The sequence below is a fragment of the Salvelinus fontinalis genome, chromosome 2, assembly GCF_029448725.1.
Source record: "Salvelinus fontinalis isolate EN_2023a chromosome 2, ASM2944872v1, whole genome shotgun sequence".
Classification (NCBI taxonomy): Eukaryota; Metazoa; Chordata; class Actinopteri; order Salmoniformes; family Salmonidae; genus Salvelinus; species Salvelinus fontinalis.
Genome location: NC_074666.1, coordinates 81,425,609 through 81,497,402, shown reverse-complemented (window position 1 = coordinate 81,497,402; position 71,794 = coordinate 81,425,609). Strand labels below are relative to the sequence as shown.

At 41.2% G+C, this 71,794-nt stretch overlaps 6 protein-coding genes across 11 annotated transcripts in view; all 6 read left to right on the top strand.

Moving 5' to 3' along the window:
* Positions 1–2,819, top strand: part of LOC129828711 (homeobox protein Hox-B7a-like) — a 5,647-nt gene extending 2,828 nt beyond the window's left edge. The window contains exon 2 of the mRNA XM_055889854.1: positions 1,962–2,819. Coding sequence (XP_055745829.1) covers positions 1,962–2,221 — 260 coding nt within the window. The 3' untranslated portion in view covers positions 2,222–2,819. The remainder of the gene's footprint in view (positions 1–1,961) is intronic.
* An 8,095-nt stretch (positions 2,820–10,914) lies between these two features.
* LOC129828703 (homeobox protein Hox-B6a) lies at positions 10,915–14,278 on the top strand. Its single transcript, XM_055889845.1, has 2 exons — positions 10,915–12,061; positions 13,423–14,278. The coding sequence occupies exons 1-2, from the start codon at positions 11,635–11,637 to the stop codon at positions 13,677–13,679; spliced, it is 684 nt and encodes a 227-aa protein (XP_055745820.1). The 5' UTR covers positions 10,915–11,634; the 3' UTR covers positions 13,680–14,278.
* Positions 14,279–16,292: 2,014 nt separating this feature from the next.
* On the top strand, positions 16,293–20,299 carry LOC129828692 (homeobox protein Hox-B5a). The gene is made up of 2 exons (XM_055889833.1): positions 16,293–17,004; positions 17,707–20,299. The coding sequence occupies exons 1-2, from the start codon at positions 16,422–16,424 to the stop codon at positions 17,952–17,954; spliced, it is 831 nt and encodes a 276-aa protein (XP_055745808.1). The 5' UTR covers positions 16,293–16,421; the 3' UTR covers positions 17,955–20,299.
* A 10,413-nt stretch (positions 20,300–30,712) lies between these two features.
* On the top strand, positions 30,713–36,557 carry LOC129828684 (homeobox protein Hox-B4a-like). Its single transcript, XM_055889821.1, has 2 exons — positions 30,713–32,313; positions 33,292–36,557. Exons 1-2 carry the CDS (start codon positions 31,890–31,892, stop codon positions 33,618–33,620), a joined length of 753 nt encoding a protein of 250 aa, XP_055745796.1. The 5' UTR covers positions 30,713–31,889; the 3' UTR covers positions 33,621–36,557.
* An 11-nt stretch (positions 36,558–36,568) lies between these two features.
* LOC129828660 (homeobox protein Hox-B3a-like) lies at positions 36,569–61,552 on the top strand. 6 transcript variants are annotated; one of them, XM_055889784.1, is made up of 4 exons: positions 36,569–36,693; positions 52,075–52,141; positions 57,899–58,499; positions 59,275–61,552. In XM_055889784.1, exons 3-4 carry the CDS (start codon positions 58,007–58,009, stop codon positions 60,036–60,038), a joined length of 1,257 nt encoding a protein of 418 aa, XP_055745759.1. In that variant the 5' UTR covers positions 36,569–36,693; positions 52,075–52,141; positions 57,899–58,006; the 3' UTR covers positions 60,039–61,552. The 6 variants fall into 6 exon arrangements, with proteins under 6 accessions (XP_055745759.1, XP_055745784.1, XP_055745744.1 ...); XM_055889809.1 differs by lacking the exon at positions 36,569–36,693 and adding an exon at positions 41,544–41,764 and having other exon boundaries at positions 59,278–61,552; XM_055889769.1 differs by lacking the exon at positions 36,569–36,693 and adding an exon at positions 41,585–41,764.
* A 2,228-nt stretch (positions 61,553–63,780) lies between these two features.
* LOC129828653 (homeobox protein Hox-B2a-like) lies at positions 63,781–67,057 on the top strand. Its single transcript, XM_055889758.1, has 2 exons — positions 63,781–64,790; positions 65,712–67,057. The coding sequence occupies exons 1-2, from the start codon at positions 64,370–64,372 to the stop codon at positions 66,434–66,436; spliced, it is 1,146 nt and encodes a 381-aa protein (XP_055745733.1). The 5' UTR covers positions 63,781–64,369; the 3' UTR covers positions 66,437–67,057.
* The last annotated feature ends 4,737 nt before the right edge of the window (positions 67,058–71,794 follow it).

Here is a 71,794-nt window from a genome sequence, read left to right as displayed (position 1 = left end):
CTGTATGAGTGGGATGTTTGAGCCTAAAACAAAACAAATGCTAGTATGTGAAAGGAAATATTTGGTCTGGAAATACACCCACTTCCCTATAACTTATCCTCAAGCAAATGTCACTTTATAAATAATACCCTTATCAAATATAGTTTATAGATAGTAACACACACACACACACATTTAACTTTCAATGTTTTATACACTGGGACGGGTGTGTAGTAGACTATGCGCGAGCGTACTAGAGGGCCTCTGAGAGCACAATGCTCGCCCTTGTTAAAACTTCTGACAAAACTGCGTTTCACGGAGAAGAATTCCACCCAAGTCGTTTCTCTCTGCTGAAACACAAATCACTGAGGACACCATAGGAGAGAAAAATATAATCAATATGAACCCCCCCCCCTCTCTCTCGCTCTCTCTCTCTCTTTCCCTCCCTCTCCCCTTCCTCGGCGGGCTCCCCAGACCTCCAAACCTCCTCCTGTCTCATTTCGAGCCAGTTTCACCCAGAATGTGACACGTCGCCAGAGAGGAAATGAGAACCACACCAGTGACCACGGCGTGCAATAAAACCCCACAGTGCTGCAGCTCAGCTCAGACTCCATTAGATGTCTGCCTTGAGCGGAAACGGGAGGAGACCCGTCCCATTCGCCTCGTATGCGGAACTTTTGGAAGTAAAACCCCTTGTGTATGTCAACAGGGAGTGATCTTGTTTTGCTCCTCGCCTATATGCCATCGAGGTTTATTCGAGAAGGCCCTACGCCTCATTACGAGATAGGGGTCCTGTTGTGTGGTGGAGGTTGTGTTGTTGAGCACATCAAAACTCCCATTTCTGTTCCAAAGGCAATGGAATGTTAGGTATTTTGTGCGAAAGGGAAATGCATGAATACACAGCTGAGCATTTTCAGCTGGATTTTATGGTTTTATAGCCTACTTGTATTTGAATGATACGGAATGATACGGTATATCAGTCCATATAGCGTTACAGAGTTCTATTAATTGCACCATGAATGTCAATGAAAAGTAAGTGGCGCTAAGTTCGTTTAGATACTTTACAAAATCTAATGTATTATGCAAATGATGGAATAGGAAACCTATAGATTACCTAAGATGGTGATACAAAACATGTAAAGGCATATAGTATCTCATTACAAATATTGCTTATTTATTTATTTTCTTATTATTTTCATGAAACGTTGCTGGATTCCAGAGCAAAATGACACTAAGGATTTGTGGTATGCCTATAGCTATACAGTCAACGCTATCTGACCAGGAATACTAATGAAAAAATAACACATTTCTGATAAGTGATACTTTTTACTAGAATTCCATAACTAAATAACAGTGTGGAGATTACTATCACTTCCGTTCAGGCCTATACATCCGCTTCCCTCTTACTACCCCACGGTTATACCTGCGGGGATTGTAAAACTGTTTACTGTACACTCTTAAAATTAGTAGTGGAAACAGCTCGTTAAATGTAACGTTTAGGTGTTTATATTTGCTCTGCAAGTCGTGTTTACAACATAGGCCACTACTGAGGTAGCACAACAGATCCACTACATTTGGCCCAGCTAGATTCAGAATTTGTATTATTTCCAAACTATGAGAAAGATTTTCCCCAGTTGCCTTTTATTAACCTCTGAGAAGATAGTAAATATTATCAATATCCTCTCCACAACTAATCCTTCGAATCATATAATCTTCAGAAATATAACTAAATTGTTGCATTTATTCAGCAAATATCACAACATTTCCCTCCACTGCACTTATGCTTTCCATGCACCTTTATCAAAGCTTTGTTATTTAGTTTGAAAAAATAATAATAACGACAAGCAATAAACTGATTCGATCTAGATTCGATTTCATTTCGTTTTTTACTCTTTCAGTTTGCTGAGAATTTTTGTATGTGTTTTCACTCGATTTCTGTCTGTTCAGTGTTCTCACGCAAGCTCTGCCTCTGTTATATACAGGTGCAGACAGGAAGCGAGGTCGACAGACGTACACGCGTTACCAGACGTTGGAGCTTGAGAAGGAGTTCCACTTCAATCGCTACCTGACCCGCCGAAGACGCATAGAGATCGCACACGCGCTGTGTCTGACGGAGAGGCAGATCAAAATCTGGTTCCAGAACCGGAGGATGAAGTGGAAGAAGGAGAACAAGACGCCTGGCCGGAGCTCCCCTGCAGCCGAACCGCCGGGCGGCGAGGAGGACGAGGATGAAGACCAGTAGCGACGGTGAATGGACGGTGAAAAGACTAATGAGCACTACATGAGACTGATATTATATTAAAACCGTAGGGGAAAACCGTGCCCCCCCTACTCTTACACTGAGTTAAACATACAATACTACCTATAAGATTAATGATTAATGTAGCCTATAGCCACGTCTTGTTTTGTTAAAAGTACAGTGAAATTGTATAAAGAAAAAAATTACAATGATTTCTAAGCGATACTAAATAAGCTATTGTTGCTTAAATGTTGATTTAGGTAAGTATTATCTAGTTCTTTGGCATAGACCTGTAATATTGCAAAACCCTGGTTGGGAAAACAAGCCTGTATGCGAGAAAAGAGATCGGCTTTGCAGCAGTTTGGCAACTCGAAGATCATCCTAGCTATTATATTTTCATTCTCTGTCATCTTGTGATCTTCTGGATGTATATTTTATGACTTGTTGTAAGGGCTTTTACCCCTATGTCAATTGATTTTACGTATTTTGTTTTTTTATTCTTGAGATGTTGGCCTACAGTGGACCACGATATGTAGGAATTTGTATATTTTCGTGTTGTGAGGAACTATTTGTTATTCAATTGCACAAGTGTTCTGTCAATAAAGCAAAAAGTAATCAATTACAAATCATTTTTGTTTTGGATTTCTCTTGGATTGGGTGTGTGCAACATTCCTAAATGCTTAGGCCCTATATGTTTGTAATACATAGGTCTATGCGATGGGCGATGGCCTATCAAGGAGACTTAGGCTATTTGTTGAATCAGAAATAATATTCTTATCGAAGATTAAAAAAGAAAAAGACAAACGTTAATATCTATGATGGTTCAATGACTAGGTCTAGGCTACATGTACAGTTGTAGGTGATATTTCTTAAATGAATTTCACCAAATGAGCCTACATTAAGCATTTTGTTTAACAACATTTTTGAAAGCATGATACTATCCACAATCTTATCCGAATTTTGTCAACTTTTTCCCCGCCCATTATCACATTTTGTTGATAGTAGGCTAGCAGGCTAGCCTACTATCTAGCAGGCTAGTAGGCCACTGACAGGCTAGTCTGGTCAAATAAATAAAAAGGCCTATTCATTTGTAGGCCTTATAGCAAAGTGTTATAATTTTCATTGAATATTATTTTAAATCTATGTTTATAAAGACAAGGTAGCCTAAACTGTTTAATTTCTAATGCAGCCCTATGTTTAATTTTGATAAGAATAGGGATACTGGCATTGCTATGAACAGCCTGTCAGTATCATGATTTCGATCCTGTTTAGTTTATTGATGCAAGCGTTTGGGTTATTTTGAATATTTAGTTTAGTGGCATATATTTCAGGCTGACCTATGGACGTTAAATATACCCGTTTGCCCTGGAATTGTTGGCTATAGTCTCTGCCTTGGTTCTGTGCATACAACACTGACCAAAAGAAGGCTTATATTGGGGGTTGTAACTAATGCGTTTATTGCATCAATGAAAGACCGGAAACCACCATAAAAGTAACCAAAAAATCAACAAAATGGGAAACAGGCGCTTACGAAAAGGTCTGCTCATGTGCCAGGATTGCAGGCCCTGCATCAATGCCCGTCTTCAGAGTTTAGTCTTTCCTTTTTCATATTCGTTAATAACCAACACATTTCATTTGCGTATAGGCAGCATCAATTTGCATCGCTTAGTTATTGTATACTAGACGAAAACGAAACCAGGATACAAATGGGTTTCATTCTCTTTAGTACCTTCTTAGAAGATATCTTTATGATTTGGGCCTTGGCCACAATGCGGCGATTATATGCCGCAGTGCGAAACATTTTACGCACGCCTTTTGTAGCATAGATGTTCAGTTGAATGTTGATATTTGAATATTTCCATGGTTGTGTTGTTCCACAAGATTCGATTAAACCGTCTTTATCAATGTATCTCCTATTGGATATTTTGGTAGACTGGAATGCTTTGTTGTTTAGTTTACACGCCTTAAAGTCTGTTTTCAATGCTATATCGGAGCCGTGCAATTTTTGTTGTTCTGAAAATGGTTTTGTTCTGAACATACACCACCAATACACCGTCAATGCATAAAGCTGGTCTCATGCAAGCAATATTGATGCGAATAATAACACTAACATCTGAACAAAGGCCTCGAGAATGCGTAGATGGCTAAGATTGACGTTATTTGAGGATGCAACTGTTTAATGAGATATGCTGGTTCATCATTATCTCTTGTTGTAAGTAGTTCTTGTTTTTTATACAATTTATTTTCTTTTACATTTCAACAATACAATGATAGTATAACTAAACAGCTGGAAAAAATGTCAATATAAGCCTAGTCTTGTCCTCCAACGCATTGTGCCAATAGCACACAAAGATATCCGTTTTCAAATATCTTTGGAAAAAAGACTAGATATTAAATATCTGAGCAATGTAGTTGTATTAATTGCTTATAAGCGCACAGAAACACCCTCACAAGAAACGTTTATGTCTCACCGATTGGCCTACAAAATCTTTCATGTGAAACACAAGAGAAATCCTCCCTATGCTTTTCCTATTTGAGAGAAAAAGATGGCGATGGAGGAACCACTGCTGCTAAAGCAGTCATGAAGAAACGCAATAAATTCCTTGTTGTTTTATGAAAATTTACAACTTTGTGATAGAACTTTATGAGTGCCTGGGTCCTGGGATTGGCCGAGGATGGTCATGTGGATGGGTAACCGTGAACATGAACTTTTTATGATTTCCCAAGTGGTTATATTGCAGCAATCTTTTGGACACCGCACCTTCTGTAGCAACACTGTGCTCCTTCAAGGTTCTAGGCTGTTTAATCGCATGTATGAAATAGAAAAAATAACCTTGTCCCCGCGCAGTGTTTACAGAGAAACTGGAAGACCTGCCTCCTCGCCCTGCGCTATGCTAATGTGGCCGACTGTGATTGGGATTTCCGCTGCGATGGAGTGAATGACTGACTGTGAGAGATCTGGACACACCGGAGGGTCTCTAATTTTTCATACCGGGATGCTTCATTCCTGTTGACTAATGTAAATGAAACGGTATGGAGGCGGCCTGCGACACTGTAAAGCCACAGTGGTGACTTCGCGCGCTAATGGCGGTACAGAGCTGGGGCTACAGGAATGCCGTACCGCGAGCTGTGCGAGACTCGCGGATGCTATCCAAGGACTTAGTGACGGATTATCAACAAAGGTAAAGAGTGCTTGTCTGTCATCACACTCACGCTGTTTCGTTTCACAGAAAGTTTGAAAACAATTATTCAAAACGCAATCATAACTGCTCTCTCCAATGAAAATATTCACATTTTAAGTGTGCATAAACCTTTAGTAAATATTACATTCTATGATGACGTTCTATAAGATGTCGTCACTCGAAAGTGCTTGGAGATGTTTACCTTGTTATGTGTGCATGACGAATTTGTATTTGGCTGGGAGGCATATTAGAGAAATACATATCGATTTCGATGTGCTCATTTGTGGCTGGCTGAGGGGTTTTGTGCTATAAGAATACCCGTGTCCGGGCTGCGAGGGCGAGGTTTGATGTAGCGGCTCCTATGCAAATAGAATTTCTGATGTACAGTCTTGGGTCACCTCTTAAGTGGAATCCTTAATCAAAAAGCACGGAGCTATACAACATTCCTTCGCTCTCATACGCCTCCCTAACGCGTGGAAACAAACAACACGAGGCACACAACATGGCGTTTTGTAGAGATAGCAGATGATCTTTTGAGTTTAGCATTGAGACTGACCGTCTTTTTTTCTAAATCCTCCATTACGCTACGGCTTGACAAATAGTGATGTAGCGTATCACTTCCAGATCACCGACACAACGCTTCCAGGTTACTGGACAGTTGGTACGCCTGTGCGGTGTAGAATGTTTTTGTATGTGTCTGCGGGGTGATCTCGCCCACTTTTATTGCTTTATTTTCCCTTTCATTCCCCCTTCTGTGCCATCATCCGGTATTTTTTTCACACGCTAGACCCTTTGGTGCCCATTTGTCGTATCCTCATCATTAAAAGGTCCCCACACCCACCATAAAGGCTACTTCCACAGTGCACTTGTTATGAAATCTGTTTCATTCTGTCTGTGCCTTAAACCAGACGTAGCCTACTATTTAGTTATTTCAATGTACCACCATACTAGAACTACCACGAATAGCCCATGCTTGCTTGCCAATCCTCATCCAAAGTAATAACATATTATTTTTCCAATGTATAATCAATGGCGCTTTTATTATTATTATTAGTATATAATGCGTAATTGTGTGTGATACTATTCGCTTCTAGCTGTGTATCAAGGGTCTGGCAGTCTATCTGCTTATATATCTCTCTGCAAGTATATCCATGTGCGTGTGCGTGTGTCTGTCTGTCTACAGCCTATCACAATACTTCTAATATCAAAATCAATTTTCTTTATCATCTCACGTCAGTATATGACATCCCATCAAACAACACAACAATTCCTTATTCAGTTTATTCAGTAGTACCGCAAAAATACAGACTAAAATCCAAGAAGAAAGTGATATGATAAAAACAAAGAACCACTGGATGAGATGGTATTTAATTGCAACATGTTATAATATACATTTACTATGTCATAGCATAGTACATTTGGTATTGCATCGCATATTGTCAGCAAAATACGCAGCCTACAACAGAAGTTCATCCATGCAGATACAATAACTATCAAAGAAATAAACGGTAGCAGCCTAGTGCATACACATATATCATATTCCACTTAAAGATGATAGAGACTTTGTTTTGGATTTAATTTCCAAGTGTGATAAGCTGACTTGGCGGTCTTGTAGCTTTGCAGTAATGCCAGTTGATTTGATCTTGCAGTGACGCAGGTCGCTGGTTGATGCAGCTTCTGCTCCTTCCTAACTCTTTGGTGCCATCTAGCGTCCATTTTTCCATAATGCCCAACAGCCTCCTATATCAGGGCCTTCTGTCTGGTGTGTGTGTGTGTGTGTGTGTGTGTGTGTGTGTGTGTGTGTGTGTGTGTGTGCGTGTGCGTGCGTGCGTGCGTGCGTGTGCGTGCATGTGCATTTATGTGTGTCTCTGTGTTCGAGTGTAATAGTGTACAGTTGAAACGTACATTTTTTGCTCCTATGATTGTGCAGAAATGTGTTTGTCGCTAAGTGCGTGAGCTCACAGATGTGATATTTCCAGTGTTATTGCTCCCTCTTCTGAACTATTGCGTGTAACAAAACTGGCCCTGGCTGGGGCAGGAGATAACAGGAAAGCTGTAATGGGCGGGTTGGGCTCGATGGCAGTGAAACGTAAAAGAATGCAGAGGTTGTAAATTCTCGAGCTGCTGTTGCCGCGCTTTGATGTGCCTGCGTTTGGGGGAGATTTGTGGCACACATGCAGAAGCCCAAGCCTTAAGGCTCGATTTCGTGCACCCCCCCCCCCCCCCACTTCTCCCCCTCTAAAAAGCCCTTCACCAAGACGTAAGCGGATGACCGTTCCAAGGTTATTGCATTGTGCAGTGAGTGGAGCGTGTAGTGGCGGCCCCGTGTTAGAGTCAACCTGGATTCACTCACTCAGTGTAACTTTCACTGTTATTACGCGGCTGACTTTAGTTGGTCATTTGGTGTATTAAGTGATGTTGTGTGCTCTCTCCCCAAGGTAACAACCGTGCTATAAATGCAATATGGCCTTATTATTTGTGAGGGTCGTGTTGAAGTGGAGACACAGTGAGAGGGGTATGGAGCTGTGGTGGTGGATAAAGGGGAGGTGTGTGTGTGTGGTGGAAGCATACAGGATTTGTCCTTGGTCACTGTTTTCATTTGGTTTAGTCGCACACTCAAGGCAGTCATTTGTAAACACCTCGAGACATTCTTTCGTACCGTGTGTGTGTGTGTGTGTGTTACATTGAGATGGCTAATTGTTTAGTTTTAATGTCAAATTTAATTTTACAGCTCAGGGATTCGATCTGCAACCTTTCGGTTACAAGTCCAACGCTCTAACCACTAGGCTACCTACCGTCTAGCCTATGTTACAACAACATAATAATTTCCCTTTGAAGTGTGTATTTTACTATATCAGAATACAGTAATAACTAAATATCTATATGTTGACTGACAACCATGATTAAAATTGACAAAACGTCAGAATATTAGCAATACAATGTGTTAGAAGTAATTAGGTCTAAAATAGGCCTATATGAAACTCTATGAGACTAACGCTATGACACATTTAATGAGTAACCTGTCCACAGCTTTTGGCTGTAGGCTGATCAGGTAACAGTCTAGTGACTTCACAAGAATTGAAAGTCCGTGAAGGACTAGTCACTTTCTGGAGAACAATAATAAATATGTAAGAAACGGTCTGCCCTGTCTGTCACTAACCAGTACAAGTTATTCACTTAAAACCACACGATGCTGCATGGGCCTATATAGGCTACGGTAACACTATTTGCTAATATTGATCAAATTAGTTTGCTAATATTTGATTATAGTTCTAAACGTTAAACTATGCATTTCCAAGCTAAACATGTGCGGAAAAGCATGGTTGTTATGGTTACCTTTAATTGATGCATTATTCACTTAGGCTATCTACCTACGTTTAATTCGATATTTCCACACACTGTCATGCATGTAAAGACTTGCAGAATGCCTTATGCAGAACTGGAGTTTCTTCAGAATTATCGAGTCCCTGTGTTTGGAATGAAAATGTATAAGACTGGTGAATCCTCGTTTTAATTGAATACAATTGACTAAAAAGTAGAATATTTCAATCACAATAATCACTTTCAATGATAAAAAAAGGTTAAAAGTAGGATTACTGTTTATGACAACTGTAGCAGAATGGGGCAGAGAAGTGTCAAACACAGATGCTTCTTTTCGATAACCGAAGGAATTAGGTTACGCACGTTAGTGCGCACTAAACCGGCGAATAGAAGTGCGCACTAAACCGGCGAATAGAAGTGCGCACTAAACCGGCGAATAGAAGTCAAATGGTTCCAAATACTTCTGAATTGTTTATTGTGTTATGGTTAGGCTAAGTGCACTTATATAATAAGCACTTAAAACAAATGTACAGTAAAGTAAAAGCTAAACCAGGGGCATTTGTTATAACTTCTGTTGCCACCACTTGTTTCCAATTCCAATCGTGTCTGTGAATTTACAAGCCCCCATAAAGTCATAAAACACTAAAACACTTTCCCCAGTGAAATAAAACAGCAACTCCAAAACACAAGACACCACAACTCGTTTACAGTTTTCTTGTATTTTAATGAAAGGCCTACATTATCACCAAGATTACAGATAGGCCTATGAAAATCTACAATCGACAGAATTGGCCTTTTGACATTATACGCAGTTATTAACTTAGCAGAACAAACAATCGAGATGTTTAATCGTGCAAAATATACTTGTAAAGACAATTATTTCCATCAAAATGCTGCGCGTAAAACCCCTTTTATCCACAGTAGCAAATATAACACTTACAAGGAAATATAGGCCTATTACTACTTGACTTTGTTTCACACACATACTCATACATACATGTATTAATATATTATAACTTAAACAAATATACAGAACAATGCAAGACCATGAAAAGAGCACATACTTACATATGCATATGTCATGCGGAACTCGGGGGACTATGAGGTAGTTCCGGGAAACATGACAAAAAGTGACAGGCGAGTGTTTCCTCCCTGGTCTGTATAAACAAATCACAACTTTTTCTCCATACAGTCAGACGCATCTTCACTTGGATTTCCGGTCATAGTCCATATATATTGTGTAATGTTCAATGTATTGGTATCCAGTGTGTTGCTTCTCATGCAATTTGTAGACAACTTTTCTGCAGTGCAGTTTTGTCCACAAAAGTTACCAAGTCAGAGTACTTCAGCTGGCTTTACCTTGCTGTTCGTAAAGTAATAAAGAGACCTGCAACGAGACAAAAAGCAAAATGAGAATTGGTTCAGAGGAACAGACATTAAAGTTCGTTTTTACGCAATAATAGCCCCATATCATCAGATCATTATGCTAAAATGTGCATTGTTAAGACTGAAAAAAATTGTCTTATGGTAGTTATTATTAATTAATTATTAACAGAGACTTAGACTGGCCCATTTCTCTGTGTACTTTAACAAATGGTCACACAATGGACGTTTTCCGTTCACACAAAACTAAGCCAAGCCAAAGGAAGCTCTGTGTCCTGGTTTGAAAGGGGACCAAAATGAAAGTAAAAATACACAGACTGCCGGCGCTATTCTACAGACAACACTTGTATGAGGACCGGACTTATTTATGGGACTGGCTAATTTATGATTTTGTAAATGCCATTTGTAAATGAAAAACAGATCCAGACCTGACTTGACTCGTGGTAGAAAAGTCAGCGAAACCTGTAAAGCTTTACAACGCGTAATGACCTTCCCAGTCAATAATTTGGAAATAAAAACCGGTGCATGAAATGTGGTCAGGGCAGCGTGCATGTAAATACATACTCAGACTAGACAAATGCGGTAATAAGGAACTTGTATGATACCGCAACGTAGGCCAGAGCCGTTCAACAAACAACCAATGGTAACATATCGACTAATGTATGGCAGCTAATTTGCTCTAAACATTTATAAAAGCCAGGGCTCTCAAAATATTGTATCATATTCAACTAATCTGGGAATATTGTTCAGTGAAGGGAACTGTTGCAAAACGCGAAGCAATTGTAATGCTGAATATTACAATAAATTCCAATAAATATAATAAGCACGTGCATGTTGAAATATACTTTAAGTATATTGTCAAATACCCGGATGGAAATCGCTATGGAAATAATGGTGATGATAATGTGCTGTAAGAGGGGAGAGGACATATTTCATCACATATCTACTGTACCGAGCGAATAAATCAGACCACCAAAAATATAAACACAAAATATTTCAAATGCAGAAGATAACTCAAACTCCCATTTGTGCGTCTCTATATGATTTACGTTTTCAAGTCCTTTTTAATGTGGGGATTATTTGAAGGGTCATATTTGTTGTCTTGAGTGAATAGGGCCTTTACCGTATATGGCTCACCAAAGACCAAAGAGAAGGGGGAGAAATGTCTATGTATTCAATTTACCACTTTAAAATTCCAGTGTGATTCGTATTGTGCAATCTCATTGGAAGGAGAGAAAGGCGAAAGAGATGGGAGAGAAAAAACGCCTGCTCTCGGGTTTGCGCTGGGGTCCCCCGGCGCATGCAATCACAGCCCCCCCCTCCAGGGTGCTATTTTGCAGGCACTGACGCACGCTATTGGTCAGCGCCTGGTCAGATGGTATGGTTTCCCTCTGTCCCGCACTGGCACATCGCCACCCAGCGCCCCCCCTCAACTAAAACCCAATCTCCGATAAACTACTAATAGCTAAACCAGTTGGACTATAAAACACAACAAATCATAAACCAAGGAAAAGAACCTGTACCCTCCCAATGAGTTCCTATTTTGTAAACTCAACTTTTCCAGTGACTCTGCCTGGAGGCCAAGAGTCTTTCTTGGGACAGATACCGTTATACTCCTCCGGATACACTGATCCTTTAAGACACTATCCTGGTGCTGCCTATGGCGCTACCAGCGTTCAAGACAAGGCGTATCCATCCTCGTATTACCAGCAGGCGAACGGTGCCTATGGCCGGGCCAGCGCCGCCGGTGCATGCGACTACGCAGCAGCCAGCTTTTACAGGGAAAAGGACCCCGCCTGCACCCTCGCCAGCATAGAGGAACATTCGCTCGTCCTGAGCCAAGACCATCGCAAAACGGACTGCTCGGGGCAAAATAAAAGCATATTCGGGGACAGCGAGGACCAGAAGCCCTCGACGCCCGTTTATCCGTGGATGCAGAGGATGAACTCGTGTAACGGTGAGTCCACATTGTCATGTCATTTGTTTTTTCTTACGGTTTGTTTTGTTTTTTGCTTGTCTGGGCTGATACATAGAGCTTGCCTATTACATGTGACCTGCAGCAGCACTGTATAGCGCCGGAAGAGCATACAGTGGGAAATATTGTCGCTCTGGTTGTGTCTTAACACCCAGGCTGAAAGTAAAGGAAGCAAAGCATACACTTTTGATGAGTCCTCCATAAGTACAGTTTTTTCTCCCCATAAACTGTTGTGATTATGGTTCCTATCGCCTCAAGGCTGACATTATTCACGTTGTAGATTAAAATCGCACGGCACACGAACACATCCTTGGCAACAATGGAGCAGCAGTTCCATCAAAGATGGGTTCTTATCACAAAATGGCTCGTATTGTTTTTCTGACAGGGTTCCAGCTATTAGTGCTTAGTTATTCACCACAAAAAGACTCTCACTATCACAAGGTTCAAAATGTATCACAAGGCAAATACACATAGTGACAGTGCTATGGGTTACAGTTATAAATGATGTCCGAGGCATGAAATTTGATAGGGAAACACATTACACAACAATAGAGGAATAAATTAGCACTATAAATTACATTCGGGGAATTCCGTTTCGACACAAAAAAAGAACTAAAACAGCTCTTAATAGACAGTGAGCGAGAGCTACTCTTCCTTGACTGTTGGATATCCTAACATTTGAATTATGATCACTTTAAGTGCACCCTTCTGTATCAGGCTTTTTATTGTTTTCTATCTCTAAGCAGAAGCTGTGTGTGACTTGCCAGAAGCAGTGTGGGTAAATTAGTGAATGCTTAGGATTATGATGATCAATAAAGAGCTCCTTGTTCTTTAATGTTATGATGCGCCATGGTTTGCCCCTACTGCAGGCTAGAATGTGTTTATGAAGATAAAATACTTTGTTATTAAACTTGTCAAAACTAACACCCCTTCTTTGAATAACTTATCTTGTCGTACGTGTGGAAGAAAAAAAACAGGAAATAACATGATATTTCAGTTGCTTATATGTAATGCTGGGGCTCATTGTTTGGCGCAAAAATACACCCATGATTCAAATATCGTGCATATTTGTAAAAAATATGACATAACCCTGTGCAATATGATGTAAACAGCACTTTTACGAACTAATTTAAGGGCAGCTTCCAGGACTATATAAATTATATCTTTTTTTTTTTGCTACTGTACACCACATGTCTACCAGTAAGGCGTAAATCTCCAGCAAAAGCTCACGAGTTCCAGTCATGGTATTCGCCCCAAGCTCTTTCTGCTCGGACATAGCCTGTCTATATCAGTGGTATAAACACAAGTTAATGTTTGACTCTCTCTTCCTTTTCTTCTGACAGGGACCTTCGGTAACCCCGGTCGAAGGGGTCGTCAGACGTACACCCGCTACCAGACGCTCGAGCTGGAGAAAGAGTTCCATTTTAACAGGTACCTTACTCGGAGGCGCCGTATCGAGATCGCGCACGCACTGTGCCTAACAGAACGCCAGATCAAAATTTGGTTCCAGAACCGAAGGATGAAGTGGAAAAAAGAAAATAAACTGATCAACTCATCTCAGACCAGTGGAGAGGAGGAGGAAGAGAAGAGGTCAGAGTAAGGAAAAGAAGAAGACAAAAAAATGCATAAAATGGCTAATGGCATCATCTCCGGATATCCTACACGTATGAAGATACTACCTTCATATGTCCAAAGTTCCCACCGGTAAAGTTGTGTTTGGTAAATTTGTTGTAGCATTCCAGAAGTTCACTTAACTGTCTATTTTTGTTATTGTTATTGTCATTTTATGTTTCTTTTTTTAAAATCATGATTCTGGTAGCCGAATGACAGTGTTTTTGTGCGCTTGCCTCTTGATTTAGGATGTGGCCCAAAAAACGATTGGTCATGTTTAACGAAACTATTTGAAATATATGTCATATTCGTGTTCATATTTAAACTGTATAGAAATAAAAGGAAATTCTCCTTGTATGGTGAATTAATGTATTTCTTTTGTAAGTTAAATACCCAGCCAGTTGTTTTGTTGACTTGTTGTATAGTGTCATGGGGAGAACATACTCGATCTACTGATAATTCAAAAATACCAAAAGACTGGGTCAAAAGTTTATATTTTATGGATTTTATACGTGGTTTATGTTTGTGGTTTTGTCACAAATAAGTATCTACTTACGAAATCATTCAATAAAATGTAATAATTATTCAACCTGTCTTGCACGGTCTGAGCGAGCATACTTTACAGGTCTTTGAGATTTTGTCACTGCTTAGAACGCCATTTTCAGTAAGTAGACTAGAACACATTTGGCTCAGGAAGTGAAATAGGCCTAGGCCTATATAATTCACAATTATGTCCAGAATAAAACTTGTGGATAAGGTTATGAAACAGGAAATCATAGGAAAGCTAAATTCCCTTCTGGAAAACGTATTTTAAAGAACTGTCTACCATTTGGCCCTGCATAAAAACAGCGAGCACCGTCCATCTGCTGCAGTTATAAAGGTATGCGCAAACACTGACTTGGTCATAAACCAAGGTTTGCTCTTTCACAGGTGTATGAAACACACGAATTTAAGTTTAACCGATACAAGTGAATACCTAAGGCTCAAACAGTGACAGCAAACTGTGCGAGGCTGATTGAATTAATGGCTGGGAGAGAAAGTTGACCTGTCCGCCCAGACACTCAAGTGTCCATTCCACGACCCCCATGTCTCTCAATGGTCACGTTCCCTTTCCAGGTACCATCAGTGTGACATTTCATATTCAATAGAACCCTCGGGCCTGGTATTCCCTAGTAGATAATTACACACAAATGATCTGCAAATTGTCAACCGACAACCTCCCCAGTGTACATGACACATAAAGTAGCCAAGACATCATAGTGTTGTCATTTTGGAGTTTGAAGGAAAACAGCACAAATACATATGGGGGCTACTTGTGAACTACAGCAGAATCTATAGAAGTGGGTCTTGCTTGGAGTAGACTGATATTCTCCAGGTTTCATGTTACAGAAGTACCACACACACTTAAAATAGCCTCACGTGTGATATGTGGATACGTAGAATGCATAAGTATCAATCTGTCTCCCCTTGGAGATAGTCTGGATTATTTCAACTATCCTTTTCCGGTCTATATGTAAGAATAAATGTATGTTATGTATAGGGGGGGGGGGGGTTACATACCATGGCACTCATAGCCTACATGAAATGACTTGCGCCTTTCAATCAACAAACCATAAATCAATTAAAACCGTATATCATGACTTTGCATTCCTCTCGTGAACAGCGACACGTTTCCAGTCAATAACTTTGCATGCATGGTGCATTAGGAAAGAGCATAAAATACATAGAGAAATGATGTGATGTCGAAACAACACCTTTATTTCCTGTCACAGCTAGGCCTACTCACCGACGACATTTTACTTACAGGTAAGAAACATTACGAGGTGTGCCATTAGCTTAAGACGGAAGGTTTATTATTCGCTGTAGAGTCTAGACCTATTGTGTGCTATGTTCTAAATATACAGACCTTTCCGACTTCCTAAAAATAGTCTCGTAACCTCAAATAAATAATACAAAAAGGGAATTATATATTAATATGACTAATATCATAGTGTTCAATATCTATCAGGTGTTATTATTATTATTATTATTATTATTATTATTATTATTATTATCTATGATGGAGAGCCAGTGTGACTAAAATCTTACGAGACACTTCCCCTGGGCATGGTAGAGGCATGGTAGAATGAACAGGACTCTAAAATCGGCATCATAGCTATAAACGTTATTAGCTGTAGTGTGTGTTGGTCTACTGTATTAATATTCAGTTATTAATGGTGCATTTATTGCCACGAGCCCACTTTTTCTCCCATCGAAAAGGTTAGCAAAGACGCAAAATGATACTGCGATCACAACAACCGATAAAGAAAGTTATGGGGTAACAAATAATTTTTATTCTTTCCGAAAAGAGACCTACATCCTAACTAAAACTCCTTCTCTAAAGTCCTTCTTTACTGCATTAAATTAAATTCCCAGTAGGTGACGCTCTCTGCCAACACGGAGCACAACCCTGCAATGGGGAGGCACACGTTGACTTGAGTCTAACGACTCCCTCCTCGTCATCATTTGTAACCATAGAGCATGAATTACCTCTTGAAGTCATCAGTGAGAATTTACGACTGGTCAACAAAAGCACGTGATTCTCAAACGCACCCCCACCCCCATATTTGGCCGCATACATAGCAAAAACGAAGTACAGTGCATTGCTATAATTCATTAATACATCATAAATCGTGAAGCACAGCGTTATAACGACCAAGATCTACAAATCAAGCCCTCTAAAACAACCTAAATGAGCTCTTACTTTGTAAACTCGTTCTCAGGGCGCTACCCAAATGGCCCCGACTATCAGTTACTAAATTATGGAACTAGCAGCAGCGCTATGAACGCCTCGTACAGGGACTCCGGCACCATGCATTCGGGCTCTTACGGCTACAACTACAATGGGATGGACCTGACCGTCAATCGTTCATCCAATACTGGCCACTTTGGGGCTGTTGGGGATAACTCCCGGGGTTTCCAGTCTCCCGCTCCGGAGACGCGGTTCAGGCAGCCGTCAAGCTGCTCGCTGGCGTCCCCGGAGCCGCTGCCGTGCTCCAACAGCGAGAGTCTGGGACCCAAATGCTCCTCGCCCCCTTCCGACCAGAGCGCCTGCACGACGGGCAGTAACCTCACCAACACCACACATTTCACTGAAATAGACGAGGTGAGCGCTTCCTCCGAGACCGAGGAGGGCACCCATAGAGCCAGCGCCAACCCCGCCGCCCGGACGCAGCAGAAGCAAGAGTCCACGGCAACCTCCAACACCACGGCATCGAGCGATGGCCAAGCACCACAGATATTCCCTTGGATGCGGAAACTGCACATTAGCCATGGTATATAGCCTACGTGATGTCTATCTTTACTTATTTTGATATCAGAAAGGTTGTGTTTTGTGTGTTCGTTTTATCCGTTAGCGTTTCCTCTTGTTGCTCCTGATGGTGCCTATATTTGAGCAAATTCCACGAAAGCACCATAAATCTGTCAAGAGGGTAAGCCTCGCAGGGCTAGAGAAGGGAACGGGGTGAGAGAGAGAGAGAGAGGGCAAAACGGCAGGAAGACTTAAAAGTTGTTGTTCCTTTGAAAAGTTAAGCTTTATTACGTGTGGGAACTTTATTACTGCAGGGCGGAGAAGAACGGCAATAAAATGTGGAGAATGGAGAAAGCCAGTAGAGAAAGAAAAAGAGTGCAAGAAGTTGAGGGATGTATTAAGGACAGTGGCTATTCAGGAAAGAAAATACTAATGTTGTAACCAAGTATGTTCTTTGTAGTGTGGAATAAGATGCCCAGTGAAAGGAATGCATTGATAGCCTAAGAAAATACACAAAAATACCCTAATACAGCCGGATGAGGCGTATAAGCACCATTTGCGGTAGTTTTATGTGCAGTGATAGCCGTTGCCTATATCGGTGGACTCGGTCGTGTGTTGTGGTACAAACGTGGGCTGGTCAAAGTTATTGAGTATTTGCTTGTGTAATGCTTTTGGTCGTTCTTTCTCGTTAATGTTTATCCCCTTGCGTTTTATCCATGCTATTCAGATATGACTGGACCAGACGGCAAAAGGGCCCGAACAGCATACACTCGCTATCAGACGCTAGAGCTGGAAAAAGAGTTCCATTTCAATAGGTACCTTACCCGGAGGAGGAGAATAGAGATAGCCCACGCGCTCTGCCTCTCAGAGCGGCAAATAAAGATCTGGTTCCAAAACCGAAGGATGAAATGGAAAAAGGACAATAAACTGAAGAGCATGAGTCTGGCTACTGCAGGTAACGCTTTCCAGCCATAGACGTCACGCAAGTAAATACTACACTACGAGGAGTGAAAAGAATACACACATTCAAAATAGTTTTTAAAAACACTATAACTGAGTACTGTAGAGCGCGGCATCTTTTGGCATGTTGTTGATGTTTTAGGGCAACTTAACTTATACTGTGGTACTGCTTCTATAAAAACAGTTCATATTCATATGTTGTTGTCTTTTTAATACAACAGTGATTATTGTTTGGAGGGGGGGAAAAAAGAAAAACAGCTATCAATGCCGCCCGTTGTTATTGTTTTAAATATCGTTTATGTGTCAAGTGCTATGTTACTGCTTTCTTGAAAGTTGGCATGTGAGCTCTTAAATGTTATAACTTATTTACAAACTATAACGAATATACTTTACGAGTTTACAGCATTAGAGACTCCTCTGCCCAAACATGAAGTTAAGCTATTTTAGACAGGCCCCTGTATTGCTCTAGCAGGAGTCACGGTGTGTTATATATGATCACCTTCATGTTTTCATACCATTGTTTGAATAATTTCTTTGGATTATTGTGTCATGTGTTTAAATTACTCATTTATTTTTTGAAAAAAGGGACACTTGTATATACAAAATCGTGACTAGAATTCCCGTATCCGTTCATACGTGTGTATAGTTATATTCCAAATGTAATTGTATATTATTGGATCATGCTTATGTTCCAGAAAGGATGTATATATTAGACATTTTTCATGTGACCAATTGGCTATTTGTATTGGGCAGAGTGAATGACAAGTGTGTGGGGGAAAATGACAATTGTCATGTCGGACTGCCTGTAAGCATTTCGCCAATAAGCTTTTTGTATTTGTTTGTAGCTTACCTTGGAGTAGAAAATAAAGTTCCTCATACTCAGACCAAACCCCTCGAGCACACTGCTTGTAATTCTCTACCCCCTGCCTACCTCTCAAACGACCCAGTTGGGGTCGAACACGCATCAAACTCCCAGACCCCCTGTCTACCCACTGTCCAAACCTGGTAGACGTGTATCCTGCTTTGTACGACATCAGCTGTCAATTCGTCTCAAAACCTTATCAAAATACTTCGGGAATATGTCTTCCACAAATGCAGTCGGCTAAATGATAGGCTGGAGTTAAGTCATTTGTCTAGTTAGTTAAGTCATACATGGAACAATCGCAGTTACGCATTACGCACAAGGACATAGCCACTACTGCAGTCATTCCCATGTTTAAACTGCAACCTGAGGGACATGTGGCAATCCCAACGACAAAACAACTGAAACTCAACTAAAATACACACCGAGCACACACTCTTGGCCCATCTCTTGTTGACAAACTTTGACATCCAAAACATTAACGAATTGGGCACTTTTCTGTAATGATTTCCTCATTGTTAAACGGCGCCCCTCCTGTACAAATTAGTTTACGTCTCACTTTCAGTAAACAAGCACTGAACTTTCAAACTTACCCGTGGGTTCTCAACCGTTGTTTCTGGTCCTACGCTACTTTTTAGAGCCGAGTAAAGGTCCTGCCAAAAAGCCCCATCTGCCCGGTGCTGCCTGGCCAATTGCGTTTTGAAAATTTGCTTTCCCCTTTGGCCAAACTATACCAAAAGAAGCTATGACATTTACATGTCAAACGGATGAGGGTTTTATCTTGAAGTTAGATCGTAAAAATCGCCCAGGCCACCGATAGATACCCCTTACTGGCTCTCAAAAGTCACGTGGGGTCCATAAAGTTAGTTTTATGGTTTTGGGGAGTTGACAATATATATTTCACATTCTAGAATGCAAGTGACGGTTTAACTGCTTCCGAGGGATTCTAAATGGTCAGTAGTTAGACAAGAGCTCTGTAGTAGGCCACTGCCGTGTCCTTGTCTGGTACACACAATGTCAGCGCTCCAGTTCGAACCATTTCAAGGCAGAAATGTAACCCGTGGACTGTATGAATGCACCAACTGCACAGTAAGTCCAGTTTTAAGGCTTATTTGGCTGGTGGCTAGGCCTAGGGGCAAGGGAGGAAGGAGAGGGGAGGCATCGTGTGTAATGACTGTCATTTATTTGACTCTCAACAGTGGTTTTGATATGGTGCTGAGTCTCTGGACCTTCATATATTTCGGGTATTTTAGTTAGGCCTATCTGCTATGTGTGGGGACATGTGATATAGGCGTCATAGATACATGTGTTTATGTGTGCTTGTGAATATGCTTTAGTTGTGTATTTGTGGATGTAACTATACAAACCTTGACCTCTGCCTCTGAGGGAATTCATGTAGACTCAACTGTTGAGGGAAGTTACTTAGACATATAGCCTGTCGTTTTTTATTGTCGTTTTGCATCTATGAAATAAAGTTTTGTTGTGGTATACACTTTGACACCCTGATTCGGAAGTATTGTTATTGGATATAAAATTATTGAAATGTTCTTGTCAATAATCTCATGACGTATTAATAAAAACATGTAAAAAGCTAAGGCGTTAAGGTGCTTAGTAACCTGGAGTGGAGTTGCTTCAGCCACAAACAGATTGCAGCAAAGGCTACTCGACGTTCATGGCGTTGGGTCCTTAGACAGCATAGAGCTGTGAACAGAAAAGAGAAAAGTTCAAAGTGATTATTAATATGAATATGAGCGTAATATGCGTGATTATGGTTGTACATTGTTTCTATCTGTCTGATTTGAGGATCAGATATGCTATTGTGATTATCCAGTGGGCAATAGATTAATTTTACCCAGACTGGTTTAGTGTATGGAATGGATATCAATGCCAGCAATAAGAAAATGTCACCAAGTCCACTATGCCAAATTCCATGATTTTCATAGAACGACCACACACACACACACACACACACACACACACACACACACACACACACACACACACACACACACACACACACACACACACACACACACACACACACACGCACACAATAATGATATGCGTCCTAGAGGTACAAGCAAATCTTTGTTCGTACCCTGCCCAAGTATTTTCAAGCAGGGAGGGTGCGAATAACAAAACTGGATGCGAACATTCACATTCGACCCCTGTATCAAAATGTCCATGTAGGCAGGACTATTTCAAAGAACAAAGCCTTGAGATATATTCAATACCATGGAAATGGCACCTCTGTATGACGTATGATTAAATCATGTAAATTGTTTAATAGTTGTGTCAACGCGACACTTACATTTGAGACTGTAGCTGAACTCAATTGTAAACTTTCAACTCTAAATCAGTACATGGCCTTGTGTAAAGATCTTTATCGTGGAATCTCTGGCAGTTACTGTCGTTCAAAAAACAGAGGATACAGACGTCATTATTTTAACAATTAGTAGCTATGTAGTCTACCGCAACAGAGATAGGCTAGCGAATCAACGGCTGCTAATAGGGAGGGATTTTATTTCGGAAGTTCCTCAGAACTCGTCTACAGATCTCCAACTGTCATTAATTATTTTCTCTCAGATCTATCCCAATGTATTTTCAATATGGTGACGACTGGCCCTCTTCTAGTATTTTCAACCGTCTGGACAGTTCTTGTTTATAAGGACAGTTGTGCGTGCACATAATGCAAAATATTAAGAAAAAAACATCTTTACGCAGTGGAATATTCACCAGAAAAGTTATTCAGAATCAACTGTTTTGGTTAGCATTATTCATATTCATGACAGGCCAAAATTAATTCACAAGGATATGAGGTTTATATGTCTAATGGCAACTTTTGCATTTGATAATCGGAAAATGGAAAATCCACTACAGGCTTCTTTCTATATGAGGTCTATTTAAACTTCTATTCCTTTGACGAATAACAGCATATCGAACTATGAGCAGACAGATGTAAACACGTTATTAATGTTTAGTTTCACAAGAATACTTATATTACAATAACAATTGCCAATTACGTTAATATCAGATTATTTTCACTGAGACTGCATTTAATTGCACTTTCTCTTTTCACAAATATTATCAAAATCAACATTGCAAAATCAATCATATATTCAGCTGTTGGGAAGCGTCCCATACGGTAGACAATTTGAAAATCCAATATTGTCCAGTGGGATCTCATGTGTTTTTTAACTCTCAATCCTACAGCGTCCTATTTATACAAAAAAAATGAATATTGGGTTTCCGGTGTATTTTACTCTTGGCTCGTGGTGTGTGTGTGTATGTGCTTGTGAGCGCGTAACAGACCGAGGAAGTTCCAGCCAGTAAACAGGAAGGCGAAACTCAGGTCGCGAGGAGAGGTTAGGGCTTCCATTTCATTTTTCATTGGCTTCCTTTTTATAATGATAGACAACAGTCGGGAGGGCTCTGGCCAGAGGCCTCAGCCGGTCACAGAAGTAGTGCGCGACATATGCATTTTCTTCTCTTCAAAGTTGTCCAACGGGGTCACCGACCTAAACCCCCACGATGTCGACCACTTAGTTTTTTCATCATCCGTTTACCGTTTAAGTAGGCTGCATGTACTTTTTGAACAGTCAGAGGCTTAGCATGAGCATAAAAGTTTGTAGATGTGTGGGGTGAGTAACTAGGCGACAGCTTTTTCATTGCAAGGTGTGTGTGCTTTTACGTGTGGGTGTGGGGTGTGTTTTGGTTATGTGTAGGCACAACATGAGAGAGCAGAGAGAAGCGTATCGGTAAATGGGTAGGACAAATTGTATTGTGGTTTTAACAGATATTCTAAGATGTGTGTCACAAGCCTTGGTCTTTTGCCGTGCTTTCAATTTAGGCGTGTAATATAGCCAATTTCATTTGAGTTTAAAGAGAACATGACTGACCTACATGACTGATCTTGAATATGACAAACTTGTTCATGGAATTTGGAGAATTGCTGTTGCTTGTGTACCATATGAGCACGACTTTCCCGTTTGTCTGTGTCTCTACTGTTATTTGGTATCACAAAAACCTCAAAATCTTTCCGGTCTTTTCGATGGAGGACCTGGAACATTCGTGTTCCACAATTTCGAACGTTTAAATTACCATTTGAAACCGCGTAATGTGTTTTGCATATTGATAGGGGTAATCTGGGTGCATATCTCATCCATAATGCATAGGGTGTCACCGCGAGGTCAGCAGACGAGCGATGCAAAGCGAGCTCTGAGTGCGCAGGCGCAACCACATTACAGCAAGCCCGTCAAGCGCAGCTATGTACCACCGACAGGGGGGAAAGGAATACAGTAAGTTGTTCTTATTTACCTATTGTTTACCCGCTTCTGTATCCGATTCTCAGGGTGAAATATCCTAAATGTGTCTTGCACGTGGGCCATGTAGTCTCCACGTTTGAGAGAGAACTTCAACGGAAACGCGCTGAGTACTACTATAAATCTGTTTGCAATTGCAGGATGAGCAAATCTGATATTCCTTGCGTTGAGATAAGAACTTGATAACGCCAAATCCTTGTTAATATTCGCTAAGATTTATGATAAGGGGATCACCCTCCTGCAAATATTTGAGGTTGTATATCACCTGTATTGGATGTGTATTCCATGCATGTTGAAGTTTAGTGATAACTGGAGGAAAGGGAATCTCTACGTCAGTTCATTACTTCAACATATTCCCTTCGACGGGCTATTAATTCATCCAGATACCGCAAGTTATATTTGTGCAACTTTTCAACTTCTTATGTAGGCCTATGTATGTGCTTTTCTTTGCATATTGCAGATGTGTAACATTTATTTCACTTCTAAACTAGTTGTTAATGGTTTGCGTCTTTCAATTCTATCTATACAATAAAAATAATAATAATAGTTTAACAATGAAAGTGGGCCATTACTGATCAAAATGTAATGTGTGAAAGACACGTACGATATACAGGACTGTTTCATGTGAATACATATCGAATCTCACACTTTTACCATTTGATGTCAGCATTACAAAGCATTTGTATTTTCCAATAAAGTTTAGTTAACTTTGGTGATCTTATTCTTCCTCGAAAACCACTTTACCATAATCCAACCATCCACCACTAAGTAGACCTACCTATTTTCAAAAATACTTATACAATTAAATATGTTTCAGATCTTATTTCTATCTCAATTTTACGCATGGTGCATACCTTCATCAGGCTAAATATTTTCTGGAGTAGGCCTTAAACCACAAACACAAAAAGCTGGATGTCTTCCCCTTGTAGTTATTTTTACACAATTAGATCTGTGCCAAGGAATATTCACTTTAAATGCAACTCTCTCCCGTCGCCAGCAGAGCCCGCTTTAGACCAAGTTCATAGCCACAAGAGAGAGTTGTGAGTCCGCTTATCTTCCACCCACCCAGCGCTTCGACCATTTCAAACATAACAGTCGATAACCTAAACACTGTTCTTAACTAAAATAGCCCTCTCAGCTGCGTAAAATGAAACTTCGATTCTACAAAGTGGAGACCACGAATCGAAACAGTCTTACTACAATACAAACAGCAATTCACGTCCGACTGTCTATCTCCCTGTTTTTCGTCGCTTTGTTAACTACACGAAGAGCTGGAAAGGCAACAAGAAAATAAACCAGCAGTGTCTGTTAAAAGCAGTTTTGAGATAAGAGAGTTAGCATCGTACACTCCCGGTCTTTCTCTTCTCCCCTGAAACTAATAAAGGAAGTTGAATCCAGTATTGGTGGAATGGCTGTATAGCTAGCTGCATGGGGTCAAACAGTTGAGGGGTCAAAAGTTTACGTCGTGCGTGACTCTGCAGTCGGCTGTCGACTCTGTATTCTAGACCAATTGCTTGGTGTCAATGGCAAAGTGGGAGAGGAGAGGGAGGGATAGAGAGGAGGGGCGCGAGGGAGGGGGCTATAGATTGTCTCATGCGCAAAGATGAGAGAAATGATAGAGAGAGGAGAGGGATAGGTGAAGGGCTGACCTTCCTGGTAACAAAGCAAGCCCCAGCGCGCGACGGAGAGAAAAATGGACGCTTAGATTGAGGGAAGAAACGGAAGGATTTGGTGACATTTTGGTCTCTCACGCACAATGCAGGTGTTTGCTCTCCCCAAACGTCCTGTCACAGGGACAACGGGAAATATCTAATGGCTCGTGCAATAAAATTGTATTTATTTTCAACAGAATCAAACAGTCTGTTGTTGTGGTGGTCTAGTGTACCTTTTGGCAAAGCATTACGAAGAGAACGAGAGTAAACTACCCATACAAAAATTGCATGAGGAAATTTGATAATTTTCTATAAAATAGCTCACGTCTCTTCATCGTATTGCAATTAAATGATAGGCTACATGTGTGGTTCTATGTTAATTCGTGGGTGTGTTAAAAAACATCACCATATAGGCCTAGGTCTAGAATTATATAGTTTCCCCCTTTCCAGCATTGGATAATCAAAATAATGATAGGCCTATCAATTAAGCACACTTCATGGACACTAGCCTATATATTTCCGTTTGTGTTGCATTCTTTTAGTGTCAGACATTTAGCTAATTGGCCTGTCATGAGGACACTTGTCAGTTGAAAAAATATGGGAAAGGACAATGTAAAATTAATGATTTGATTTATTGTTATAAATTCTACTCTTCTAATACTACAACAACTGCAACTATTATACTTGTATTAGTAGTAGTTGTAGCAGCAGCTGGCAGTAGTGATGTGCAGTAAATAATGATGGTGTTAGTGTTACTGCCATGGTGGAGGTCAAATTATACAGGCTATAGTATAGGCCCAATAATACAAGTTGTGTTAAACTTGAATGTAGTGAGATATCTGAAATCTCTGCATACGACCTGCGGTTATGGCCCCTCCCTTCCTCTCCCTGTGCTTATCAGCGTAACGCCGTCAACAAAAATCTTTATCTTGCTTACCATCTTAAAAATCCCTCACCTTATCTGATTTTCCGCTCAAAAATAATGTGCACTGAGACAGAACCAACATCTTGAAAAAGGAGTCTTTAGGCATCCTAAAGAAGGTTTATGTTCAGGCTGGAATCCTTATTTAGCAGGTTCATTATATTTCCAGACGCTACAATTGCATGTGATGGTTTTCCTCTCACAAATGTGTTAGATTGTTTTTGTTTATGTGTATTTTAAGATAATGTATTTTGCAACCCCTGTAACAATTTAAACAAAACGCAACAAAGTCTGTAGGCTACTAAAGGCGTATTGCAATGTAGATTACTTCAATATTCAAAAGAAGGAAATCACCCTCTCTGTTGAAAATGTAAATGTGTCACTTCCACAAAGAACTGCAGTAAACAGTGAAAATACAAGGAAAACATCCCCTGCCCCCCCCCGAGGAAAACAACAGTTTTCATTTCACTGCGAAAGGATGGGTAAAGGATAGTGGTTGGCAGAAAGGGGATGTTTAGATAACGTTTTATCCACATGGTGACAACTTTCCCTAGTAAGAATATCAAAATTGAATACCTGGAATACGGCTATCATGCAATCTGGTTGACCTTTGGAACCCTAAAACACCACCCTTCAGCAAATTCATAAACACATTGGCCTCCATTTCTCTTTACGTAAACCTCTTTATCTACGTCGAGAAGTTGAATGGATGACTTTGGACATATTGTTGAGGTATGCTTAATGTTGGGGGGAGAAAAGAGAGACGGGAGAAACGAGAAAATGGATAATTCAGTAAATAAATAATTACGTTATTGACAAACATTTGGCCTAATGGTAGAGTTTTGGATGATATAATTCTGGTTGGTCGGTATTTTGGCAAACAAGTAAGTGCGTAAGTGGTGAATAATTGTGTTAGAGAACATATCCCTATTGGAGTTCATCCGGAGTTCACTGAATTAATTTCAATTCCATTGTAGCTTGTGCGGTTGCCTAGCAGGGTATTGCCGTGAATTTTAATATCTGCAGTTTGCACACGGCTAGAGAGAGACAATAATAAATGTAGCTATCGTAGCTTTACATTTTTCAGGACGTCAAAAAAATTAACATCGAATGATAGCAAAGATTATTTCATTTCTGTTGAGCCTAAACTCGATGCGTGCTTCCCTAAAATGTCCAATGTAGGCCTATTATATATTTAGATGAAAATAAGACAAAAAGTGAGCACATATGTTAGATCCACAATAATCAATAAATCTAGTGTAAGGAAATGGTATCGAATATCCTCAACTGCAATTACTTAATACTTTTAAATCGACAAGTCGTGCATTTATGGTGAAATATAGGCTATCAACTAACAATCAATTGAACAATTTATAAAATTTTAAACAAAACATATATATACATTTTAAACAAGATATATTTCTAAATGTTAGTCTACATTAACAATATTGCATATCACGGTTTGTTAACTGCACATTTGGTTCCCCCCATTGTGCACAGGAGATTTTATTTATGCAACAAAGAAAATGAAAATCACTATGCTTGAGTTGTTTTTCGGGCTTGGAAAGCCTTTTTGAATTAGCCCCCTTCCTAGTCCATTTTTCTTCAAAGTAATGACCTGGGCACAATTCTATATGACCGAGCAAGCTATGCATACATTACTATAGAAGTTGCGTGTGGGAGAGACCCAAAGAAGGGGTGAAACGCAGGTCAGCACGTCTAACAAATATTAAAATGTCCTCGGACTCTTGACACGCCTTGCTGTTTAACAAAGACTGCCAAACTGCGAGATTAATACGAAAACTTGAGTCCACAACAAAAATGCCTTAAAGCACCCGGTGGTTTGTCGCGTCCACAACAGTAGAGGGGTAATGTGCATTTTATTTTTTTTAGATGTATTAGGTGGCATGCGGTGGTGTTGAGCGGAGGGATAGACTAACCCTCTTTAGTCGCCCACCGCAAGGTTAAAGCGACTATGTCGCATTCGTTCGACTGAGGAAGTTGGTCTCCTGCTGTTTAATCGAATTATTTTCTTCCTCTTATAGTATGTGTAGCCTACGCGTCGGAGATTGGCTTGCGCCCTTTGGATAGTTTAATGTCCGCCTGTCCATTGTCTCCCTATGCTACCGGAGTGAAGCTTAGGCGAACACCGCGGAAATGAGAGGGAGTTTCACGCAGAAAGGTATCACGGAGAGGTCACGGGCTAAACCTGTAGCGTTAGAGAAAGGAAAAGGGGGCTTCAGGGCTCACGGTACGGCGAAAGAGAAAGAAAGGCTTGGAGAATCGACAATAACCGGAGCAAGACCGCGTCCTGTGTGCAGCAGGAGAGATGGGGAAAGGAGGGAATCGAAGAAGAGATGAAATGTGCCATGGAGAGAAGTAAGTAAGAAATTGGCGCTTCATTTACATATCGCGGTGTTCTCCATAGAGCAGGTGCTTGCCTGGGTGGACCACGTGCTTTGCACTGCGGTGAGTGGCACTGTTCCCCCTCCTTTCATATTCCGAGTAGTTATGACTTTAATTCAACCCATTGAGGCGCAGGACCCTGAGCACCGTGTGGTGTTTTGGGGTGAATATTTACCTTGGCTATAGTTTGTGGGTGCTTTCCTTGAATGCCTGTCGGTGTACACATTAACCCCCGAAGGGGCAGATGGCTCAGGGGTCCCAATGCCGTTGAGAGGGGATGGTTAAGGGGGTGAAGGCGAGGTCGTGGACTCCAGGGGGTGAAAGGGCTAGAGTGGGCACGAGGGCTGGACTTTCTCCCTTATGCTATGAAAACATATTGGTCCTATTTTGTGCATTAGAATTTAGTCGCGTGACATAAGTTTCTTATACAGGTATGATTAGGACTAACTGGATTCATTTGTTCATATTGTCCACATTGTATTTTGATTCATTCAGCCGTGATATAAAGAATTCCAGCTGTTTTGAGGAGTAAGAAATAATAGACTGAGACAATGCAAGAAAAGGACGATTTGAGTGTTCAGGACATTGTTAGGGCCTATTTGTGAATTAAGCAGCCCAACGAATATGTAAACGCTAGGGGTGCTAAAGATTTCGTAATATAGATTTGGTTTGTTTTTTCCCTCATTACAAAGTATGAAACGAACAAAGAGAATTTTGGTATAGAGAGGTTCACTTCGATTCCATCTACATTTGTTCGTTTTTCTGACATTACGTTGGCTTTTGCGCAGTAATAGTTCCTTAAATTGAATTTGGTCCCAAATTCCTTAACAAAGAGCCCTTGCGATTTCTAAACAAAGACCCATCCAAAGATGAACCTATACTCATTGATATATGAACACTTTGAGATATATATATTTAGACTAAAATGGACACATGGGATTATAAAATATCAATATGCATACTTTTTGCTTGTTTTATCGCTCTAACTTATTGGTAGCCTCTTAAATATAAGATATTTAAAAAATATTGTAATTCTCCATCATATGAGTAGCCTATCACTGGTATCGTGTTAGATTATTAAGTAATATTTCCCCATTAAATAAATAGCCTATTTGAATATGTAAAAAAAATATATTTTCTAAGTCAATATTGCAATTTATTTCAAAACATTTGCAAGTGAATCTAATTTGAAATTCCTCTTACAGAGGATGGGTTGAGAAACATGCTTGATGTTGATTAGAGGTGAAGGTCTTTGTTGAATGTGTATGTGCATTCTTTTATTTTTGGAAAATAAAAGCTTTACTCAGAGACTATTTCACACGTAGCCCGGGCCTATCATTCTCAGGGGTAGCCTATGCACACATTTTATCCTAAATATTTCAACATCGTTTGATGCGCATTTTAAAATAACTCTGTAAGTCATTTACAGATATAAAATACCAACGCAACCTATTCCTATTAGGTATTGTTTGCAACAGATTTCACACATATTTAGCTCTCACAATGAAGTCGACATCAAATGGTCTACTCTGTAGAAGATTATTGTGGTTCTAAATGCTCTCGTACACAGGTCTTACCTTGATAGTATTGATGATATTTTAGCCTTTTGTATATGGTCAATATGCTTGCTTCTACGTCAGGTTTGAGTCTTGAGTAGCCAGAATGAGTGTATGTGTTTTTTCCCAGGACGTTTAAAATCGAAATGAGAGACTCTGTGCTTGTTGTGAGGGGGAAACTTGTTAAAAAGGTCGTAAATTCTGCTGTGCTGCTTTAAGGATGTGAGAGGAGTTGGCCACTTCTTCCTTCGTGCATATTTTATTGTTTTATATTCCCTACATCCGGATATCGCCGTTTGAGTGGTGTTTGCCGGTGATTGTTAACAAAAATGACCTGTCATAAAAAAAAACAAATGTTGTATTACAGCCAGGGCTCGAGCCTCGGTTGACCTTTCTGAAGTTTGACTCACTTGATCTTTCTTAGTATGTGTATCGTTGCTTGTCAATATTGTGTACAATAGTCGATAAGGAGCTGGCTATCTTATCATCCCTTACACCCTCAAGTTTATTCACTTGGCTTTTGTTCGCTCTGCATTGTCAAATAGATTACTGGCTTCGGTTATAAACGAGCTACCCCTTCTCTTGTAAATGTAGAAGTGTGAGCTTCAGTCTCCCCTGAATATGAATATTTGTTTTAACCAATTATTTACACTGATTTGATCTTACTATTATTTTGTGGTTACCGAAAATCACCATGCCATTCACCTATTGTGCAATATATTTTGGCGAGTCATGTCTTTTTCGAAACACAAATGCATGGAAGAAACAAATGTGAATTTGTAAAGTTGGTCCCTGCACATCACGAGCTAGCTATGTTTACGAGCAAAGCACCTTTCATTAAGTAGTGCTGTGGCACATTGCTGACACACTTGAAGGAAGCCTGCTTTGGGCGTAGCACGTTGATACCTCACATGACGCTGTCAAGGTGAGCAGCCCCTTTCAATACCTGTCCTGAGAATATCTGTCATCTATATATACCCTGTAGATCCGGATTTGTGTGAACAGACTCACGGTCACAAATTCGTATCTAAGGGAGTATGTAGTTGATGTATACACTACAAGCAATCGATGGATACAGACGACTGCCAGTTGATGTTTATTTGAATTGTGTTGTGCCATTAGGATATATTATCCCAATGTAGGCTAATGGGGTGAGAAACTTTGTTAATGTTTTTCATTGTTGATCATTTCAGTAGAAAAGGTTAACCGAAAGTTATAATGGGTTTTATTTGCCATGTTAATCTGTCAAGTGCTGTGATTTGCTTGTCTTCCACTGAAAAGCGTATTCACGGTGCCACCATTTCGATTGCGAAACAGTCAATTTGGACAACAAAGGCGTTTTATCGCATGATCACTCACCATGCATGGAGCCTTATTCCAACGATAGCATTGCATGGGTTAGGAGAATGGAGTCCTGATAAGGACCAAAACTATTATTCGGTTGGCAATGCAAGGGCGCGTGGTCTCAATTACTATGCAAGGTAGGTGTGTAAATTGGTGTGCAGGATAAACGTGGTGTTTTGGGGGGACTGACGGTGGACTCGCTTTAATGCAAAGGTCTAGCTGTGATTTAGGAGGCTTTGTAACCTGAATTAGTTGATGAATTTTCTATCGATTCTAAACAAGCCTAGATTCATCTCTGACAGCCTTCTGCTGCACGCAGCGCACGCCAGGGCATTCTCTCACCATTATTAGTGAGTCCATTTAAAAGCTTGGCAAGAACGAGCACACGGCATCACTTTTCCCAGCCCTTGTTTTCAAAAGCTCCAGCCAAAATAAGAATAAAAAAATAGTGAGAGAATATGGCTTAACTATCAAGCTTTGGACGCAACACGTTTCTTGTTTATGTACTGTATCACGAATTGGACAGGTGAGGGGGTTGGTTAGTTGATCTGCTCTGTAGACGTTTGAAAACTCCGGTGGTATGTATTTCTGGCGTGGCTGCTTCAGGTTGTTATTGTTTTGATTCGTGCTTTCCGCGAGCGTGCCAGTGTGCAAAAAATTATGCAACATTCGAATGCCACAAACTATGCCCAGATGATGTGCGGGTATGCCTAATCCTATTTCCTTATCCGGGAATCGTCAGGATCCACGCCATTGGCTCCCGCTGTCACATGGATTCTTAACTTTGTTCACTTGACAGAAAGTAGGAGGGTTCTACGAAACAGGAAAACGAGTAAAGCGATAGATATAAATTTTAGTATATTTTGTGTGCAATTCAAAGAAATTAATGGCCATGAGTTCCTATTTGATCAACTCCAACTATGTGGACCCCAAGTTTCCACCCTGCGAGGAATATTCACAGAATGACTACCTACCCAGTCACTCTCCGGACTACTACAGCGCCCAGAGGCGAGAGCCTGCTTTTCAGAGTGAGTCGATCTACAACCAGCGGTCGGGCTGCGCCGACCCGCCTTACACAACGTGCCAGGGTCCGGGGCAGCCCACGGTGGTGATATCTCCACGGGGTCACGTCCTCCCCCCAGCCGGACTCTCAACCCCTCTCCCGGAACCTAGCCACCATTGCGACTCCGTAACCCCAAGCCCTCCACCCGCCTGTGGCCAGAATCCCCTCAACCAAAGCCTTTCTACGGCCAGCTCTCGCAAGGATCCCGTGGTTTACCCCTGGATGAAAAAAGTCCACGTAAACATCGGTAAGTGCTGCTAACTTCTCCCTACTCTGCGTCTTTGTGAGCCTGAATCAGTTTACCTAAGGTGGGAAGCTTAGTGTTCGGTGCTAAATCTCTCTCCCCTCGTGAAGTAACCCTTGGTCTAGATTTACGATCGGCTGTTTGCAGGGCAATATAATTACATCCCCCATAAATTTTTATTGCACTTCTTCGCCAAGTACCTTTGAAGTCTATGCAACCTAGCCCTTCTAATTTCTTCTTAAGATTGGTTTTATGACGACTCGACTATCCCATAAGTTAAGTTTTATGCTTTGGTAATTTGATTTTAAGTGGTTGGATGTACAAACGTGTACTTTCCTCTGTCACCTCTCTATTGTTCATGGAAAACTTTTATGGAAGCTAAAATATTCATATTTATGGAGACTACAATAAAACACTGATGGTAAGGCAAATAGTTGAACTCTATTATGGACCCACACAACTATTCTGCAATGATTAGAGTGTGTGCTTTGAGAACTAGAGCATGCGTTCAGACAACGACAAATGAGACTATTGTAAAGTCACTGTTTAAAGACGCGCCATACGCCAGAAATTCAAAATGAAGGAGTTAGGGCCTTACTTTTAGATAGGTTATTAAGTTTGTATTTTATTAGGCTTTTTGTGGGTACCATCCACTGTGTTTTGTCTAGTTTTGAATTAGTTGAATCATTATCCAGCACCCATTCAGACTATAATAACACCCTCATGCGACCCTCATTCACAGTGAACGTAAAGAAAATACAATGAGCATCCATGGACGGAGGCTTACTTGTAGAATTTTGCATAACATAATTCAGCAAGGTTATGTCTATATAGGCCTACATTGTGACACGTTCTGAGGCCGATTTAATATAATATTCAAAATGTGTTGAGCTGTGTATTAATAATATATGTTTCGGCCTACAAATGCAACACATGTGTGTTTTGGGGACGGCCTGTAATATATAGCTCTCTGTCCCACAGTGAATCCAAATTACACAGGGGTGGGTGAGCCCAAGCGCTCGCGGACAGCCTACACGCGACAGCAAGTCCTGGAGCTGGAGAAGGAGTTCCACTACAATCGCTATCTGACCCGGAGACGCAGAGTGGAGATCGCCCACACCCTGGTTCTGTCCGAACGCCAGATCAAAATCTGGTTCCAGAACCGGCGGATGAAATGGAAGAAAGACCACAAGCTGCCCAACACAAAGATCCGCTCCAACAGTAACTCCAACAACACAAACTCGCAAAGCAGCGGGCTCGCGTTGGGGAGTTCTCAGAACCGAACCAGCGGGCCTCCACCGAGCCTATAGCCTCCACCCTAACCATCCACCACCCACCCACCATGCACTTTGAAACCTCCGTTTCTGGAGTGGGATACATGGATTCCACCATGTTTTTACCTCCCCTCTTCAATTCAATTACAGGGATAGAACATGTGGGGGGGGGGGAGAAGGGGGAGTAAAAAACGAAGAAGAGAAAATTTGTATCTCAAAAAATGTCGAAGGGGAGAAGATTCAAACACAAACACTTCCAATGATGTGTTCACAACCTGATCCAGTTCCCTTTTTTATCCCATGCCCCTCTCCTCCTCTCTCTCTCTCTTTCTCTCTCCCCTCCATTAGAACAGAAGGCGGCAGATACTTTTCAGATTTGGTGAAGATGGATCCGTGTTTCATCTTTAATCATGCCAAACTCGGCCCCATTTGTCATGTTTACTCTGCAGTACAAAGGATGAACCGTGGGCCTGCCCATTACCTCGACGTCCAACGTTGTGTTTAATAAATGAGCCCCCTTGTTTCGTCAAGAGCCGTTTTCTCACTCCCTTTTCTCTCCTCAAAACTAAAAAATACACCGAATATGTTCTCCGAACATGAAGTATTTTGTAAGAGAAAATATAGCTGAATCTCAGTTATATTCTATGTTTATATATTAAGACTGACAACGATTGTGAGGTCCGTTGCTAGTTCATTTTTACAGGGACTCGTTTTTCCTTCTTTGTTTCTAGCAAAGACAGGGTGCATTTGAACAAAAGATGGTAAATCACGGTATTAACAAAGGATAGTCGTCGCAGTGGAATGATGGAGCTGGACTTATAGAATAGATACATATATGAACCAAAATCTGGTACAAACCTACCTAAGCATTATAAACACAGCACTACAATGTACTACCTAGCTATTATAATTACCTCAGTTGTACTTATGTTCATTATTTTCTTGCCTTGTGTTATGAAGGACAGGTTCAGCTCATTTGAATTTTGTGGCAAGTATCTGCAATACGAACATATTCATTTCTTGTAAGTGAAATGTAATTTAAGCAATTTTGTTGGCCAGGGTTGTAAAGAGAAAAAAGGTGCGTATATTGCATGACTGAATACACATTTATTTGATATTTTATCTTTCTCTATCTGGTATCCTTTCTTGGCACAAACATGCGCACACCCTCTCTCTTTCTTTCACTCTCTCTCTCTCTCTCGCTTTCTTCTCACCATGTGCCATTTTGGGTATTTTATTTGTATGTGTTCCTTTTATTTACATTCCAAAGATCAGTCCTGTCTCTGATAATGTCGACATTTTAGTTTTTTCTTCCTCCATATTTGAATGTTGCTCTTTTTCTGCTCTTTCTCCTCAGTGTCTACCTATTATTTGTAAATAGCTATAGAAATGTAATAAATGGCTGAAAAAGCATCCATCAATCCTCTTTGTGTCCTCCTTTCCCTCTGCCGCTGCTTCCCCAATGCTCTGGGTCCAAAAGATACTGAGATATGTCGCTCTCTTCAGACCAGCTCCTTTCATAGCAAGGGATGTGTAAAAAAAAAAAAAAGATTCAATTTAATTTTGTCCTCCCATGGTGGGTTTTCGTTTGCCTTTCTATGTAGTCTGTCTTTTAAAAAAACACTGAACATCTCCGTGGTGATTTATATCTTATGGTCATGAGTGATCCTGGTACATTATGCCTTGTAATCTCGTTTTAAATCACGAACCCCTTCGTTTCACTCTCTTCTCTCGTTAATTTAACGGTGCTCACACACCCGCTGCTCGCTGGTGCTGAAAACAGCCTGAAAATATGGATCTTCGTTTTGAAAAAAAAAGTTAAATAGGTTCTCGGCTCGTGGGCTTTTAATGCTTTAATGAGTCTAATTTTTGCACAACAGTTTCTCGGTGTTTGCTGGCTCGCTGTGTATTTTTTTATATTACAAAGGAGCGGGTCGGTGCCATAGCTCAAACCCTGACAACCAAATAGACAATCAAGAAGACAAATGGCTTCTTTTGTAAGGCGCGGCTCTTGTATTAATTTTCATTTTCTTCTCTTAGAGCAGGTATCGAAAATATAGAGCAGAAGAAAATAACATTCCGTTTGGGTGTTGAACTTTAAACAAAAGTGTGGCCTCAAATTGGTCTCCTCGCATTCTGTGGAACAGAGAAGATTTTCTATTACTTGCTGGTTGATGTAAGCCCTTGTGCCATATAGCCTCCTCCAATCACTTTATGTGATTATATTTCTCCTCATATATTTATGAAATGCCTTTTGAAAAACACCAGCGTCCTACAGGCCTATGCTATGCCTCAAGACGTTGAAGCAAGTTCAGTCAAAGATACACACATGGTACCATTGAAATACACACAATGTGATAGGCCTACTATTGAATTCGTTCGCAGTATTTTTGAATGCGCTCTTTTTTAAGTTCTAAATTTGTTTTCGCGTGAAACCGATGGTAGGCTCTATTGCTCACACACATAGATGCACAATTGATTTTCATGTGGGGCCTGAGGCAAATGTCTCTATACTTTTCAGATGGCAAGTGATATTATGTCCAAATGTTGTTATATTCACAACAGTGAAAAACGTCGTTTATTTGAATAGATACATTGGTCCCCACGCACATGTGTCTTCACACAAAAAGCCCCCAAGCACTTGCATAGTAAAATAAATGAATTTGCGCGTGACATCACATACAATATGCACCTTAGAATTCTATTCTTATCCTTTATTATTATTTTTTTTAACTTCTGCTTTCGGAGGGTGAATAGGAGCGAACAGATTTCTAAGGGGCCCCAAAAGTTCACCACCATTATTTGCGGACAGAGCCAAGAAAAATGTGAGAATTATACAGAAAAATCATTAATCACTTCTTCTGTTTAAACACTTCTTCTCCTCTCTATTGTCATTCAGCGGCACAACTGCATGGACCTTCTGCTAGGAGGGGAGAGGAGTCTTGGAAGACACTTGAAGATACCACCCCCCCCCCCCCCCCTTCTCAACCCACCACCTTTTTTTTGACCAAGTCTTGCACACAAGAAAACTTTTTTCCTTGAAGAAAATCCCCATAGAATCCCAACGACATTGAGAATCTTCGCATTACCGAGGATGGCAGCGACGAAGGTAATGACTTTTTGTTTCGTTGGTATGCTTTGGTTGGAGTTTTATTGCTTTATAGCCCTTGCTTTCACAGCCGGGTAACAGGCGCGCATTTGTTGAGGTCGGGGGGGGGAAGGCTAGGTAGGTTTTATGGTCGCTTTGATATAGTGTGTGGATCCCTACTGTTGTGTATCCACGAACGGCGTGGAGGGTAGAAATGAAGTTGCGTTTTCTTGAGAATTTGTGCAACTTGTTTACTTCTCTTGGGCTCCAAGCATCGCCTCTGAAATGGTATTAACATGTTAGATGTCTCTCTCGCTCACCCTCTTCCTCTCTCGCTCTATGTGTTGCTTATTTCAATAGGCCTATGTTTTTAGTACATTATATACATGGATATGGGTGTATAGGCGTTGTAATAGGCCTACACACCCATGCATCATGTTGGCCTTTTAGAATGGACAGCATCATTGTCTTCAAAGCTTGACACTGCATTCTTTCAGGGTTAGAGGATATTTACATTATTAGAATACTGTCCTATAATTGGCCTATTCATATTTTTCTAATTGAATATAGTTTTTTAGTGTTACCTGCAGTTATATTTGAATTTGAATATGAAGGCTAAGTCCTATCGTTTGTGTACAGGTGCGTACATGCAACAGAGGCCTGGCTATGAGTAATTAGATGATCAATTGGTCAAACCAAAAGAACGATTCATGGGGGATACCGGGAAAAAAATAATTTACTTCGAAATAAACGACTTGTAGCACAACTCTGCAACGCAATTGCATTTAGTCGTTTGCTTAGATGAGCACGAATGCCTCAGAAGTGCATTCACTGCTGGTTGGCTCATTCAAATCAATCTCTGTGGATATATGTATATAAAAAGTCTAAGGACTATATATATAAAAATATAAGTACTGGTATCGAAGGGAGAGGCAGAGAGAGAGAGAGAAAAAAAATCGATGGGTGGAATTGACAACAGAATGGCCTGGCCGAGCGCGAGTTCAACCAGGGGACAGTCACAGACTGACCCTTGGTACCCCTTGACCCCTCGCAGACTGGACACCGCTCCATGTTACATTTCCAACAAAGACCCCGGGCGAGTTAGTCATAACACCGCGGCCAGGTCACTGTAACCTCGGGGCACGGTGCTATCTCGTCTCAGACTCCCACGTAAACCAAACAGGGCCTTAAGAAAACAGACAGCGGTGCCCTTCACCAGAGCTATCTAGCTGCATGGATTATTTTTTTCTTTCTCGTTCCCCTCAGAATCACAAATATATAGGCTAAGCCTCTGGTTGCTATAGGAGACGTATGGGTTGTGTCCCACATCTCGTTGATAGGCCTCGCTATGAGTGAGACTGTACATTTCAGCAGCTTCAGCTTTACACAGGAAGTCATGGGGCTTTATACCCCCCCCCCCCCCCCCTCTTCCCCCAGATACGACTACTATATGGTATGCCAACGCCTTGCATTGTATCATGCTCCCTCAGTCCCTCTTCAGCCCCGCTTCCTCCCTCCTTGGCCCTAAAACCCCTCCAAGATTTGCTGGAAGCCTCTGCTGCTTGGCCCGGAGAGCTGCGGTGGTGTGGTGCCTGTTTCAGATCACACCGCTAATTGCGAAACAAGTAGCCTCCGCGCATTGCTGAATTATTATTGTGGACAGCCATGGAGCGGAGGTCAGCGCCATGTAGTCACATAGATATATAGCTAACGCACGCGCACTTTGTGTGCAAAAGCTGGAAGCGTTTTTTTTTTTTAAAGGAGACATTAATAAGTAAAGCAAAGCACCATTGTTACTGCTGCCAGCAACGAACCCCCCCTTCTAACCCACTGTCCACTAAGACATTGTACAGTATAACGTTTTACTGTATTATATGTGTAGGGTGTTGTTTTGTGAACACTGATGCCTCAGCTTACATTCATTGTGCACAAATGTTAACTTGCACAAGCTACCTAGAATAGTGGTTGTTCTCTTTGGAGTCTTTTCCCTTTTCATTGTGGACCCATGGGTTATTACTGAATGTGTGGCTCAATATGATGCGGTTTCATCATGTCGTCACCAAATGCGGAATGTGAAAATATAAGTAAAGTTCCATGTTACTATTTTAGCGAATAAGTTTTGTTTTCAAGGGTAGTAATGCATGATAATAAGGGATAATGCAATGAATAATAGCACTGCTCCTATCTATAGCGTACGTCTAGCTAATCTCTTTACTACTCTTTATTACTTAGCCTACTACTATTATTATGATTATAGCCTACTACTACTACTACTAGCTACTACTTTAATTATACTACTAATGATAATAGCACAAATAATGATAGGCCGACAGACAGACAGACAGACAGACACTGTAAATACATACAAAGGCTACACAGTACATGAATACATACAAAGGCACCAGTACATACACTAACAGCATCCATAATTCATCTTTATAATTATGATCGCAACGCCAATACCTTGATACCGTTCACCATGTAGGCTTACCTGCATGTTTTATCATATTTCATACTGGCTTCCATAGATTTAGAATTCTTTTCAGAAGCATACAGTATTGATTGAAACATACCTAAAATAACTATAGTATAATGTCAGGTTATGTTACATGCTGGCTGGATGCTGTCCTATGGAGTCCATGTCCTTCGCAGAATATATTTGAAAAAAGGTTGTGTGTGTCCTGCCGGCTCTGACAGATTTACGATCCCCAATAAAGGCCGGGATGTTGGGCTTCGTAAATCAATCTCTGCTTCCCCATATAAACCTATCCTTTAGCAAAACGCTGTGTTTACATAGCCAAACTTCAGCTTTGATTTTCATGGACTGCTGTTTGATATTTTTTGTAGATTTCTTTTGCTTGACTATTTATTACTATTATGATGATGATGATGATGATTATTATTATGTCTTCTGTAAGCAATAGCAACCCACATATAGGCGATTCTTTACTTTATTTACACAGTATTTCAATTGCTTTTTTTTATGGACACTTCAGTTTTTAAGTGCAGTTTTATTCAATTCCAGAGTGATTAGGTTAATCATTTACAAGGATAAGGCTTTTGGGTGTTCCTATCGATCACGGATTTTTCTTAGACCTCTTCTTGCAATGTATTTCGCCCCCCCCCCCCCCCCCCCCCCCCCCCCCCCCAAGAAAATAGTCTATTATTAGGCCTATATAATCATCACTATCATTCTCATTAAGCAATTGGTGTTGTTGTTGATATCAATAGTATTATTATAATTAGGCTACACAATACGGTGTCATTCTTTTGTGAGTAGTATTCGTTTGTTGTTCTTATTGTGGTAATCTTTGTTGCGACTATATGGGCCCACTGTGATTAGTATAATTTATAGCCATCATTAATAGTGCTATCACCGCTGCAAATATTTGATTTAAATGATGTGTGAAATCTTTTGGAACTCCTTGAAATGTGTTGTCAGTTTTGGATTTCTATGTTTCCCAGTCGTACCTTTCTTTGTGTCTCCCCTATTCTGTTATCGAAGAGAGCAAGGCTACAATAATGATACAATAACGATTTGATCTGATATGCGCAATTGTATTGTTCTACTCTGCCATCCGCAGTTCGGCCTATCGTGCGTGCATTGTTCACATTTTCCCCCGGCCGCAAATATTTCAAAGAACCTGCTGGGCAAAGTTATAGTTGCAAAATAGCTTATCTACACCGCGTTGATTTCTTTCCTAAATAGTTCGGGGTAATTACATTTGATATCAAACCAGTTTGTGCCGTTTTCCCCTCAGGCGGTTTATTTTCTTGTTTACGATATTCCTGGGGAAAAGGGAAACAGCTTCAGTGTTCTGTTGTTCTCTGCTACTCGCAGGCACAGCAGCAAGTCCTGCTATTGTTTGACCTTCAGGATTCTCCTTTAGACATAGCTGCATGGGTTTGTTGGACACAGCCCCAGGTCTATTGTTCTGAGTGAGTGCAATGGCAGAGCACACCAAAGGATTGGTACCATTGTTGCTAAGTGCTTGCGGGCAGGGTCTCTCCCCATACAACTCTCTCCTTTCTGCCGCGTGCTACCTGTTTTTTATTCGCTCCATTATGGTCCCTGTAAAAATTAATCACCCTCGTGCCACGGGCTTCCACCAAACTTGTTAATAATTAGATGCCTGCTATTTAGAGATCTCGTTGGCGCAGCTATGTGTGGCATCACTTCACAGCCCCTATCGAAGTCATTCGAAAAGAAGGATTCCACAAAAAGGTAGTTGTTTTCTTTGATCTCTTAGCAATTGTGCCGTATTGAATCACCATCAGTAACGATAGTGTTATTATGAAATTGACTGTGGGTGAAAGAGTGTATGCATCGATTTCATTTCTTCCAGAATGGCCAAAGATGTATTTAATTATTGTGTAAACAAAAGATTTGTGCAAACCAACAAGGACTTCAACGAATAACATGACATCAATAATATCAACAATAGACCAAGCGAACCAGTTTAGCTATTACAACATTGGCTTTTAGTGAACGCCTTCTGTGCACAAATCTATATCTAAATAAGGATTGCTTGTTTTCAATCGAAATAAAAACACCCTTATCTAGAAATACATAAACAGAGGTGGTAAGGAATAAAGACCAAACGAACGGACCCAAGTGTTTCACTATCCTCCTCGTATCATGCCATCCCTCTCATATGGCCACTTACCATAACTTCTTTCAGTAGCCTACATAGTACACATATAGCATAAGACGTATTTCTCCCTTTCACAAAGAGCTGTAGAGTAAACGGTGCAGGCCTATAGGCTAGTCTTTATTGTGTATTTCTGTAAAAGATTTAAGTTAGAACGTGGGCTCTGGAGTGTTGGGTCAGAGTGGTCCCGGGAGCGTGCAAGGAGAGGTACCCCATCCCCTCCTGGTCACGTGATTCATTAAATAATTAATGCAGAGGTTGCAGAATAGATATGTATTCGTCAGGAATATCGCAGACATGGTCTCCTTGTGTCTGACGTGAAATTCAACTGTCCTTTTAAAAACAAGCCCTATAGCGGAGGGAAAAAAAAGAGAGGGGAGAGACACACAGAGGCTGCAATAAAACAAATTTGGACGGGAGCCTCTCGTCGTGTGGACATTGTGAGTATAGCGGAAACGGGGACGCCACTTCCACGCAAGTGCATTGCTGCGCCGTTGGCTTACCCGAGTCAATGAATTATATGCTGTTTGTAATATTGTGGTAAATATGTCAAAAATACTCATCTTGCTGTACTTTGACATCATGCATGTGTTTGCACCCATCATCCCATCGTTTGACTTCAGCCTTGGTTACATGAGCAATAGTAGCCTTTACATGTCATAGTACTGCACTGTATTGCAATGCAATGATAGCGATGTATATATTTTAAAAGCAGTCGTATTACTATTCTCATCCGTCCCCCATCCCATCTCGGTCTTCCTCATGTCTGCATGTCTCTCTCTCCCTCTCTCTTCTTTTCAGCCAGCTACTTCGCTTGATTTATAGTGATATGTGTGTCAGCGGCAGCGGGCTGCCATTGTGTGTTTGTAAGGGAGTTGTGTTGTTTATGGCCGTCTCCACGATAAATCATTTCTCGGGGAAAATGATTGGCGAGTGATGATAAACGGGAATGAGGAAGAGATTCCTGGATCTTCGTTGCTCACTCTGGCTTTTTCGGTGCTTCTTGTCTCTCGCCGGTCGAGAAAAGCGTTTGCCTTTTTTACACTCCTCTCTCCCCCCGCAGTTGATTATCGCGGGCGATTTACGGCAATGGATCAGCGACTAATATGAAGGCTAAGTAGCTCGAGGTCTTGAGTTACTGCATATGCGATTACCAATTAAGGGAAGATTTGTTTAAATTTGGCAAAACGGGAACGCCTCGTCGCCATGTGAATCTCATAAAAGCGCCGGAGCTCGCCAGCATAGGCCTAGTCATAGCCAGGGGTTTAATACCTGAGCTCCAGGCGTTTTTTTTTGGACAAGATAGACAACTTAATTGGAATACAAACTTAGTAGGAGAAGAGTAGGCTATAATTAAGCTAGACGAGATGTGTTGTATAGAAGGGTGGCCTGACGGGCATAGCATCGACTAGCTAAAGTAGTAGCTAATGGGACGGAAGGATTCATTTTTAGAATATTTTCCGACATATTTTTTTCGATACATTTTCTGTGGATTTTGTTCGACCATGAAATGATGCAACATTCGATAACTTATGTCAGTATGGTGGTGTTTAGCAAACAGAACATAGTATTTTTTATTATTTGGTGTACTATTGTGTCCATTATGCCATCGAATGTCTGCAGGTTGTGAGAATAGCACAGGCATCATTTTTATTGGTTGTGGTGGCATTTTGGGGGGTGGGGGCATATGTTCTTTTCTGGGCTAGTCAATGTCGTATATGACGCGTTAACGTTGTTTTGGTGTGGATATAAAATATGTGTATGCTGCATTGATGCTATTAAAAGAGAGAACTACAAAAGACAGACAAAGACTGCAACAGTTTTCCATTTGAAAATGCTTTACTCACATTTTGGTTTGAAAAAGGATGACATTGCAGATAATGAAATCAGTATGTTGTAGGATAATGATCATAGGCATAATAATAATAATGATAATAATACATATTTATAATGCAGTGCTTCCTTTTTCTATTCATGAATACAAAAGCAGCTTAAACGTCATTCCCATGGCTGGCTCCTTCCACAATCCTCCTCATCGCCCCGCTAGTGTAAACCTTTGTGTAACAAAATTAGAACAACTCTGTGGCTCCCATCAAATATTAATGGGCATAGCAGTGAGGGGCAGCACTTTTCAAAATGTCTATTCCAGCGGCACTACTTGTTGTCGGGCGCTGTGTCAAAAACAATATTCCAGCTCATTTCGGTGGATGCTCAGGGGGCGATGAGAAGGGGACATTGTGCGTGTAAGAGATCACGGTTGCTCACTGAAACCGCCTCATGTCTGATTTCAATGACAGCCCAGCGTTGGAAAAATTATTCAAAATGCCAGTCAGATGGGTAGCCAGACTGGGTGCTCAGATTCTGGGTGGAAACAATTGTGCATCATCATCATAGTAAAAAACGAACTGTTAGCATTACGCACAGCTCTAATACACGTAAATAGGCTACAAATAGATTAGCATTAACATTTGTAAGTAACATGTAATGGTAGCAACAGTGGGTTATGAGGCTTCTATAATAGCATCAGTATAATACTATTGCAAATGTCCTATATTACCCTCCCTGCCTTAACTAGAGGTTGAAAGCTGAGAGTGGGCCCTTTGTTTGAATGGCTCTTCGGTTCATTCTATAGGATAGGCTATTGCACTTCAAAACCTTTAAACAACCTGCGACTGATTCACGGCATCCAAATTGTATATGTATATCTTTATAGGGCTCTATGTATGTATGCAGTAAGTGTGTCGGAATATTGTTTATCATTTGTGTCGCAGACAAGGTCGTTAGAATCCCACGCATAAGAGACGAGGCATCAAGAGCGCATCTTCCCGCTCAACAGCGTTGGGAACAATACAAATATATGGCAGCCATATTGAGCCCTTCTCTCACAAAAAGGCGCGACCCTCTAAGAATACACCATTCATAAGCATAGCCCCTTTTCTCCGGAATATTCTCTCGCTTACCTCGAACTATTCGTTTTGTAGTGCTACAGCAAAAATATCGAGATAAATGTATTTCCATCCGTTTTTATGTTTACATAAAGAAAACGGTGGCTTTATAATACTAGTGTTTTGGAGGTAGCTTAAATTCGATTGTTGCACTTTGTTTTTACAATTATAGATGGACTACGACACTGCTTACCACACACTCGTTCTAGTATAAAAACAATAATGGAACCTTTATGTAAAATAGCATGCATGGTACATAACACTGCAGGCGATAAAAGATTCACTAGAACACAATACTTTTCCTGTGGACAAAGAACAAAAGACGTACCATTAATAATTAATTTACGCGTAAATAAGTAACACATGTTATCCACCAAATAATAGCCCGGACAAGAGGTCCACAAAACGCCACGTGATTGTTTTAATATATCCTAACAAGAGATAATTGTTCCATCTAAAGCCTGTCCTTACCTCGATCTAACTTTGCTCTATATTTGCAATATTTTTCATTGTTAACAAACATATCGAAAGCATTAGGTTAACTTTTACGCAATGGAAGTCTAACCATCGAACATATCTTGCACTTAAAAAACATAAGCGTAATATGTATCCTCTTTATTTCAGTCACATTGACCACCCTTAGCCATAATATTAAGCAGAAATTGAACCTAATAGCTTTCGAGTAGCCTAATACAATTTCGATATAATGTTACTCAATGACTTGCCCAAAAGCTACACAATAATTTAGCTCCCCAAACCATCTATTAAAAGCAGGTGAAAATACAGATAAAATATAAATCTAGTGGTCAGATTAGTCTTAAACTTGAGTCTTAAACTTGAAAATAATAGCTGTTATTTCAACCCAAGTTATATGACTTCTATTATTATTATTATCCTTTTGAGTAGTCTATTTCAAACTCCTAATTCTGTTCAGAGGGCCAGGTAGGTATTGGTTGGCCAGGTAGGTATTTCCCCGGCCTTCGGTAATGCAGGAATGATTACCCCTTCGGAAATAAATCAATATGAAGCCCCGCGCTAATTTATAATGATCTGCAAGAGCAGCAATTCAAAGGCGCATGAAAAATGACCGGTGAAACCGTATCCAGAGGCTGCAAGGAGAATTTTCACCCGGCTGAAGATCTTGCAGGAGAGAGCGATAAGAGTACTAAGCCGGAAATGTTCAGAAGAAAGGCAAGGTTTTTCATGCAGGACTAAAAATAACTCGGATACTATCGTGGCACATTTGCATCAGCATAATTGAATTTCCCACTATTCGTGTGGGTATCTCTCCCTCCCTCTACCTTCTATCTCCTTCTCTCTCCCCCTTTCTTTATATCCCTCTCTCTCTATTTATTTCCTTCTCTCACTGTGTGCGTGTGTTTGTCTCTGTGTGTGTTTCTTTGTGTTGTCTGAGCGTAGGCAGATAACACACAGACGCACAAAAGGATCGGCCAAGAAACAAAGCCAAGTGCATCCGACTTAGTCACAAATTCTAAAACGTAATAATCTACATTTACAAACGTGAGTGCAGTAAAAACAATCACAGGGTGAGAGCTTTTAAACACATCAAGACAGAAGTCATTTATTTTCATATCCCCTTACTAGCCCTCTGCTATGATGCAAGCCTATTTCATTCGTGAAGAACGTACTATCCGCTATCCGCCAACCATCCCCAGCCTAAAAATGAATTCAACTCTGGCAAGAAAATGGCAGTATCGGAATGAGGTTGACCACGTTCAACCCTGCAGAAGCCCGCAGGTTGTAATCGCCATATGGCCCGCGTGTCGGCCTCGCAGCCGTGCAGTCAGATCCCTATTGGACAGACGAACCCCTTTGCCTTCTCCACCCTGTGTGTCCTGTCAGTCCACTGGTTCAGTAGTTCACCTTGTCAATCCACAACGCTCCATGCAAGCAGCTATAGGCGGAAAAAAGAGGCAGAGGGTAGAGGTGGAATCTATCGCCTGCTGCTGACTGCTAAGCCCGAAGGAATCGCATGCAGGGTTCGAAGAGTTCGGAAGTGCAAAGGGGGGCTCCGTGTTCGGGAGTGCTCGGAAGACCCGCTCGTGTTGATGGGTGCGCGCGCGCATGTGTTGTGAGCAGTCCGTCCTGCTCGCGGTTGAGGATATATAGCTTTCCAAAGCCGCCATGTAGACTCTCTTTTTTGTTTTGTTTAGTGGAAAGATATCATTACCAAATTACGCACAACGCATCCAAGGTCACCAAAAAGCAAAAAAATGATATATTCCAGGCGCGTCTACAATAGATAATCCCTCAAACGCTGGCCAAGCTTGGCTCGTGAGACCCAGAGAAGTGCTGGAAGTCAGGTAAGGTTTTCAGGCATCTACTGACGCCGGATGCTTGAGCTCTTCCGAGTGTCCTATGCTCCTCTGTAGACAAGTCATTAATTATCCGTTGTGTGACCCATCTTTGGGTGTGCCTGAGCTCGCAAACTTTTGTGTTTTCGAACAGCCGACGACAGATGCCTTCGAATAGGTAACCGAGGAGGGCTAAAGGGTAACTCGCTGCCCTCACTCTCTTTTCCCTCACCCTCTCTCCATTCTCTCCCTCTCAGTGCATTTCTTTACCTCTCCCCGACTGTCCCCCTTCTTCTTCTTTCTACTTCTCTGTCAAGCATTAATATCTGGGCTCCCACACCCCCATTTAAAAGTTTACTCATTGCGTAAAGTGCGGTGTATCAAATGTTAAGAGAGGGGAGTGGGGGACTCGCGGTGTGGGGTGAGCCGTGAATGGATCTGATGGCTAGGTGTAAAAAGAAGATGCATGTGCTGATTTATGACCGTGTGAAGGGATTGCTTACTCTAGCTGCTCCCAATTTACCCTCGGCTTTTTCTCTCCCCCCAGGAATCCCAATGTACTATCAAGCCCATCACTACGGGCTCTCTTTGTTATTATTTTCAACATTGCTGTTTGTGGAACAACTGGTGCGCCACACAAACCTACAAATGGCGTTTTAGGCTATGTCAAGTAATGTAGATTAGCGCTATTAATTCTAACACGACCTGGAGGTTCATGGATATATTGAAAGATATTGTATTTCATACTACAACTGTTAACCTCTAGGCGTGTAAAATAGAAGGTGTTCTAGTAAAATAGAACATGTTGACTTCAGAGGACATCGAGAGCTCACTGATAATAGTAAGATGGTCATTCATAGGCCCTCAGTGAGCCTACACCCACGTTGCTAATTATGCTTCCCATGCATCTCGGTCTGTACATCTGCAAACACCAAATACTTTGAGTCGATTAAATATGTTGTCTCTATTCTAAATGACTCATCCGTGAAATATTGAGATATAGATGAAGGCATATGGCACACAACCCCACTAACAACATGTTCTAATGTTACAAGAACATGAAAATAAACGGCGTAGGAGGACTTTGTACAGCAAGAGATGCAGTAAATGAAGCCATCCTATTACGTGCAGATGTCAACTTTGCACAAATGTGAAACCATTGTACAACGATTATCTGCAACTGCCATTTTACAAGTACACATTGTAAACACGTTATCTATGCAAACATTATCTAGACTACCCTCGAGATAAACACGAGCGAGATGTCAGTGAAAGACATTTTCAAGGCACGTGGACTTGCAAACTATATAGGAACCAATGACGCTACACGAACATCACGCCAACTATAGCTTCTTTAACCCACACTACGTAGCTGCGCGTAAAGAAAAACCCAACAAGACACCCACATATGTGGGACACCTGTGTTGTTCTTGTTGTTCTTTCTGTTTTTGTAAACATTTGATTTCATTATTTGTGAACCTGTTCGACATTTTACTGCATCGTTAGGAGCTAATAACATACGCATTTCGCTGCACCCGCTACAACATCTAAACTGTGTACGCGACCAATACACTTTGATTTGAACATGGTCCATGGGTCATCTCACTACATGACGACCATGTTTTGACACTACCATTATACTTCCATAAAATACATTTACTTCTATGGACTAACTTTGTCTATAGGCTATACTGTATATCAACCAGTAGTTGGATAACTCGGTGGAAATCATGACCTGGCAGTTTGTGCGTCATGGGGAGGAAAACTGAATGAAACCACAAAAGTCTAAGTGGCCATGATTTAATTGATTTTATCATACATCACTGACAGTATAGGCAAGCTCCAATGGAAAAAGAGAAAGTAAAACTCCTGTGTGTCAGTATATAATATCTGACAGCTTTGGACAGCATCCATGTGACCTTTATGCAAGTTATTTGCTATAGTGGCATCTGCTTAAGACGCCTTGGATCACGTTGCAGCACAGCAATCATTAGCATCATCTCTAAAGCAAATGAAATATCAGAAGGTACTATGAAAATCTAAACTTTCAATTTAAGTCGCTTTTATATTGAAAATAGGTCCAGGTTCCAGTAAAGCCGACTATATTCAACCATGAATTACCTAAAGCTTGGTCACGTCCCCCCTACCCCATCCTCACATGTCATATTGGTGAGGTTGGCACTTTTTAGTTCCCTGGAGCAGAAAGGGTACTGTGACCTATAAGGCCCCCAACCAACCGTCTCCAAGTCAGTGTCCTCTTTTGAATTCTCGGTTAAAGATTACCACCTAGAGCCCTTCTCTCATAAAGATTAACCCTGATCTCTCAATGAAACTAGCTGATGGAAGGGATTCCTTGTTGAGCATTTAGAACATGAAGATGTTCTATGTTCTGCAACCAAAAGCCAATATGCTGAAGTCCCTCATATGCAGAGAAGTCAGTGGCACTAATGCCATAGCAAGGCATCCATTTCTTCCCTCCCCATTGGCATCTTTCTCTCTCCATTCGCACCTTCAAGAAAGGAGGTGAACAAATTAAATAAACACTTAGTAAAATTATCTATAACACCAGCATAAGAACGTAATCTAATGACATTCACTCTAAAAGCACAAAGAGCTAATCTTGCATAGACATATTTGGCCATATGTCTTATTCAAACACTAGCACACCACTTCTGAACTTGCGTAGGTCCTCTTTCACAATGATAACTAGCTCCACGGGGATCGATACAGACATAACGCTCAGGTCACCGGGCCTCAAATGGGAGTTTAATTGTAATCTGGAGATCTTTAGTAGAGGGCTATCTGCGTGGGTGTAAAACCAAGCCCACTTGCTCCACCAGTCGCACAGTGAGCAGTGCAGAAACCCCTTTTATCACGCAAAGATTGGAGGCAGAGGCCTCGCATCCACACTGGTCTCGCTCACTAAGTCCGTGGTGTTGAAAATCTCATGTCATCCGGCAGAATGGGAGAGAAAATAAGATGTATCATGTCTCTCCTCGTTTAGAACAATTTGTCGCTTGCCATTTGGGATGCCAGTCGTTAGATCTCATTGCATTTGTAGGTAGCGGAATTCGGCGAATGGACTCGATAAAAACTACATCCTCCCAGAGATTGGGAGAAAAATATAATTTTTGGGGTGGGGGGTGCCATGCAAAATGGGGCAAAATTCAGAGAAGCAACCAATCCGGCAAAGGTGAAGGAAAATATATTTCTCCGTCGTTTTGGAGGCATCAAACAAGGGGGGAAGTGTAGCCACAATTCTATCAAAACCAGAGTATGTTGACGTACGCGCATCACGTGAGCGCATGATACCGGGGCATTATTTTGGATTTGGAAAGGACCTTATTGTTGCTTGCTGGCTGTGTTTTCGCCCAGTCACTAACTCTGCTGTTAACAACTGCCTGGTAATTACACAACAAATGGGATTTCGGCGTTTCGCTGACTTCTAGAAGCCCATGCGGCCTCTTTGAAAGCCTTGGACAGCAAGGCCCGGATTAATACATAACTATAACACATTAAGAGAGGACTGCAAAGTAGACTTCTTCCGTTGATTGATCATTAATCTGGTGAGTTATTGCTCTTCAACGCAAAGGTCACTTGGAAAACCGAACGCCAATCCGTCACATCGAGATGTAGCCCCGCTGCATGCTTGTTAATTTCGCGTGTTTTTCACCCAGCTCATGTTCATAAACATGGTGAAGTTGTGATGGTGGAGAACCGTTTTTCGGTAAACGAATGGCCTCTGAGGGTGTGAGGGAAACATGGCCAGACGCAGGCTGGTGAACGGACAGCCAACGGAGTGTTGAGGGGGGGGGGGGGGGGGGGGGGGGTAATAAAGTTGGACAGAAACTGTTTGTATACCAGGGCTCTAGTGTGGAGCTTCAGGGCTGTGGGATTTGATCATTGGCGTAGATTTCATAGAACATTTCCAAGCGGGCAAGCATTCCCCATTCCCCTAATGCTTGTGCATCCACTTAATATGCATTTTGATAAATTATTCAGGAGCCCTTTGTTGCAACCCGTGCAGAAACGAACCAGCCAAATCCCTATGTTGTTTGTCTCCGTTATTCCGATAGCCCTTTGCACATGCCAGGCTTTTTGGATGATTTTCGTTGAATTAGTGCTTGGTTAGTCGTCATTTCTTCTGAATTTCCTCGCTCCCTGGCTTCTTTCAACCTTTTTCCACATTTTTTTTTTGGCTCATCAGCTCTTCTGCTTGTAGCTGCCTCCTCCCTTTGTTCTGAGCGTGCAGCGTTGCTAGCTGCGGGGGCTGTAGCACCCTGCACTTTGTAGGTAACTTTACGTTAGTCCAGTAGGTCTCCGGGTCGAGCGAGCTATCGGTGCTGAAAATCTTCAAAACTACCAGGGTAGCAGTGGAGTAAAAACCGGGGCAACGGGGATGGAAGCGAGCCAATGCTGTGCGTGAGTGCGGGGATGCAATAAATAACTTTATATCGCTATAGGCCGCAAAGTCGGGGAGGTCGGGGAATCCTCGTTTTGATTTATGTGTTTGGGGTAGCTGTCAGGAGCAGGCGAACGAGAGCGTCCAACGTTTTTATTCCACTTTTAATAAGAGCTACTATGCAGACCATCATGGCCATTTGATTTCATTTCTGCTCCGGCCCTGTCTCTGGATAAAGCCCATTTCTGTCTCCTTTTACTCTGAAACTGGATATAGTGCTCCATTTCCCTAGACTTTGGGATTATTTTCCCAGAATGGTGGGGCTTTTATTTACCGTGTTTCTCAGTGGGCGCTACACTTTCGTTTATTTTCGATTTCATTCGTTGAGCTGTTCCGTTTATTGGGACTTTGTAAGCTATTTCTCACCTTCATAGCTACCTTTATTATAATAATTATACTTTTTTCCTTATTATTATTGTGTTCATTATTTTCCTTATTATTAGCCTGTGGATATTATTGTTGTTGTTCTTATTAGGCTATTAGAATATGACTGTCATTAGAACATATTTTCATCCCTACTGCCTTGATTGGTAGGCTATTATTAATTGCTAAATTAATAATAATGAGTGAATGTCAACTAGCATACTATTATGGATGATTATAATATGATTACATCAATATCCACACAATTGCTTTTACATGTATTAACATAGCGGGAACATTTTTATTTATTTATTCAACATGAACCTCACTGTCGTGTGGATTGATTGACTTGCTCCATATGCAGGCTTACTGCGCGAGATAACGGAATCTCAAAAATAAATCATGAGAAATATGATATGTAATCGGATAGATAATTGAAATCAATACAGTGGGCTCATAAGAACACACTGGATTCTATCCTTTGGCTTTGCATTTATTCCGTGATTCCACGGAAATAATTTAAGGTTAACGATATCTGTCACCTGTGGTAAACTCTCAGGTTGCCTGTGTGTTCGATTTGTAGACAAGAGGTCATATGCACTGTATTGGATTTTTTATGACCTCCTTTGATTGCATCTTCCCCCCCCCCCCCCCCCCCCCTGCAGTTCCCTCAAGCCTTCAGGAAGCTGTATTCTTGCATAAAATCCAGTGATAAGAAGCAACATAATCTCGGTAAGTCACCCTATGACAAGTTTATACACATTGCAAATTATTATTTGCTCGTTATTATGAATATGAATGAAACACGGATGTGCGATTGAATGCAATCTCTTCGATTCATATTTTCATTATCCCATTGAAATAATATTTTTGAACATAAGAAAACATGCTTTTACATATTTGAAAGTAAATATGTTTTTATTGGAATGAAGTATGCATACATCGCATACATTCAACAGTGATGATTTAGTCTGCATATGACATTCACATAATCGGTAAACATTTCCTTTGCCAAGAGTGTTTATTCTAATCTTCTCTAGTATGGCATGCATGTAGAATGGCTTGTGATATATTTTTTGAGGCGTTGGAATATAAGTATGAGCTTTTAAATTGAGCTTTAAAAAAAAAAAAAAAACATCTCTTGGCTTATGTGCATAAAGCACCACAGAGGAATCAAAATCATTGTCAAAATGGTGGTGCATGTGTGTGTGTGTTCTTGTGTGTGCTTGCGCTCTCTTCTTTCGATGAGTCAATGAATGCCATAGTGTAATATCTGGAGAAAAAAAAACATTGTGGATGATGAAAGTATGGGCGTGTGGCATTATGTAGATTAGCCATGCAATAAAATCATAGGGTAACTCACATAGTCAAATAGGCACAGAGGTGGCAATGTCCTATTGTCCAAAATAGAAAACGAACACTTTCAATATATATCATAAATAGATAGGCTATGTCCTGCAATGTAAGGGGTCTGTCATATGAATACAGTAGACAATTGCTCAATCCATTTTCAATTAAATATATTCACACTCAATGGCATATTCACCACACAATCACAAGCATTTACCCTTGAAAAAAAAAAACAATACACAACATTCAAAACACTTTTCACCTAAAAAGCTTTCCTTCTCATTAACAAAATAGGAAATCCCAACGAAATTTCTCATTGGAGTTTGTAGTCTCTTTATGTAATATGTTGGTTGCAATGTTCACTGCAGGAAAAAGGAAAACCTTGGATCCCCAAATCTGTCCATATATTCCACCGTTGAAATAGTATATCCATGACTCAGTCAACTCCAATATATCAGGAAAACTGATGCATCTCTTGTCATCCTATAAAAATAACGAAAATACTCTTCCTCAATCTTCTAACAAGCACCGGCATGTTGTAATCCCCAAAATCATGTTGGTATAGACTCTTCTCTTGCCATAACTAACATAAAAAAATGACTTGTCTTCTTCCGGTATGTGGTTAGTCGTGAAAAAAAATACCAGTTGTAGATACAAAATACTGGAGTGTTTGTGTTTTTAGTTAATTAGTAATATTTTCAGTGGGTTGCATTTGTCCATTTAGCAGTAGTTGCAAATCCAGAACAATGTCAGGCAGAAAAAGTTGCAGACACCTACATTTTTGTCTCCTACCTTCTTCCTACACGGTTGGTGATCCTCTCTATTCAAGTTCCCACACGAAATGCATCTTTTTAAAGTAGCTGTTTACAGCTAGTCCTGTGTGGTAGAAGTCATAAATCTTACGTAGCCATAAACGAAGGGGGTAGTGTCCTGAATAATAAAAAATAGAGAGAGAGGGAGGGAGGGAGAGATGGTGAGAGGTAGTGAAGAGAGAATATAAAACCTGTAAAACACCTTCGCCTTCGTGTTTTCATTTCTCCTCGTTTCCTTCTCAGTTTTTCTTCTTGTTGATTAACTTTTCTCTTTCCGTTGGGTGTTAAAGTCCAACATAGCCTACAGTAAAAACACAGGAAGCCCTTTCTTCTATTCTTAACATGGACTCGCTATCGACGTTTTTCTAAGAAGTTTGTGTGGCACTGGCTCGTCCTAGCTGTTAAATACCACAGATTCTCTCTTCTTTTTCCCCTTTTACTGATTTGTTTTTACACCCCTCCCTTGTTTTTCAAGTGCGCCTGTTGTCTGTTCCCTGAGCCCCCCACCAGCCTCCCTTTTTCATTTTGTCCATTTGTTATTACACTAGTTGTGTGTGTTGGGAGAGATGTGTTGAAACATTAACAATACAGGGAGAATTCGGTTTCTGCCGCGAGCCAAGCGGGAGCCGGCTGTGGAAACCCACTTCCTAGTAATTTAATATAGGCTACACCAGTGGAGGAAAAAAACAGAGGCTCCTCTCATATACTTAACAATATTACCATGGCTTGACACCTAACCAGGAAACACGTGAATCATCAAAAAGTACTAGCGCTGTCTCTCCGCTTGTAGGCCCCTGTCCTGTCCAGCACGTCTGCAATTAGCATAATTTTCCACTGGTGACGTTGTTTGATGGGGATTAACAGCCGCGACTGGCGCTCCAAGTCAACCCCGCTATATCCGAATAGCTGCACCAAGGCCTTGTGTTGACAATACAATAACCCACCGAAAGAGCTACGAGGAGCGAGAATAACCACGGAGAGAAACACACGCATGGGGGGAAATGCAATGGGGGAAATTTCGCGGCGAGCCGCGGCTCTGCTCGGATTATGATGTTAAGGTTTGCGCTGTGAGAGAAAGGGAAATCTGAGGCCATTGTTATCAGCGAGCAGGGCGTACCAGTCGACAGGGCAGCTAGGCACTTGCTGCCTGTCCATTCGCAGCCCCCCTAGCATTCCTCAGATCTTTCATGCCAGACCGTCTCCCCCCTTCCCAAGCCGAGGGGATCCGTGCAGGAGCGCCCGGACTCAGGCTCGGGGCAGCAGTCCTCGAGATACCGGCGGATTTACATTCGCTGCGAGATTTTGAAGGGAAGCGGTGAGCTCTCGTTTTATTGATTGCATCGAGGCCGAATGTGAAAAATATATGATGCCTGCCCGTGCTTCCTTCGTCAGAGGCTAAGGTAAGCTGGTCTGAAATAGGCTATCAGTTTGTGAATGGCGGAGAGTGTGTCCCGGTGATTTATGACCATATGACTCCAATCGCGGTTCAAGAAGAGTTCACAATGCTTTAAGCTTCCTTCCACGCCGTACCCCCCCACCCCCCTTTTCCCTTTAGAATCTCCCTCCAACAGATTCATTTTTCTCTCTATTTATTTACAAAGCAACGGGGAAATAATTTTTGGGCTATCTGTTTTCGTGGGCTTTGATGTTCAGACATGGGTACGCGTTTATTTTCAGCTAGTACCGAGGCATGGATCCCTATGTTATTGGACTGCCGTGCTAAACTAATCTCAAATTGTATTCTATCTGGCCATATATATAAATGTTTTGATAAGGTGTTTTTCGTTTGACATGCCATTCAGACGTCCAAGGCCTTTTGTTTTTAATTGAACGAAGGCAAGGAGCGAATGAAGACGGCTCGACATGAGAGACCATTGCACTACTCATTGGTTGTTTTGATGCAATAATTGCCATTTCTCAATCTGTAAATGGGCTAACACATGTCTCGATACATAATGTCTTTATGTGTGTGTATTACAGGCGCCATTTGTAATTTTATCCATGCTAAACTATAAATTGGACATCCAAACTGGTGTCTAGCTCGTCTCCATGTTGTTGTTGACGTCCTTGTATGGGATCGCTTTTTATCCAGCCCCCATTCGCTCTGGACCCCATAATTGTATTAGAGCGAATCTATAGGAAAGTTAGTTATTGTGTTAGTGTTACAAGCAGGCCAGGACATTACGTGTTCCATTTAATGGCATTGCGATATGATTTAATATCTATTATTCCTGTAGCCATTTCCCCCCTTCTTTCTCTCTATCTCTCCCTCGAACAATTCCTTAGAGAAAATAATTAGGATTCCAGCCGTCTACTGGAAGGATAAATGAGCGACATTTGTGACGTGGTGAGAGTTGGTGTCGTAAAGCTGTAGCCCAGGATCCCCTTCCTCCTCTCAGACATAGCACTTCTCTCATCTCATTTAGCCTATTCCTTACCTCTTACACATATTTTTATTCAAATTGGAGAATGTCTCCATATTCCATTTCGTTTGTCGTTTTAGTGGGTAGGCCTATATTATTAGGATGAGCTATAAGTCTCACAAAGGATATACATAAAATAAGATGAATTATTTATTTATGACACACAAGCTTTGTATTTTCTTGGAATAGCATGTGTAAGAATGATCGTGTTTTATGGATAATTGATTTTAAACTTAAAAACGTGTAAATGGTTATTCTTTGGATTATTCAGATTGTCTTTTTTATTTTCAGGCAATAGTATTGTTTTATTGTTGTCCAGGGATTTTCTAGTGATTATATCATTTCAATTTCCGTCTACCATTTATGTAATTGTAGGCTATTGGGTAATTTATAATAGATATTAATAGGCAATAACATAAAATGTGTCAATATTATTATGCAAAAAGACTAATAATAGAACAATTTCATTGATATAACTATATTCACTGTTAGACTTTGTTTATTTGGGGGGATTTGCCATCATAATACCAAGTGTAACCACAAACCCAAAGCATGTGTTTTTGTTTTGACTTATATGTAAGTGAACCTGCTAGTTGGCTTTCCAACTGAAGGCTGCCTACTACAAAAAATGAACTATTCCTCAAAGCTTCCATGGTCTTTTCAAATCTATTTTCCAACGTTTTATCTCGGTTGTTAAACGTCCAAACGAAATTAGTCCCAGGTGCGTTATGGTCCTTGGCAGGGGCCACGCACACTGCCCTCTTGGCCACCCCAGCAGTTAGCACATATAAGGTCTCGAGCTTTTTGGGGGGCTATAGTCCTCTTTGGCCGAGCGACAGTTATGAATCAAACTAGCCTGAAGCTTCCGGGACGCTATCTCATTCTCCTTCTATGGGGACCTGCAACAACGTTCACAACGGAGTCTCAAGTGCCGTTTTGTCTGGGTTTTAATGTTGCCCAAATACAATGTTGTGTAACCTGAGAAAACCTGTCAGGAAATGGAGCTAAGCGCGACATATGCACTGATTTCGCCCAACAACATGGCAAAGGCCCATTCCTAGCTTTCTGCACAGGCTAGATAGCATTTTACAGACAGCATTTTAAGACACATTTTTTTCAAACATCCCTAATTGTATTTTGCTCGTTTTCATTCATGAAGACAAACGAGAATACAAGCCACTATATAGCCTAGCTTGTTTTTAACACCGAAATGCACCTTCTTTACGCAGGTTTCTGTCTTTATCTTTCAATTGTGCAAATAAATATGACTTTTCTATTACAACCATAACACAAGACATGTTAGGATAGTATTTTAATACAAACAACCTTGCGTATGAAAACGCACACATCGCTCTGTCGCAATTCAAACGACTTTCAATGTATGAAAAAAGAATGATAACAAAAACACGTTTTATTATCGTAGAAATAACAAAGGCCAACGCTGAAACATTATTCAAAATGTTATAATGTGAAAATCCGGACAATATGCAGCACAAGTAATGGGATATACCTACCCAAATAATGCAAGCACCACATATTTGTGAGGTTATATTCGTTATTTATTCAAGGACAACATCTTGAAGACAATCGTGTCCGTGCTCCCATGTGCGAGTGCAGAGTGACTGGCTGGATGTTGTTTGTGTTCGTGTGCAGTTGTGTGTATGTGTGTGTTTGAGAGAAGGAGAAGGAGAGAGAGAGAGAAATAGAGAGAGAGGGTGAGAGAGAGTTGGGAGAGGGGGAGTGCTGCTCATAGTGAGATAGAGTAGGCCCAGTGCACTGTGGCCTGACATGGCATCTGCAAGCCGTGTTGTGGGAAAGCGCTATTCATGTCATGGCGCCTTTCAGCGGCAGAAGATGGATTTATTTTGCGCCTCTCTTATTATGTGCTTCTTATAACCTTTCAGGTCAGCTTCCAAGAGGCCTTTGGAAAGGGACCGTCACGTGACATCTGGTGCCAATGTTCTTCCAGAAGGTCGTCAGGACCCTGGTAGCCGGTAACTCCACTTTTGGAAATGCAGAAAACGACCTACTACGACAACTCGACGCTTTTCGGAGGTTACTCGTACCAAGGGGCCAACGGCTTTGGCTATGATGCTCCTCAACCGGCCTTCCAGTCCGCGGCTCAGCTCGAAGGCGACTACCAGAGGTCCGCCTGCTCGCTGCAGTCCCTCGGTGGCAACAGCGCTCCTCCCCAGCAGCATGCCAAGACGAAAGAGCTGAATGGCAGCTGCATGCGGCCCAGCCTGCCACCTGAACACCAACCACCACCCCAGGTGTCCCCTCCGGTCAACCCCGCCAACGCCACCAGCAGCAGTGCCACCGCCACCAGCAGCAGTGCCACCGCGCAGCAGCCGGGAGGCAGCGGTGGGGCCGCCAAATCAGCGCCCAAGACGTATACTCTGTCCACCAACCCTACCCTCAACAAGCAGATCTTCCCCTGGATGAAAGAGTCGAGGCAGAATACTAAGCAAAAAAACAGCTCTCCAAGCGCAAGTTCAGCTAACGGTGTGTGCCCCGCTCCCCCCTCCCCAATGCCCGTTACCTTGTTCATGCCCCTTATGTACACATTCAAAGCTGGATAGCTTAACTGCAACACAGTTACAAAACATAATCATGGACTTGTATCTAATGACCTAACTTATTATTTATATATTTAAAGCCTGTTTTTTTTCCTAGTTAGGTCGTTAGGAAAAGCCCTCTAGTCATAATCACATTCATTTGGTAACTGAGACCTCTATTAATTGGACTCGCAGAAAATAGAAGCAGTCATTCTCTTTATTGATGAGCATTTGAAACAATTGCATTAGAACATGGCAGTGTTTGGCATATACTGTGTATCTTTCATCAGACAGAGATGATATGTTTGGAATCCGAATGTTCTTGTTTATTTGTAGATAAGAGGAATGCTTAATCTAAACTGTAGGTTGTCAAAGATTATTGATATGAACATATTGACACACAAACACGCACACACACACACACCAATTTATGTACATTCATTGAACCTCGTATATTTGTGACACAATTCAAGTGAAAACAGTTAACGTGCAGCTCCTTCAAATATAGTAGGCTACAGTTCTGGCTGTGGGCTTTGTCTATGATGCAATTTACGTACACGGTCAATGTAGGGTCTCGAATCTCTTAATAAATGACAAAGTTAGGAAGTGTTGACAACTAATATCTAGGGGATACGTTTCGTTTCCTGGCCTCTGCTTTATTAGGAAATGATGCATTCAATTTCCGTGTGTAGTAATGATGTTTTATTTCATTCCCACCCCAGCAGAGAGCAGCGGAGGTGAAAAAAGCCCCCCGGGTTCCGCAGCCTCCAAGAGAGCGCGCACCGCATACACGAGCGCACAGCTGGTGGAGCTAGAAAAGGAGTTCCATTTCAACCGTTACCTGTGTAGGCCTCGCCGCGTGGAAATGGCCAACTTGCTCAACCTCAGCGAGCGCCAGATCAAGATTTGGTTCCAGAACCGGCGTATGAAGTACAAAAAGGATCAGAAATGTAAAGGGCTGGGCTCGTCATCAGGGGGGCCCTCTCCAACCGGAAGCCCACCCCTACCCATGCAGTCCTCAGCTGGCTTCATGAACTCCATGCATTCCATGGCAGGCAACTACGACGCCCCCTCCCCGACATCTTTTAACAAGTCCCATCAAAACGCATATGCCATGTCCTCAGCCTACCAAAACCCCATGAAAAACTGCCCCTCCCAACAGAAGTATGCCAACACAGCACCAGAATACGACCCGCACGGGCTACAGGGTAACAGTGGCAACTATGGGACTCCCAACATGCAGGGCAGCCCCGTGTATGTGGGAGGAAACTACGTGGAGTCGATGCCCACCTCTGGGCCGTCCATGTATGGCCTCAATCATCTACCACACCACCAGGCTGGGAACATGGACTACAACGGTGCTACGCAGATGTCAGCAAGCCAACACCACGGACCGTGCGACCCCCACCCGACATACACGGAGTTGGCAGCGCACCATCCTTCTCAGGGTAGAATCCAGGAAGCTCCCAAGTTAACTCATCTGTAGTAGCAGGTTTGGGGGAAAAAACTAAATTACAATTACAAATAACTAACCCATGGGACGCTGCAATGGGGTTGAAAAAAAATATGATCCAGTGGTTTCTTGCCATGGCCAAAAAAGTATTGTCTGTTGTCTTTATCATTGTGCGTATTAGTAACATTCACTAGAATTGCGTTTTGATTAACGGTTTATTTCCTTGAATATGGAGCCCCACCTCGAAAACAAGTAATTAAACAGTAATAGTTGGGCTTAATGGACAGCTAACAAGGTGGGAGATGTATTACTGTCAGACCTTTTTGACTCGATGGAACACATGTTATGTCAACGAGGAATTATGCTTAGCCTGATTCCCTGCAGTCAGCACAAATGGCTAAGCTTGACTGACGTCAATATGCATTCTTCAATTGGTGCAAGCAAACCACTGGATTGTTTTCGATTACTTCCCTTATTCATATTACCTCTCTTTGGAAATGTCTCACTAACCCACTGTCCAGTGACATTTTATTTTTTATTTTTTACATGTCCTCGCCAAACATTGTGGCTTCAAGGGAAGAGCCCCTTCAGCATCACGCAGATGCATAGTAGGCCTACACCCCCACTGGGTTTATGGTGTTTGGGTTCACATTGCTATGCTATGCTAGCTAACATCCATAAACAAACAAACACACACACGAGGACATAAAATAGATATTTGCTATGTTGTTATATCATCGTCACAGGGTAAAAAGGAGTTGAGAACTCTTTTGAAAACTATGATAGGCTCATTTCCCCCTCCTCCCCCTCTCTCCCTTCCTACTCTCTCGCTCTCTTCTCTATCACTCCCTACTCTCGCTCCCCCTACTCTCTCTCTCACTCTCTCTCTTTCAATCGATAGGGTTCACTTACATTAGCCAAGACTAATGCGAAAGGCTCACATTTTCTCATGTCTTGACTTAACGTGGAAACAGGGTATATTTGAACAAAATGCATGTCCGGGAACCAAGCTGAAGTGTAGGTTTACACTAAAGCTTTCTCGTCTGGGCATCATTGTTGCACTTAGAGTTTACATTTTGATGGTTAAGGAAAAAATACATCTTATTTCGGAAACGGAAGACCTCCAATCAGCGTCTTTCTCAATGTATGTTCAAGTGAACATTCATAAATATATATTTATTTGTTATAGCCAGTTTAAATACTTTCTTTTTGTATTATTTATCCCCCATGTATTTATATCAAGAAAAAAATGTAATTTTTTAGTATTTACCTGTTATAAAGACGTTGTGTTCTTGTCATTGTAAGGAATTAATTTTAGTTATTGTATTTTAGAAATAAATAGTTTAATGTTACCCTTGTACATAATTAATGTCTTGACTTGTACAGGGGGCGCGAGGACGGAATCAGACCGTTCCTGCATAGTCGAGAATTAGACGAAATATAGCTAAACACTTTTGGAGAACTTCCTTTGTCCTTTGTAGCTCCTTTTATTTCATTGTTAAGAGTTGTCTGTTGAACAATTCTTTAATAAAATGTTATGTTATTCAGTTCTATCTGGTCATTTCAAGTTTTCACCTGAGGCAAAACGAGGGCCATACTTGTAAAGTTGTTTAAAAACGCAGAGGTATTAATTCGTATAGTAGACATGTGCACAATCTCTATTGCTCCCTCGCTGGCTCTATTCCCCTCTCTCTCTTTCAGCCACACGCACGCACGCACACACACGCACGCACACAGCTTCTTGGGAGCATCTTTCCTTGTGCTATTGTGCCAGACCACTGAAAGAGCCCTCGGGTATGCGCTTGGGTTGGTCACGTGGTCCAAGGCAACACAATCTTTGCCAAAAAGCTTAATAGTTTAGTACATAATTTACACATAGATCGCCTCATATCCCGAATCATATTTTAACGAGAGTAGGCCTACTGTATGAAAATCAAAGTATAGAAAATAACATTTATTTTAATAGAAATCAACATTTATTGGCAAATAAGCAAAGGAGCAGATCACAGATGTTGGAATATGCCTATACCTAAATCCAAGAAAATATAGTTTAATAGCTTGGATTGCTACCGAAAATACTCATTATCGTTGAAAATGCAATTAAGTTCCCTTTCAGATGCTGTTAAATATTTAAAGGCAACCATCAAGACTAATATTCTTGCTAAAACTAACTGCAACTGAGGAAGTTGATTAATATAGCAGTACTAACACAAATAACACTAACAGAATAGTAATAATAATAATAATAAGTAATAAAATACACGGTTTGTGCTATGCTTCTACTTCAAAACACATTTGCCTTGTCTTAAAATGATCAAATCAACTTACACCAAATTGTAAATGTGTGAAAACACTCATCACCCAACATGAATAATAAAAAGACAACATATAGCCTAGCTAAACAGTAGTTAAAAGAGAATCATCGTTTTTCGAATTGTTTGCTTAGCTGTAAAAAAAACAGTTAAAAGAGCACACTCCCACCACACTCCAAATATGAAAGAGCAGATTCCCAATAAATAAATAAATAAATAAATAAACAAGTAACGTTGCAAGTCCATGTTCTGTCAACGTAAAGATTTCTGTGGCACAAACAAACCACACGTAAACACGCAGAGCTTCTCAAACACATAAAAAGTCCAAACAAATAGTCATAAAAAATGGGAATACAATTCCTGATGGTGAGAAATACTCCTCAGTTGTCCCAGTTTTTGCACAGTCAGCGCCAATATAAGCAAAGAGAGCCCGTGCTTCTGACTTCCTTTCCATATTCTACAGCCTGCATGTATGGGAGAAACGCGGCCTACTCACTGCCTTCTATTTAGCTTTAAATGGGCCAAACACCCACGCACATTTCTCCCGTCGTTGTTTTTAAAAGTCAAATGGATTTGAATAGTGCCCTGCAATCTTGGCCCTTTTCGTCTATTTTGAGATAATGCTGAAGCTTATTTCAGCAACAGGGTTTTATGCGCAATGGAAAACAATTATTAGGCCTGCGTTTGGGTTGTTAGACTACTGGCTTTTTGCGTTAAAATCAGTAGGCCTAGATTCTGGGGGATAGAAAGAGCGTTTCTTTGTTGCGATTTTGAAGGAAAGAGAAGAATTCTTGAGGCTGGTTGCTGTCAAGCGCTTTGCCTGGGAAAAGATTGATCACCGCAGTTCTTTTTTTTTCTCACAAATTCTTCGTTTCCAAAAATATCCTAGCAGCTAGGCTACTATCCGTGTTAAACTTCTACAATATCCTTCAAATAAATACACGTAACCTAGCCCTATAGGCAATATACTACGTTCTTGCTTATCAATAACAACAAATTTGTAGTGTAAACACAGGCCAAGTGTTTCGTTTTTAAGAAGCTAGGATTCCCAGTTGTACACGCGACCTCGCTGTGAACTTTAGTCAGTCGGCTCAGTAAACGGGCCGTTCATTTTTTACACTGTGAGAGAAAACTCCAAGCTAGCAGTCAGTGGAAGGCCTGGATGGGCTGGATATTTTTAGGACCATTTCACACACACACACACGCACACACACACAATACATAATTTAGTAGCATATCTCTCTGCAAGGTGATAAAGAGCTAGGCTAGCAGTTCTAGAAAGATAACATAATATAATTATACACTTACACACACCGACCTGGCTCTTCACTCTGTAGCTTCCCGTTATGAAAACAAAAATATAGCAGTCTACCATTACAACATGCAGGCTGCTAACCTGCACTATGCTAGGCTCTAGGAAACCGTTTTTCAGTATTTTGCCAAGCGAATCTCAGCCTCTTGTTGAGACATCTCCCATCTAGGGTGGAGTTATTTTTACCTTAAGTGTGCTCCTCCTGTCAAACTTTTAAGATTAATGGGCTTCTTTTGTATTAACACGCCGTTTGCCATATTGTATATCTGCTCTTAACAACCAAATTTTACTGGATTACATCACCAGGGTCCAGGCAGAATCTCTGCATGCAAATCTCCATTGTTTGACATGAAGGCCCTCACATAACCTCCCACTCGAAACAACGAGGTGAGACAGTTGGCAACCGAACACTTTTTTTTTCTTCTCGAAAATAATACCCCCTGCTAACACAAACCAATATCTTATGGTATTTTTGAGCATTTGCTGAAAATAATGCTTTCTTTAGCCACCAGGCCCCGGCTTTCCATTGGTTGAATCTTGTCATGTGACCAGGAATTGGCTGCAATTTCGCCCATAGTCTTCAGTTTAGTAGACCAAGGTCCCCATACGCTAGTAATATCACCAATATACACAATTATTAAAGCCCGCAAATACGGGATAGTGGGGAGCTAATAATCACGCGTTTTTGTTTTATTTTGCTCGTTTTGATCTCGCCGTCCGCCTGTGGACCAGGATAAGCTATGAATTTTGAATTTGAGAGGGAGATTGGGTTCATAAACAGCCAGCCTTCCCTTGCAGAGTGCCTGACGTCTTTTCCCGCTGTCCTGGAGTCATTTCAAACTTCATCAATCAAGGACTCGACAGTAATTCCTCCTCCTTTCGAGCACACCATCCCCAGCCTGAGTCCCTGCACAAGCAGCCAGGCGCGACCGAGGAACCAAAAGCGAACCTCCAATGGCCTCCAGCTTCGGACGCCACAGCCGCAACAGGGCCCAGCCCCGCCGGCGAGCGCGGCTGGCCCGCTGGCACACGAGTTCCCCTGGATGAAAGAGAAGAAATCCTCGAAAAAGGGACCCAAATCTGGGAATGCCACGGTAGCCTCCTCTTCTCCCTCTCCTGCATCCTCCGGGTACGCCACTGCAGGACTTGAATCACCGACAGGTCGGTACATGATGTAAAAGACAAGGCTATACATTTGTTCTGCCGTTTCTTTTCTTTTCCATTTTCTTTATTTGCATGGTTCCATTGCATGTTGGTCTATACTGCAACTCATAGAAACAGATATGGAAGCCTAATATTTCTCAAATTATTGTTGCAGGGCATTTTTCTCATGTTGATGTTAATAAAAGGACAATAACCATGCATTTATTTCTGAAATATGAGTGCCATTCTGCTCTGTGTTGTGTGTATGGAGGAGTCACAGAGACCTGCATTATACTGCAGTGGTGCTTTGCATGAGCTATTTCCCGTCATAATCCTTATTATTACTAATCTATTACACAACTTTAGATTGTATTTCACTGTAACATATCCATATCTTGCATTGTGTGATTTGATGTCAGGCATATAAACATTGATCTAGCCTACACATAATATGTTAGCTATATTGCAAAGTCTTTGTAATGCATGTGTGTCAGATATTCTATGCATAATGCGGATGTGTGTGTGTGTGTATTCTTGGTGATCAAGTTGCATTTCTCAAGATACAGATTGCAAATCTTGTCCCAGAATAACGATTGAATCGCAGTCAGTGTCAGTGCTGTCTTAATGATATATATTCATAACCATGTCTCGGGGTTTGGGGTAGCCACGTTGGATGTCAGTATATAACGTGGAGGCAATGGGACAAAACAAAATATGGGGCTTAGATGAATAACGCGTGTTCTCTGCAAACCTGATACACTGACATCAGAGAAGCACTGCAGTCATTTGAAAACAATGCACGTGTGGAAGGCCTATTGGGATTTTGATACGCCTCGTTCATTTTTATGGTTTTCAGTAGCTGCGTGCCAAATGTCTAGGCTCAACCCTATTAGCTTGCTATTTTGGACTTATTTATGTTCTATGTCTGGGCTCTTGCAGAGGCGCAGGGTGGACTGGACAGCGGAAGCGGATCCCGGAGGCTGAGGACTGCCTACACCAACACGCAGCTACTGGAGCTGGAGAAGGAGTTCCACTTCAACAAATATCTCTGTCGGCCCCGGCGGGTGGAGATAGCTGCCCTTCTGGATCTAACCGAGAGACAGGTCAAAGTGTGGTTCCAGAACCGGAGGATGAAGCACAAGCGGCAAACGACACACCACAGGGAAGGCCAAGAGGGCGACCCCGGCGGGTTCGAGCCCCTGGAAGGTGCCGATGCGTCCTCGCCTTACTCGAGCCAGCCACTGGAAGCCTCGGGCTCGGCTGCGTCCGAGGAGGAGACGTGTAACTCGGCAGCCTCCTACACGAACAGCAGTGACAATAACCAGCCCACGCCTGAGGAAGGCCAGCTGAGCTGCCAGGAGCCCGCATCAGTCTCTGACACAACAGTGCGGTCGACCCAGTTCCCAACGCCCACTGCAGATAACCCCGCAACAATGGGCGACGGTGGCGCATCTGGCCCGGATCATTCTTTTTCAGAGCAGCAGGACGCCTCCTCCCTACCCGATTTGAATTTCTTTTCTGCTGATTCCTGCCTCCAGATTTCTGACGCTTTATCGCCCAGCTTGCAGAGCTCGCTCGACAGCCCGGTAGATTTCTCCGAGGCGGACTTTGACTTATTTACGAGCACACTTTGTACAATAGATTTACAACATTTACAGTTCTAACAACAAGAATAGTACAGAACAATCGAATTAAGGGGAATGTCCCACCGTCTTACAATGGTGTGAATACTTCTCGGCAACAGTCCTGAAACACATTTATGAAAAAGATTCCTGGGTTTGAAGATAACATAGAACCTGAGATAGCAAAGGAGCTATTATGTCCTTTCCTGGCATTATAATTTTGGTTTACTCCATCGAAATCACATACGGATTTCCCCTTGTTCAAATTTCAGGTATTTATTGCCTTCTTGTTTTCTGACAGTATTAATTGGCAGTTACAGTAAAAGACTATACTGTCTCCTTAATGTTTCTAAACTGTTCAGTGCAGCTCAATCTTTTAATTCTCAGGAAATGTAGGCCTATCAGATATATAAGCCTAAAGGATAGTTGAACTGCTTTTAGAAATGATCTCGAGACGGGCGTTGATCCTGTTGATGAGGTTTAGAATTAGTTTATTTATTGAGATTCTTTAATAGTAAATTTCAAATTATTTATTGTACATTATTTTCATAGTTGAAATAAAAACCAACTTTTATAATGTGGCCTAAGTGTTTTTGATTATGTAGTTACTAGTAAATGGAAAGTGCATTTATTTTTGATAGATGATAATTGAAACAATTATTTCAGATAAGAAACATATAGAAATATTGCAATTAGAGATTGTTTGAGATGTATTGGTCTACCAAATATCTGTTACTGGTCTTGGCAAATGCATAATTTGCTATTGCACAGTTGATATAATAATTCTAATAATATTAATAATAATAAGTAGTATTATTATTGTCGTTAATATTATTTCCACACAATTATGTTGTGATGGTTTAATCTATTATATGGCAACACATGGAATCTCCAAAGGTTGTATAGCCCGTTGGTTTCAGATTTTGGGGTATTAAAGAAACAAAAACGAATAATTTGCTATTTTAAATATTATTGAAATGTTTTAATTATTATCTTCCAATAAGATATTGCTGGGGCAAATGCATTCTTATTGTGAATTAATTCTGTGCAAAAATAAACACGACACATATGATAAAACTGTTTGGGTAAAGATGTTAGCCAAGAGAAATCCTCATAATCAAGAGCTGATACAGAACACAATGTGTTGGCCAAGTTATTGTTTTTGTCTAGCCTAGCCTGGTGGGAATTTGGTGCATGGTAGGCTAGCCGACCTAGCTTAGCTTACTTTAGCTAGCATTGTAGCATGAGGGAATGACTGAGCTAACGGCGCTCATGGCTGCTGTCATGCTGATGCAAAATGGCGCTGAGAACACAATGGGAGATATGAACAATAATGCGGCAGCCATTATAGGACATTTGGGGTATGTGGCTTCACAGCCCAGCACCCTGCAACACTTTCAATGATAATTGTTTAATACATAGGCCTATAGTCAAATTGATCAAAATAGACCAGTTAAGTAATTGAACCGTACCTTATGTTAATGAGATAGGCCTGAAGTATTTAGCACTACTGACTATTTATACCTTTGTTTGGTTTATACCTCAATTATTCACATTGTCAGAACCAAAATATTAACATAAGAATAAGAATAATATGAATAAGAATTATAATAATAATACAAATTATAATAATAATAATAATTATGTGCAGTATTGCATTGTTTATGTAGGCCTAATATGCCTAATAATCATGCATTATAGTAGGCCTGAAATTCACAATGAATAATGTGTATTCCTAAGACATAAATGAAGCTCTTCTCTGACTCAGCCTGTCTACTGTACCTATTTAAAATGCATCTCCTGGATCTGTGTTCCAATAAGCACTCTCCTCCTTGTCAACTGCCTGTCTACTCGCCTCTCCATAATCACATAGTCTACACACATACATGTTATCTTATAAAGCAGTATTACTATGCCATCACTACATAACTCACAAGCTAGTCCAATATTCCCTTTTATGATGGTACTTAGAGGGAGTTATTTTATTAAAGACATTGATATTAAGTTCCTATATCAAACACGAAGACTATCATTATTTCATACTGCAATTACTTAGCCTACTGTGTCTCTGCCAAAGTAATGGCCCTTACATTGTACTCCTGGTGGGGAAACCAAATGTATAGTGTGCACCAGCTAGACCCAGAGTGGCTTCCTGGTGTGCATGGAATCAAGTTTAAGGAGAGGAAACTGAGAACTAGAACCAGGTCACAGACCTTTGGAGTCATCAGACTCAGGGGGCCTTCAGGAAAAACATTGGAGTGGTCCACACAGGGTTCAGCTAAGACTAGTGTGTGTGGCAGGAATCGTCGTCCGTCCGCCCCCCCCCCCCCCCCCCCCCCTTCCATGAAAGACAAAGACACCTGATCGATCACAACTTCAGAGGTCCCTATCTGCCTCGTCAATGGCAGAGCACACTCACAACGTGACAGGTATGAATCAATTGAACGTTCAAATAACCCCCGGAATGAATGGGGTCAGTTCAGTTCAGTGGTATACCTTGGTGTTTGTGTGTGTGTGTGTAGGTGTGTATGTGGCAGAGATAGAGGAGAGTGGGATTGAGGTGGTGTGTGTTCATATTTGACAAGGGTGTGTATCACTTGATCCTTTCAGGATATATCAGCTGATCAACATACATCGTGAAGGCTATGGAAACATGGGTTTTGACAAAGTGAGATGTTAACAAAATTAGCATTAGTAAACTTAACATTAGCATTAGTGGAAGGCGAAGAATTACGATTCATGTCAAGTTTAAGGTTGAAAAGGGCAACTGGGGTGTCTTATTGACCAAATGAAAGCCCATCTAAACTGGTGGGAACTTGTATCCTCAGTGCTGCATCTCAGCAGAGAGTCACTTCTTGGCTCAACTTCAGCTAGCTCGAGCTAGCACTTCCCAACCTCCTGAAGTGAGTCGCTATGGGAATGGACATGTTCATTCAGCTTCTCATGTGAAACATCTAGTCCACTCTACCTGGGACCAGACCAAAACCTGGACATAAGCACAAAGAAGACGCCGGCCATTGTTTAGACAACAGAAGTCACGCCCCGAAGCCCTTACTAGATCAGTAAACACAGGAGCAGGAGGTAATGGCCGACTCATATGGTTTATGTGCTTGATAATTGGAGGTGTGGTGCCTGTGTCTATGCTTCTCCATCAGTATTTGCTTTCTTTGGACTCCTGCCACTACTAAGAGAGAGAGTTTATCAGCCGTGTCCCCTCACAATCGGCGAAAATCAAGACGTTTGTTTATTTCCCTCTTAGAGAGCGGCCATCGCTGTGAAGTTCTTGCGAGGTGTTTCTCTTGGACGGCACAGGCTAGTAAGGTGGAGCAAGGCAGAGATTTGTTGCATGAAGAGAAATGTCACTGCCCCAGATTTTTTGTCACTGCCTCAATATGATGTTTACACATAAATGTGGGATGGGTAAGTGTTCTCTATAGCCAATCACATTTGAATGAGCCTAATGAGTGTTGGCTATAACTCATCTGATTGGCTATGAGGGCTCACATGAGGAGGAAGTAGGAGGTAGGCCAGGAAAAGCAGCAGCTGCATGCACAAACTGTCTTCACATTGGAAACCTGACTAGGTTAACCTGTATGTACAGTGCCTTCAGAAAGTATTCATACCCCTTGACTTATTCCACATTTTGTTGTGTTACAGCCTGAATTCAGAATTGATTAAATATTTTTTTCTTTCCCCCATCTACACACAATACCCCATAATGACAAAGTGAAACATGTTTTACATTTTTTTAGCAAATGTATTGAAAATAAAATACATAAATGTTTCATTTACATATGTTTTCACACCCCTGAGTCAATACACGTTATAATATCCTTTGGCAGAGATTACAGCTGTGAGTTATTCTGGGTAAGTCTAAGAGATTTGCACACCCGGATTGTACGATATTTTCACATTATTCTTTTTAAATTCTTCAAGCTCTGTCAAGTGGATTGTTGATCATTGCTAGACAGCCATTTTCAAGTTTTGCCATAGATTTTCAAGCCAATTTAAGTCAAAACTGTAACTAGGCCACTCAAAAATATTAAATGTCATCTTGGTAAGCAACTCCATTGTATATTTGTCCTTGTGTTTTAGGTTATTGTCCTGCTGAAAGGTGAATTTCTCTCCCAGACTCAAGACATGTTGAAAAGCAAACTGAACCAGGTTTTGGATTTTGCTTGTGCTTAGCTCTATTCCGTTTCTTTTTATCCCCAAAAAACTCCCTAGTCTTTGCCGATGACAACCATACACATAACATGATGCAGCCACCACCATGGTTGAAAATAGGAAGAGTGGTACTCAGTGATGTGTTGTGTTAGATTTGCCCGAACATAACGCTTTGTATTCAAGACATGAAGTTCAGTACTTTACCACATTTCTCCAGTTTTGGAATATTTTTATTCTGTACAGGCTTCCTTCTTCACTCAGTCATTTAGGTTAGTATTGTTAAATTGTACAATTTATTTATTTATTTTACCTTTATTTAACTAGGCAAGTCAGTTAAGAATAAATTCTTATCTACAATGACGGCCTATCTCGGCCAAACCCAGACGACACCGGGCCAATTGTGTGCTGCCCAATGGGACTCCCAATCACAGCCAGATGTCATACAGCCTGGATTTGAACCAGGGTCTGTAGTGACACCTCTTGCACTGAGATGCAGTGCCTTAGACCGCTGTGCCACCCAGGAGCCCCCAACAATGTTGTTGATCCATCCTCAGTTTTATCCTATCACAGCCATTAAACTATGTAACTGTTTTAAAGTCACCATTGGCCTCATGGTGAAATCCGTGAGCGGTTTCCTTCCTCGCCGGCAACTGAGTTAGGAAGGACATCTGTATCTTTGTAGTGACCGGGTGTATTGATTCACCATCCAAAGTGTAACTAATAACTTCACCATGCTTAAAGGGGCATTCAATGTCTGCTTTTTTATTTTTACCCATCTACCAATAGGTTCCCTTCTTATCAAGGCATTGGAAAAACCTCCCTGGTCTTTGTGTTTGAAATTCACTGCTTGACTGAGGGACCTTAGAGATAACTGTATGTGTGGGGTACAGACATGAGGTACTCATTTGAAAATCATGTTAAACCCTATTATTGCACACAGAGTCATGCAACTTATCATGTGACTTGTGAAGCAAATGTTTACTACTGAATGTATTTAGGCTTGCCGTAACAAAGACTCAAGACATTTCAGCTTTACCATTGAATTCATTTGTAAAAAATTCCTAAAAACATAATTCCACTTTGATATTGTGGGGTATTATGTGTAAGGCCAGTGACACACTATCTACATTTAATACATTTTAAATGCAGGCTGTAACACAACAAAATGTGGAAAAAGTCAAGGGGTGTGAATACTTTCTGAAGGCACTGTAGCTAAAGATGTACCATAACAGT

Bases quoted from the DNA above. Each gene is read 5' to 3' on its own strand.
- LOC129828703 (XM_055889845.1), top strand. From the start codon at position 11,635: ATGAGTTCCTATTTTGTAAACTCAACTTTTCCAGTGACTCTGCCTGGA. The intron at 12,062-13,422 runs GTGAGTCCACAT...TTCTTCTGACAG, and splicing joins GAGGATGAACTCGTGTAACG to GGACCTTCGGTAACCCCGGT.
- LOC129828692 (XM_055889833.1), top strand. From the start codon at position 16,422: ATGAGCTCTTACTTTGTAAACTCGTTCTCAGGGCGCTACCCAAATGGC. The intron at 17,005-17,706 runs GTATATAGCCTA...CATGCTATTCAG, and splicing joins GAAACTGCACATTAGCCATG to ATATGACTGGACCAGACGGC.
- LOC129828684 (XM_055889821.1), top strand. From the start codon at position 31,890: ATGGCCATGAGTTCCTATTTGATCAACTCCAACTATGTGGACCCCAAG. The intron at 32,314-33,291 runs GTAAGTGCTGCT...TCTGTCCCACAG, and splicing joins AAAAGTCCACGTAAACATCG to TGAATCCAAATTACACAGGG.
- LOC129828660 (XM_055889784.1), top strand. From the start codon at position 58,007: ATGCAGAAAACGACCTACTACGACAACTCGACGCTTTTCGGAGGTTAC. The intron at 58,500-59,274 runs GTGTGTGCCCCG...TTCCCACCCCAG, and splicing joins AAGCGCAAGTTCAGCTAACG to CAGAGAGCAGCGGAGGTGAA.
- LOC129828653 (XM_055889758.1), top strand. From the start codon at position 64,370: ATGAATTTTGAATTTGAGAGGGAGATTGGGTTCATAAACAGCCAGCCT. The intron at 64,791-65,711 runs GTCGGTACATGA...GGGCTCTTGCAG, and splicing joins AGGACTTGAATCACCGACAG to AGGCGCAGGGTGGACTGGAC.